Below are 72,089 nucleotides of genomic sequence, written 5' to 3' on the forward strand. Positions count from 1 at the left end.
CCACAGGCACAAATGAACGCCCATCAAACTTTTGATGATGGGACGGATGACGACACAGACGATGCTGACCAGACAAAACCATAGGTGCCTTTAATGCACTTGTTTGTTCTATTTCTGAGGCCTTAGTGGGAATTAGTGCAGGATCTATAAGAAGAAGGACCCATGCCCAACTACAATAATTTCACCTTTTATTTGATCAGGAATAGACCTCTTCATGATCATAAGGCTCAATTTGTTAGCTTTCATCCATTTCTCATACTTAGCCTTTTCATCAGCAGTGCAAGTAGTTATAGGTTCAAGATATTTATGTTCGGTCAATGCAAAATTCAGATCCATCAGACCTTACACTGTTTCAACATCCTATTTCCACTTCTTGTAGTTACTACTAGTTAGAGTTTCAATGGAACTCAACTGAATAGTCATGTTGTTAACAGCTGTATAAGGAAACAACACAAAAATTAGATAAAATTATGGGCGAGAATATATAAATCAAAAGAGTCAAAGACATCCGTTACACCCCTCATTTGGGTCGAAGATGCAATTGTCTCCCCTTTTAAAAATCAAGGAGTTCAAGGCATTCATTGCATCCTTACCTTTAGGAAAGAGATACAAAACCTCCTCCTCCTATTATCCAAGAGTACAAGGCATACATTGTGTCCTTCCTTTAGATAAGAGACACAAAACCTCCTCTTACAACAACTTATCCTTATCCTTTTTTAAAAAAAAAAAAAATATATATATATATATATATATATATATGGGAATCCAAGATATTAAGATTTATCCTTTGGGTTGAAATATAATGTCTTATCTCATAATGTCATGACCCAAAATCTCAATCTGTCGTGATAGCGCCTATCTCGATACTAGGCAAGCCGATAATCTCGATAAACTATAATTTCTCTTAAGTTTGAAAATATAATAATTTAATACAATACAAAATCCCATAGATACTGACACGAACACTCCCCAAAACCTGGTGCCACTGAGTACATGATCATCTAATATGAATATAAGTCTGGAAAATACGGTCTATAATAGTCTGAGACCAAATACAGTAAACAAGGAGATAGAGAAGGAGAGATAAGGTCTGCGGAACACGGCAGCTACCTCAAATTCTCCTGAAAATCAACTACGCGAAATGATTAGCACCCGCTATATCCGAAAATATCTGGATCTGCACACAAAGTACATGGTGTAGTATGAGTACAACCAACTCAGAAAGTAACAATAATAACTAAGGAACTGAAGATAATGACGAGCTACACAGTTATAGTTCACTTTCAGTAATTCCAGCAAAAGAATAGACATGATTTCAAATCTGGCAGTTTAAGTCAAATCAATTTTTATACAGTTCAAGTTCATATAATCCGGATATAAAATCTTTTAGAGATTTCACAACAATGACAGATAGCAACCAAGTGCAATAACAAATGCAAAGCAAGTACAACCTCTCAGGCAACAATCACTCAACTCATTCGAAGAACTCAACCACTCGGCTCTCAGCCCTCAGCACTCACACTCAATGGGTATCAGCGCTCACTAGGGGTGTACAGACTCCGGAGGGGCTACTACAGTCCAAGCGCCATAATCTGCACGGACAACTCATGTGTTGCACGGATAACTCACATGCTATAATATCCTGCACGGACAACTCACGTGCCATAATATCCTTACCTCACCGACAGGCCTTCGTCCTTACTCAGTCCTTAACCTCTCTAGTCTCTAGGGCTCTTAGAAATCACAAAGATCAACCCAAACAAAGATAACATAATGCATCAACAAATATCAAGAAAGACTGAGGTATGATACGCAAGTAAAATCATGACTGAGCATAAGATAGAAATTAGCAAATAATTCAATAAGTACGTGACCTCTGTGGTTCCAAACAGTACTATCACATAGCCTAAGCATGATTTCTAACATGATTTACAGTCAATTTCTTCAACACATAGAGAGCATATAGCTAACAATAAATTATTCAACTATACAGTTTTTCACGGGACGGGCCAAGTCACAATCCCTTCGGTGCACTCCCACACACCCGTTACCTAGCATGTGCGTCACCTCCGAAATAATCACATGATACAAAAATCCGGGGTTTCATACCCTCAAGACCAGATTTAAAAATGTTACTTACCTCAAGCCATGAAATTCTTATTCTGCAATGTCCTTTCCTCGTGAATTAGCCTCCAAACGCCTCGAATCTAGCCATTAATAATTCGTTTCAGTCAATAAAATTTATTGGGATTAATTCCATAAGAAAATGCTAATTTTCCATAAAAATCTGAATTTTAGCTCAAACATCGCCCATGGGGCCCATGTCTCGGAACTCGACAAAAGTTATAAAATCCGAAAGCCCATTCAACCACGAGTCTACCCATACCAATTTTACCAAAATCCGACCTCAACTCAACCCTCAAATCTACAAATCTTATTTCCAAATTTCTAAGTTTCAATCTCCGATTTACACCTCAAAATCATGTAATCTAATCGGATTATTCAATGATAAATCAATATTATGGAGTAAAAATGATCACAAGGGACTTACCTCAAGTTTTTCTTGAAAATCTATCAAAAATCGTCTCTCCTCAAGCTCCAATTTGTCAAAAATAGTGAATGGGACGAAGTCCCTTCTTTATTCTGGGCCTTGATTCTGACCCTCGATTATGGCTCTCGACCCTGGCCCTCGATCATGTCTTCGACCCTGCCTTCGATCGTGGCCCTCGACCCTGGGCTCGATCGTGGCTTCGATCCTGATCCTCGACCCTACCTTCAATCGTGTCCCTCGATCTTAGGCTCGATCGTCCTTGATTTTGGGCTCGATTTTGGCCTCGATTTTCTCGGCTCGATTCTGGCAGAAGAAATTTCCAACATAAGGAAATTGCAGCAGCTGTAGTAGTTCAATTTTTGATCCGTTAACCATCCGAAACTCACCTGAGGCCCTCGGGACCTCAACCAAATATACTAACAAGTACTAAAACATCATACGAACTTAGTCGAATCCTCAAATCACCTCAAACAATGCTAAAACCATGAATTACGCCCCAATTCAAGCCTATTGAACTTTGAAACTTTCCATTTCTACAAACAACGCCGAAACCTATCAAATCACGTCCGATTTATCTCAAATTTTGCACACCAGTCATAAATGATATAACAGACCTATTAAAATTTTCAGAATCGGATTTTGACCCCGATATCAAAAAGGTAACTCCCCGGTCAAACTTTTAAAAAATTTAACTTTCGACATTTCAAGCCTAATTCCTCTACAGACCTCCAAAAAGGTTTTCGGACACGCTCTTAAGTCCAAAATTACCATAAGGAGCTATTGGAATCATCAAAATTCAAATGCGAGGTCGTTTACACATAGGTTCATATCCGGTCCACTTTTCTAACTTAAATTTTTCAATTATGAGACTAAGTGTCTCATTTCATTCTGAATTCCTTTCGGACCGGAACCAACTAACCCGATAAGTCATAAATCAATTGCAAGGCATAAATTGAGCAATAAATGAGGAAATAGGGTTATAATATTCAAAATGACCGGTCGGGTAGTTACACATAAATTAATTCAGCGTCACTAGTATCAAAAGGAAAACCTCCAACACTAGTGTACACTTATAAAGGATAATTTAGACATGGTGTATTGAGAATATTTTAATGACTCAAATAAACAGACCACTTTGGTGGAAACTATTTATTAATCATAATTCTCAATCCATGTATTAAATAATCTCACATGTATATAATATTAAGTACTTTTCAGTGACTCCAAATAAATAGACCACTTTGGTGACCCTATTTATTAATCACAGTTTCTTAGTTATACACGTTAATACATGTGATAAAATAACATTGATAAATCTTTTTTTTTTATTTATATCAATTTTAAATCCGTTCTCTGACCATATCAACAAAGTACGTAACAGAAGTTTCAAACACTTTACGTTGAGAAAATAACCCTCTATAGCCCCTCAAAATTTTAATAGCCCATGTTTTTTCCCATTGACACGAAATGTCCCTCCGATTCAAACATATTACATCTAATAGCCCGAAATATCTATTTTGTATATTTTTTGTATAGTGACAACATATTTTATATATTTTTTGTATAGTGATAGTCTATTTTATTTTTATTTTTTTTACCCAGTATAATCCCACTAGTGGGGTCTGGGGAGGGTATTGTGTACGCAGACCTTACCTCTACCCTGGGGTAGAGAGGTTGTTTCCGATAGACCCTCAGCTCCCTCCCTCCAAGAACTCCCACCTTACTCTTGGGGTGGCTCGAACTCACAATCTCTTGGTTGGAAGTGGAGGGTGCTTACCACTAGAGCAACCCACTCTTGCCTAGATAGTTTATTTTGTATATATTGTATATATGGACAGTTTATTATATATAAATTGTATAGTGACAGCCTATTTAGTATATTTTTTATATAGTGCCATTCTATTTTGTATAGTGACAGTCTATTTTGTATATATTTCAACGATGTATATACAAAATTAATTGAAGAGTAAAGTTTGGTCAAATCCAATATGCCATCATTACCATATTTTTGTATAAAATGAATGAAATTTACGCTCTTCGTCTCTAGCCCTCTGCACTAGTCAAAATTGTCCAATAATATTTCAAGAAAAAAATGTTCAACTTTGCTTTACTAACTTGGAGTTCCTTGTCATGTTTCAGATTGGTATCTGATAATCGTTTTACTGGAAAGCTTCCTGAATTCTTTGTGAACTTTATGAACTTCTAAGTCCTGTATGAATGACTTTGTTTTCCTGATTTTCTGATTAACTAGCATTTCTTTTATCTTAGGTTTCCAGATAAATGCATCCGTTTTTTATTGTCTTCTATTTAACAGATTTCTGAGAGATTAGTTCTTGTTAACAGGAGACTAGAGGGGACACTTCTTGAAGGACTAAGAAATCTACCGCATTTGAGCAAATTTAGGCCAGTCATTATAATTTGTTTGGGGCTATAAATTATATGGCTTAATTCATGGCTAGCGAATGATATTTGTTTCCACCGGACGGCTACAAATGAAATTGGCTCCTTTACGTTCGACATACATACAAGTGACAAACGTAATCTTGAATTAGAAAAATTAAACCACATGCAAACCAACTAGTAAAAGCAGCAGCCATCATTCAACAATTGCAAGATCAATTGAAGCGATTTTGGGACAAAGTGGGTTAATAAAGTGTAAACAAAAATAAAGAGAAATAGGCATGATGCTTTCCGCAGCAACTGTAAACAAAAACCCCTTTGGACTTTAATTAAGTCTTTCAAATTGAGTTGACCAATTTCAAAACATAATTCCGCCAGAATCCCTCTCAATTTTAATGTTATCTTATTGGTTTCATCCCATAATTAACCAAGAGAAAGAAAAGATTCTTTGGTCTTGTCAATCCAGTAGTTAAACCCACTTTTGCCGCCGCCACCTATTTATCTCTTTCTAACCCTTTTGACTCTAATTTCAATCACAATAGATTAAAAACCATTTTACAAAATTAGCAGATACATCTCTACCCGTCGACGTGAAGTTCACCCAAAACAACGGCATAGTGAACCAAATTTCATTGTGTTGTAATGCTGTTCGAAAGTTGAAAGCAGTACGGTATATATTTCGAAATTCAAGATTAATTTCATTGATGTTAGTCCCTAATTATGGTCTCTCATACCAACCGTAAGATAATTAATTCGCAGTCATATCAGAGATTAAGACACAATTATGCAATCAATCTAGAGTCAGAGTTTAAGGAAGCGTACCGTTCAACTCCATCGATTCAGCAGCCGTTCAACTCCATCGATTCAGCAGCGACAGCAAACGGCGATTAAGCCTGATACTAACTTCCACGATCCACTAGCTACGCGCTCTCACAACCCGGAGAACTTGATCGATGGGATGTCTACCTTTACCACGTATTCAAGAGGCAGAATATTCTAATAGCTAGGGAAAGGGTGTTGGCCTCTATTTATAAAGAGTGTCTACCCATCACAAGTCAATTGTTATTGAGTCTCACTTATCCACACACATAATACTTAATATTAGGCATTTTATTTATCCACCACTTGGGCCATGTCACTATCATTTCGGGCTATAACCAAATAACGCAAGTCCAGATTCTAACACGAATGAGCTAAATATGTTTGATTCCCTAACATGAAAATTTTATATTGTTAGATCATTAATAGTGACAATGTTCAAGAAGCAGCTAGAGAGACGGATGGATACTTCATTAAGAGGGGGATTGTTACTGTTATCAAGGATGCATTGATTCCCAGCGGTACTGTCATCTAAGGGGGTGAAACTTGCATTTCCTCCAAATTTTTGGCCAAACAACCATGAGTTAGAAAGGTGTTAGTTGTCCTCTCTGCTGTAGAAATCTAAATGTTGTGTATATTAGTATAAAGCTACTCCTCCAAATAGAAACTGATCATTTCATAAACACCTCCTTTTGGCTAATTACAATTATTTTACTCATGTGAATGGCAATCATGGGCAAGATTCAAAGGTAGAAACAAAGATTCTATCTTCTCTTTATTATAATTATCAACCGTTTCCTTTTGTGTTCATCTTATGAAGTCTAAATTTTAGGCACATCAAAGATTCAAAGGTCAAGGAAGTAACTTTTTTTCACTCGACCTCCATGGAAAGATTCAGGAAAAGATGTAGTTATTAAGAATACAAACTAAGTAAAATATACTCTCATTGCTTTCATAGAAAAATCTCTTAAACACAGACAAAACAAAGTCTTCTTATTATAAGTGAGAAGTCCACAACAAAATAGAGGTCACCTAAATCTTGATCCAGTTACATAGATAATCCAACATACTATGACATCAAGCAGTAGCTAGTGATGTACATGGTCGTTTACATTAGCTGCCGGGGCAGGATAGCTCCCTCCGGGCGATGCCCTGATGCTCCGGCGGTGGCTGCTGTCTAGGCCGCCCAACCTTTCCGTCACTGCCAATTACGATTTTCAACACATTCAAATGTCTAAAACACATACTTTAAGAAGTCTAAAAACAAAAGGAGAAATCAAGAGTAAAAAGAAGAAGGAAGATATGCAACACCTGGAACTGAAGAGAAGTCTAAGAAGATTCTTGTTGCTTCACCATATCCACACCTCGAATTCATGCACAGTGCAAAGATAACCAGAATTAACAGAGCACATGTAGCAGCATTCTTGTAGACAGACATCTTTATTTAACTAAACTTGTTCCGCTTTGCCTCCTAATATGATTCTTTTATAGCAAGTCCAGTCCCAGATGAGGACAGATGGAATCAGCTTATCCATAAATTCTGCACAAAATTGCACCGGTTGGACCCTAAGGGAATGGTCTTTGAATATTATATTATCGCTAGTTTTGACTTTGTTACAAAAATAGACTTCTTCTTCGCCAAAACATCGTAGTCCTTCAATAGTGGAAGCTTTAAATGCTTCTTTGGCAGAGAAAATATAAGTTAATGATCTATTATTGTTAAAATGTTTTGAATGTTGATAATTTGTACTTAAATTTTTAGTTGAACCTTAGAAAGTATTAAGAAGACAAAGTGAGTTTTCTTGGTTTGGTATTAGACTAAATTGGGATCGTTTGTGTTGGTATTTAGGGGTTTTGTTTCGAATTTGAGATCATTTGGAGTAAATTTAGGATGGTTTGATTGAAATTTTAATTTTAATTTTGAAGAACACTTGTTGAATAACACAAAAAAATTATGCCGATCGGATAGAGTTTGATGAACAATTTAATAGATAGGTCAATTGAAAATACCACAAAGTTATGTCAATCTGATAAAACTTGGTAAACAATTAAACAAGCACAAAATCATGCCAACTGGGGAGAGTTTATGAGCAATCTAACAAATAGCTTGGTTGAATGCAGTTAACATAAAATCACGACAATATGGTAGAGTTTGATGAACAAATAAATAATTATAAAGTTATGTCAACTAGCTAGGTAGAGTTTGTAAACAATTAACAATATAAATAAAATAAATATAGCATAAATCTACCAATTCGGTAGTGAACCGGGGTCATTTTCTAAATACTTAAAAAAGGGGGCAATATTTAAAGACCAACCCCTAATATAATTACGGGAGAAATTAAAAAATAGTCAGATTTACAAGTGGTTATTCAAAAATAGCCACACTTTTAAAGTAATCGAAATTTAGCCACTTTTCATGTAAAGATAAATTTGAACGAAAACTCTGTTCAAAATCCGGAAAATACTCCAGTATATTATACTGGAGTTCCAGCATAAGTATACTAGAACTCCAGCATAATATAATGGAATTCCAGCAAAGTATACCGGTCCAGTATAATATGCTGGAAGTTCATACACAGGTGCTCGAATCTCCAGTATATTATGCTGGAACCTTTCGCGTGTTGGAGTTCCAGCATAATATGCTGGAAGTTCATACACAGGTGCACCGAACCCCAGTATATTATGCTGGACCGGTCTCTGTTGCAGCAAAATAGTGGCTATTTTTCAATGATTTGACAAATGCTGGCTATTTTTGAATGATCAGTCCGAAAACTAACTAGCCCGTGCTATTTTTACTATAATTACTCGTATCAATCACCCTAAATAATTTGGTATGACATAAATTATTTTAAGGAAAAACCCCTTATATAGAAGTCATTTTCCGGTATTAGGCTGTCTCGCATATTGACAGCACCATTCGCGACTTTGAACATATAAATTTCAACCCTATTGGGTCTGAAAACATTGATCAGCGTAAGAAAAGTCTACTAAGTTATGCTACTGAATGTTATTTTTAGTTCACTTGTATCCAGAGAAAATGTTATATAACAAAAAATAAATTTAAAAAAAAAAGATAATATTCTGCTTCATGGTAGATAATAAAAAGGCAGAATGACTTGACAAACAACTGTAATTGTCATTCCGATCCCTGTACTCGATATAGTTTCATTCAAATACTTGAACTTAGTCAAAATATATATTTTAAACCTCATTGACCATTGACTGAGTTTATGTAGTATTTGTTTTGCAGAGTCAAAAAAATGAGTGGTTACACGCTATAAAAAGGGGAGTGGATGTAGGGGTGTTCAAACCGAACCGGAAAATCGCATCAAACCGAAAAGTCAAAACAAACCGATTAAAAACCTGATTACGTTTGATTTGATTTGGTTTGGTATGGAGTAAAAAAATTCGACCAACCCGACATATAAATATATAATTTATATATTTTTTAAAGATTTTATATAGAATTTTCTTTAGAAAATGTCTAGAAATATTTGGGACTCCATAGGATGTAATATTTAATAGAACTATGAAATGCATCCATTTTTATTTACGTTAAATAAAGAGTTGTATCATCACTTACTTATCACGTGTTATTGAAATGCGTCAATCTCTTTGTTCTTTCATATTCATATGTCAAAATCTGTTAAATTCTTATACCTTTTTCGAATTTGAAATGGTAGTTTGATAATTTTAAAATTAAATAGAATATATAATTATTTAGCTTTCATATTGATTTTATGCTTAATTAATGAATTCGGTTAACCTTAAAAGCGTACATCAACGAAAAATTATTGTTAGAAGACTAAAAAAATAATTATCATGTGTTATTAACAAAATTATCCCATAAGAATATTTTAATAGATCATATGTTTGTCAGTTTTTAAATTTTTAATAAACATATATTCACTTATCAAAACTTTATCTATAACTTTAACGAAGTAAGATTGAAATAATATTCATGTTACAAAAAAAATCCGAAAATCTGAAAAAATCGAACCAATATAGTTAGTTTGGTTTGATTTTGATAAAAACTGAACCAACCCGATCCATTTATACCCCTAAGTGGATGTATTAATTTTAATCTAAAAATTCTAAAAATCGTAAAAACAAATAACAATAAAAAGAAAAAGAGTAAAATAATTGCTTAACCCAAGCAGATCCCTACCCCCTTCGGCCCCACCTGTGTTGAACCTATGGCTGTCCAACGGGACGGGACTGGACGAGACGGGATAAAATTAACGGGACGGGACGGGACGGGACAAACGGGACGAAACAGTAGGCCCATCCCATCCCGCTAACAAATGGGACAGGACGGGACGGACGATAGACCCATCCTGTCCCGCTAACAAACGGGACGGGAAGGGACGGGACGGGTTCGCGGGCCTTAAGTGTCGTTTAAAAAAAAATTATTTAAGCATTGAGTTTCGCAACGGTTATTCTTTTGATAATGACTAAGTTTTTAAAGTTTGCAACAACTAATTTTTTAACTTATTTAATAAACTTAAAAATTAAACAAAATTAGGAAACTAAGTAAAGAATTATAAAATATTAAAACAAAAGACTTGTAATGAAATATTCTAGTAATTATTAATTTATAATAGAGTTATAATTTATTTAATATAATTTTAAGTCATTAAGTAACTAAGTAAGAGTGTAAGACAATTCATAAAAAAAATTCAAACGCTTAGAGCCTTTTATTTTATTAATAGAACTTTCAAATCTCACATACAAATATAATTCTTTCGAAGAGCACCTAATCTACACAGCCACCTCCTAGGTAGGGTCCTCCGCTAATGAATGTCTATGATCTCCTATTTGAAATCTTGTCGCGCTAAAAGCACTCTCCGATGCTACTGATGATGCATGAATAGAAAGGATATCTCAGGCCATTATTGAAAGTGTTGGAAAAGTATTGCCACGCTCCCTCTACCATGCCAAAAGTTGTTCGTTGCCTTCTTCGTCTTTAATACTTTCCAATCCTTGATTAAGATAAGAATCAAGTTCATCATCAATAGAGGAATCAAAACGTGTTATATCATCCATATCTTCCCATATAACTTCTACTCTAGACTTAGAAGTAGAAGGAGTAGTTTCACCACTTGTTGTTTCCATAGATTTATATTTATAAAACATTGATCTAATATAAGAGTATATGTTAGCTTGACAGTCTTCGAGAGATGGTTGTTCATTTTCTTGAATTGCTAAATTCTCATAAATTTTACGAACAAGTATGGGTTAAGTATAGTAGAAATTAAATAAACTTGGGGAATAGGGAAAAAATACTTTTTAAATTTTACAATTATTTCATTAATGGCCGGTGCATTAGTTGGATTAGTTTTATACTTACCAAATACAACAAAAATTTCACAAATATACCATAATATTTGTGTAACAGTAGGATAATATATACTAAAAAATTATTTTGTAGCATAATAAAATTTTTCTAAAATTTAGTAAGCAATTGGAGCCGTTGCCCAACGGCTAGAATTCAAAAAAAAAAAGGACGCGGGACAGGCATGACGGGACGGGACAGGCGGGATGGGACGGGACGGGACGGGACCGGGACGCGGGATGGGACGTCCCGTCCCGTTGGACAGCCTTAGTTGAACCCCTTCTTTGTCCCCTATTTTTCCCTTCTGCTTTCCCCATCCTTCCTATCGAACCCCACTTTCTTTCTGCCCCCATACCCTCCTAATTTTTTATTCTTAATTAAGACTAGATATTGAAAATAAAAATAGAGTACTGCATCAAAATTACCATATGAAGATTCATTTCAAACTAAATCAAATGCTGTCTCTCTAATCTCCCTTTCTCCTGATTAGTTATGCTGCTACTATGGGGGAGAAGAAAATATTAAGCCAAGAAATCGAAGAGAAATTGTAGGTTTGGATCGAACAGAAAACCCTATTGCCTAAGTCGGTGAGAGAGAAAATACATGAGACAAGCGGGTAAATAAAATGTGATCCATTGATTAATAATAGAGTCAGGTGACTCTATTTATATGTACAAGTAAATGTGGCCAAAAGAGAAATATAACCGAACAAGGGCCAGATCCCTGAAGTACAAATAAAGAAGGCCCAATAGATATAGACCCAACTCTCATAACCTCATCCAGGATCTGGGCTCTGTTTTAAGTGTCTATCACCCCCCCTCCCCCCCAAGGTTGAGGGTGAATGAATACCAAGCTTGCATTAGAGTCTGTGGCGAGGAACACCCGTCAAGGCCTTGATAAGCATATCAGCAAGCTGAGCAGAGGTGTGCACATGCTGAAGGGATATCATACCAGTAGAAAGAACATCTCTAACATAATGACAATCCACTTCAATATGTTTGGTGCGCTCATGAAAAATAGAATTTCTGGCAATATGCACAGCAACCTAGCTGTCACAAAAAACAGGAACTGGAGAAGAAATAGACAACCCCATATTAGCAAGAAGCCTAAGTAACCAAGAAACCTCAGCAACCACATGTCTTAATGCTCGATATTCAGCCTTAGCAGAGCTTAAAGAAAAAGTGGCATGTTTCTTAGACTTCCAAGAGACAGGAGAATCACTAAGAATAATAAAATAACCAGTAACAGACCTCCTTGAGATAGGGAAGGCTGCCAACCCAATCTGAGTCAGAATAGGCCTTCAAGGAGAAATCAGAAGAGTTGTTGAGTAATATACCTTGAGCAGGGTCATTAAGAAAGTATCTTAAAAAATGTAGGGAAGCCAACATATGTGAAACCTTAGGAGACATCAAGAACTGACTCAAATGCTGAACAGGGAAGGAGATGTCAGGCCTGAGGTGCTGCAAGAAGTTCATCTTTCCAATTAATCTTTTGTAGATGGAGGGATCAAAAATAGGATCACGAGAGTCAACATGAAGCTTGTTCTGGGATCAAGGAGGGTAGTGACAGGTTTAGAATCCATACAATGAAATTCAGAGAGAAGATCAGCGGTATACATGTGCTGATGAACCACATAACCATCTGCTACAAGGAAAACCTCAAGACCAAGAAAGTAATGGACTGAACCAAGATCTTTGATTCTGAACTGATGATCTAAGAAGGCCTTTAGGTCTGTCATCTCTTGATAATTATCCCCAGCTAATAGGATGTCATCCACATAAACTACCAATATGACAATGGAGGAGTCAATGGTTTTGGTGAATAAGGAAGAGTCATTTTTCTGGGAGAGTAACCTCAAGAAATAAGGGACTGTGACAGCTTTACAAACCACTATCTAGATGCCTGCTTTAGACCATATAGAGACTTCTTCAGCTTGCATACCAAAGGAGGATCAGAATAAAAGGGAGCAACAGTCAAGCCCAAGGGGATCTTCATGTACACCTCTTTATGAAGTTCTCCATGAAGGAAAGCATTATTGAGATCCAATTGATGGACAGTCCAACCATGCTTGACAGCCAAGGCAAAAAAATACTTGACAATTTTGATCTTGACAACTAGACTGAAAATTTCAACGTAGTCTACGCCTTCTTTCTAAGAGCCCCCCTAATAACTAGCATTGCCTTATACCTTTCAATAAAACCATCAGACCTTTGCTTGATTTTATATACCCATTTACATGGTATGGCTTTCTTCCCTGGAGGTAAAGAGACAATATCCCAAGTCTGATTGGCCTCTGAGGCTTAGAACTCTTTGAGTATAGCATCCTTCCATGTAGGATAAGGTGTTGCTTGATGGTAAAACTAAGGTTTATGTATGTGAATCTCAGTAGAGGTAATCTTGGGATTCACAGGAAATGTGGTAATAACAGAGTAAAAGACATAATCCTGAAGGTAGACAGGTGTGGTAGATTCTCTAGTAGATTTCCTAAGGGGTACAGAAGAAGGAACAATAGGGATAATAGAGTGGGTGGAAAGAAGAGGAGGAGAAGAGGCATGAGAAATAGGAGGAGGAGAAGGGACAGGTGAAGCAGGGTGAGGTGAAGAAGGTGTAGGAGGAGGTAAGATGTCTGCAAAGGAATTAGAGGAAGTAGGAAAAACATGATGTGGAGAGGAAGAATGGTAGAGAAAGATATGTTCATGAAAAATAAAATCCCTATAGAATAGGATGGAATGAGATGTGAGGTTCAGCAGTTTATAACCTTTCTTTCCTAGAAGATAACCTAGAAAAATACAGGGAGATGTCATAGGTTGGAACTTATCCCTACCCACCTTTGGCAAAGTAGCAAAGCAAAGATTATCAAAAGTTCTTAAATGAGAATATGTAGGAGGATGACCATGAAGTTTCTCAAAAGGGAAGAGATTGTATAAGACGCTAGTGGGAAACCTATTGATTACGTAGGTCGCACTGATGACAAAATCACCCCAATACTTGACAGGTAGCTTGGATTGGAACAAAAGGGCTCTTGATGTTTCTAGAAGGTGTTTGTGTTTCCTCTCAACTGCTCCATTTTGTTGAGGTTTATGGGGAATTGTGGTCTGGTGAAGGATACTAGAATCGGCAAAATAGGAGAAAATTGGATAACTAGAACCTAGCGCAAATGCATTGTCAAACCTAATAGTCTGAACTTTAGAGTTGAATTAATTTTGGACCATGAAAACAAAAGCTTTGATTATAGAAAGCATTACTCTTGCAAGAGAGTAGATGTGTCTAGGTCACCCTTGAATAGTCATCAACAATGGTAAAAAAATACCTAAAACCATTATATGTTCTAGGACCCCATAAGTCAATGTATACAAGTTGAAAAGAATGGATAGACTTTATAGTGCTATCTGGGAATGGAAGTCTCTGCTGCCTAGCTAGAGGGAAAATATGGCAGATATAAGATTTTTTTTGAAGACAATTTATCAGATAAAACTGAAATAGACTTTATTTTATTAAATAGCATATGCCCTAACTTTTGATGCCAAAAAAAGATCAACTTTATTAATAGAAGAAACATGATTATAAGTAGTAGTGCAAGTACTGTAATCACATTTAAGAAATGAAGAAGCAGTCGAAATGATATTTATAGATGAAACAGACTGTCCCATAAAAAGATCTGAATGAATGACATAAAACCTATTAGCAGCTCTACTAATTTTCAGTGGCCTATTCAGAGAAGGGGCTTGTACACAACAAGAAATATTGGTAAAGAGGATTGTACAGTGAAATTGATCAACTAATTGTGGCACAAAAACCAAATTGAATTGAAAGGAAGGAACTAGAAGTACATTGGCTAAAATGAGATCATTACACAGTTTTAAAAAACTAGTACAATTGACTTTTACGTTGTAACCATTTAGAAGTGTTACTAAGTAAGAAAAAGGTAAGGGTTGAATATTGTGTAGAAGTTCTTTATGTGGAATCATGTGGTTGGTAACTCCTGAATCTAAAATCCAAGTATTGGCCTCTAATTGAGAAGTAAAACATAAAGCAACAACATACACAACAAAACTACAAAACACACATGTAAATGCTCCCATAGCAGAAAAGCCAATGCTAGGATCCTGAGTTGCAGCAGATAGTTGAGACTGTTGAAATAGACTCATGAGGTGTTGATACTATTCTTTACTGAAGCCACAGACTAGACTGCCAGGTAAGATCTCAGGAGTTGAAGGAGAATCAATTCTAGGATCATCAAACTGAACACAAGCTACAGTTTTCTCTCTTTTGGTAAATTTGGCAATCTCTCTTTGGATTTGGTAGTACCTACTAACATTAGACTGACCATATCTCTCCTCTATGTCTTTCCAAAGGTCTCTTGCAGTGTCACAATGAAGTAAACTATCAGCAATATCCCTATATAATGAATTACTCAGTCATGCAAAGACCATGTCATTGCATCTTAGCCAATGATCATATAGAGGGGAGTCGGGAGGTGGCTGAGTAATTCTTCCATTAATCATCCCAGCCTTGTTCTTAGCAGACAGAACAATAAAATATTCTTTCTCCAAGATACATAACCAGTAGCAGAGAAAGGTACAATCACTATTGTAACCCCCGGATTATCTTATGCATACACATATAATGGATGGGAAGGGTCAAGTGAGGTGCAAGATGAATTTACAGCAGATGGAGGCGATGAGGTAGAGGTCGAGTCTGGGGCCATGCGAGCAGGTCAAAATCGAAATAGAGCACAAACTAAGTTTGATGCACAAAACAACTTTACAACAAGTTTTCTCAATATATACTCCCAACGTTAATGTCAAACACATAGAAGACCAAGGCATACATGTGAAAATTTTCAAAATTAGGACACAGAACTTGACCAATCACAAAACTTGAGCAATCTAACGGTTAATTGTGAGGAATCGAAAGGATGTTACTAGAAATCCTTCAGTGAACTCAAAGAAGGTGAAGCCTGGTTTTGTAGAAGCAAACTTTTGCAGGAAACCTCAATTTTCATCTGAAACAACGAACTCGTCGGAGAACACCGAGATTGACGAAATCGAAAAAACTAAACAGATGAAGAACGTCGCGGACAACTTGGATCCACGCTCTGATACCATGTTAAGCCATGAAATCGAAGTGAAATTGTAGCTTGGATCGAAGAGAAAACCCTAATTGCCTAAGTCGGTGAGAGAGAAAATACATGAGACAAGGGGGTAAATAAAATGTGATCCATTAATTAATAATAGAGTCAAGTGACTCCATTTATATGTATAAGCAAATGTGGCTAAAAGAGAAATATAACCGGACAAGGGTCGGTCCCTGAAGTACAAATAAAAGAAGGCCCAATAGAGATAGGCCCAACTCTCATAACCTCATCGAGGATCTGGACTCCGTTTTAAGTGTCTATCAGAAAAAAGGATTTTGCGGTATAAGAATTGAAAGTATAGTTTGTTGCCCAAAAAGTGGTTGTTGCCTCCTTTTTTTAAACTATATTTTTCAAACTAAATTATAGTGATGGTAGGTTGCTCGTTGGTTGTTGCCCCCTTTTTATGTCTCTGTTTTTGAGGATTTACTTTGTTGAAGCCTGTAAATTCCAAAATTACTATGGTGATCTGAATTTTACCTAAAATAATGAGAGTAAGGCTATTCTGCCAAATAAAAATACTATTCGACATGTCAAAAAATAATAATTTTTCTAGGAGCAAAAAGGGTTCCTTCTTGGTTTATTGAGGGGTTGATTGGTTTAAGGAAAGAAGAGACTGAAGAGCGTTTAATTTTCTTTTATTTATTAAAAAGAGCATTTAATTTTAAAGTTAAAATATAACACTTTACTTAATTTTCTCCACTCATTTCCTTTTCACTCTACCCAATTAATGAACGCGGCACGTTAATAGGGTGAGCATTCATTGGAGAGATTAATATAGTGAAATGTCGAAGGATGAATTAGTCAAATAATTCTTATTATTAACTTTTCTTAATGTGTAAAGACTGATGTGACAACTGACAGGTAAATAGAATCGGAGAGACTATATTTAAGAATATTAAAACACGATGAAAATTGCTGCCAAGCATGTACTAGAATTAAATACGACTAGTAATTAAACACAACTGTCCCATTGCTGTTGCCCGTCCCATTCGTAAAATTGATTTTCAACTAATTCAGCAGTTTTTGAAGAAGTCAAAAAGAAACTACTGAATTATGCAAGCTACCTCATTTAAAAATTAGAGTTTTAAAGAGGGAATATTCTTTATTTGTTTTATGTCTTAACACGTCCTTTTATGCGCCGTTCAATTCTTTTTTTGGCAAAATATATAAGTTCCACCTTAGTGTAGCTTTATGAGCGTTTATTTTCCCTCTTAAGCATTTGGATCAATTTTTTGCGTTCTTAGACCAGCGTTCGCAAAATCCCTTTTTATACTTGACTTTTCGCTACTTTTCCTCCATTTTCTCAATTCCAATTCATATGCACAATCACCTGAAATCAGTTAAAATCATCAACATATGCTTGTTTTACATCAAAATGTATCCAAAGATTCAAGTTTATCATAGCATTAAGTTGTTATAAAACCAATTTATATTTTTGTTAATAGGTGATAGTAGAACTTGACTCAAAATCTATCTACACTTCATTTAAAACTATATTAAATTTAGAACTGAGAGATTCTTGTAATTTAATTTTATATATTTGGATCAGACCGCTTACCCAGACCTCACCTACGCGAATACACTTGACATATTATTATTGATGTTGCATCGGACCACTTCGTCAAATTGTGCTAACGATATTTTTTTAGGAAAATATGTCATTCTGATATTTCTGAAGGGATTAGTTATGAAGGTGTTTTGGTACGCCCATATCAGTTTATAAATAATTTTTGATGTACTCATGTGTTTACCTGCAGTCTTTCAAATTTTAGAGAATTGGAACATAGTTCCAAACTGTAACTCCCAACGTAATCTTTATCAATCATAAATAATCTACTCCTATTTATTTTCTAATAATAATACTCGTTTTTTCTAAAAAGGAACGGTAAACTTCAGAATAAGAAAGTCAAAACATCTGACTTTTTATTTCAATTCAAGTGCCAATTTCACAACTTTTTGAATAAGTTACATATTTAGAAACCGCATAAAAAGTATTGCAAATCAGTTATGTTCATACGGTGCCTCCGGAAAATTGCGCCGATATGTCTTGGTCGTGCTAAATCAGTATATATCATAGACGGGGAGTATAAAAATATTAATTCTGAAGCTGTAATTATAAAAGACAATAACAACAACCCAGTAAAATTCCACTAATGGGGTCTGGAGGGTAGTGTGTACGCAAACCTTACCCCTACCCCGAAGGAGTAGAGAGACTGTTTCCGAAAGACCCTCGGCTCAAAGACAATTATAAAAGACAATTAGTACAATCAGTCCACTAATAAATATTTTAAGTCTGAACCATCAACTTAGAATCCTAGATCTGTCTCCATCATTGAGAGCTTCCTTATTTCATGCTCATCGATCGGTGGTGGACTATAGCCTCTGCGTGCAACAAGAAAATTTACTGTTAGAAAATTTTGACTGGCGAAGGATTGAGTTTGATAGGAAGCTGTCTGTTACTACGACCTCGCACATGACTAATACTCTTTGAATTTGACAAGGGGCAACCCTAAGATTCTTGATTCACTTTGTGGACACAATGTATCCATTGACAAAATAAGGAAAATTGCAAGAATGTAGAAAGCAGAAAGATTCTTCATTTCTTGACTTGTCACAATGTTTGTGTGTTAAGTTCAGAAATGGATATGTCTTTTGTGATATATGCTTCTGGTCGTAAGGAAGAAGTCCACAAAGGGAATTAATCTCTTAAAATATTCATTTAGTTACGCGTTTGCACTTGCCAACCATAACTTTGAGTCAAACCTCTACAACTCAATATGAATAAAACAAATCATGTTTGAATGGAAATCTCCAATCAAAGAAAGGGGAAAAAAACAGAGCAGAGAATTGATGACAAAATTTTCTTTTCTTTAGTAGAAGAGGAAAATTAAAGTTAGTGAATTGAATAGAACAATTATTGTCGGTGCAAAGCCATTGAATTGATAGCAAAATTTTATTTAGTTGATTGGAGCTACGCCCTTGATTTTGCCGATTGAAGCGACCACTTCAGTTAGCATTTTTGGTATTAGTAAAGTGACTACACAATGCTGTGAATCTCCACGTGAAATGGCTTTGACATCTATGTAAGCAAATACGAAGAAGTATAGATCAATCAACTATTCTATAATAATAATGTAAAAGCAACTAAACAAAGATATTAACCGAGTGAAAAGATATTAACCAAATTGGAACTCAAAAATAAAGTCTATAAAAGATTAAATATTAAAAAAGATAAATCTAAATCATACGAAAGGAAATATATTCAATACATTGTAATTTACTACTAATCGCTAGAATACCTTATGTCTTGCTAGTAAATATGCTGGAAATAATTTAGTTTCAATAGGAGTATCATTATAGGTTTGGGAATTAAGATTTTAAGTTTAATTACTTGTTGGCTTGTAACCGTTTTTCACAATTTCAAGGCCCAAGAAAATTTTTAATACATTATTATTTTTAACTTAATATATAAATATATTTTTTACATGTAAATTTATTCGGTACGGTTCGGTATCTTTTCGGTTTATTTTTATAAAATAAAAAATCTACCCTAATTATTGGTACAGTTATAAATTTATAGAAAACCCTACGGTTTTATTAAAAGAAATCTAAAAATCGGTTCGGCACAGTACGGTTCGATCAATTTAGTCGATTTTTAAATATTCATTGATATCCCTAATTGACGGCGTACAAATATTTCGACAATCAGATTACTTATATTATAAGATAATTATATATAACTTTTTTGATAAACATTAATTGTAAAAAAGTCTTTACATATACATAACTTAAATTTTCTATACTAATACAAATTACGTATATATAACTAGCTGCTCTATGTGTGTTGGCATTTATTTAAAAGGTAATTCAAAATTTTAACCGTGCATCCATTCTTGAAACGGCATATTGGTTACCCTATTGAATCTCTATAAATATCTATCCTATTTGCAGACATTTCTGAGATCACAGCTACACTATAAATCTGCAAGCTGATCTATTTCATCTTTCTTTTTTCGCTTTCCTTGATTTGGTTGATAGAAAATGGATAAAATTGATGATCAAAATGAATGAAGTTCCAGCGGTTTTCTACAAGTAGCAAGTTATAATTCATTAAAGTAGTTAAAGGTTTCAATTCATTTCTTATTATTTATTAACATAGATCTAAGGAAGTACGCAATTAGAAGGAAATAAACAAACAAAAATATTTATTCATAAAATAAATGATATTTAACTAAATAAATCAATCAACTAGCCATAAAAATTACAAGCCTCGAATAATTCATACTGTGAGAACAAATTTCCCATGAGGCTTATCAAATCATCTGACCAATTGTTTCAATTGTACAATTTTTCACAAATTTTGAACATTTTGAAACTAAAAAGGACTGCAAAATCAAAACTTGTTATTTCATAATGGGTGGTGGACTGGATCCGATCTGTTGATTACGAGAATTTGCCATAGGCGAAGGATTAGGTTTGAGCAGCTGCCTGTTACTCCGACCTCGGACATGACTCATATTCTCTTTGAATTTGAGAGTGGACAAGTACTCTAACTCTAAGATCCTGGATTCGCCTCGCAAACATAATGTATCCATTGATAAAATAAGAAAAATTACAAAAATGTAGAACGCAGCAATATTCTTCATTTCTTGAGAGCTGTCAGTTTTTGCGTTATGTTCAGAAATGGTTGGTTATTATGTATATGCTTGTACGTAGTTGTGAGGAAGAAACACACATGCAATTAATCTCTTAAAATACACATTTCGTTACGCGTCGTTCCGACTTCTCACTTCCCACTTCCCACTTGCCACCCGTAACTTGAGTCAAATCTCGACAACTTCTTTTATATATATATATATATATATTGAATGGAGATCTCCAGTCAAAGAATTGAAATGTGAACATAGAACTAAAAACGTTTCTCAAATGTGGGAGGCAGACTTAACAACTTCCGACATCCGAACCCAATGTTTAAACAATTGAAAAAAATTCCAAGTTTCACCATGTGGATTGTGGACTATGGATTTATTCTTAGTCGTTTTGCGCAATATTTGAACATGAATTTAACTTGAAAAATATTACTCCCTCTCCTTCATTTTAATTGATTTTTTCACATTTTTTATGTAGTTCATAGTATTTAATTTTTTCAAATATCAAGAAATAATAAACTTCTTTTTTCTAAAGTTGTCTTTGGAGTAAATAACCTTGGAGTATTTGTTGTATTTGAAAACATGAAAGAATCGATCGGGATTTTGGAAAATGTATTAGGGTTCATGTGAGAGAGAAGAGATGCGAGAGGATCCTTCTAGAACTGATTTGAAGAAAATGACCCCGATGGGGTTATTCGGGTTGCCCCTCTTATTATATATTGGCCCAAATTACACATACAATGTAAAATCTGAATAGGTTAACTACTAAAATATAAACGGGCCAGTTTTGTATTACAATAGGCCCAAATGCAAGTAAAATAAATAAGGGCTATGCTGATCAGTCTTTCCTTTTGGGCCCAAATGCCAAATAGTCTACGAGTCCAACTCCCCCTTCAAGTTGGAGGAGGATAACACCTGCAACTTGCGAATAAATTGTTGATGAAGCAGCCCAGTTAAAGGTTTGGTGAGAACATCAGCAAGCTGCTTTGAAGTGGAAACATGAGAAAGTTGAATGAAACCATTAGAAAGCTTCCCTCGAACAAAGTGACAATCGACCTCAGTATGCTTTGTTCGTTCGTGAAAAACTGGGTTTTGGCAATATGAACAGCTGCTTGGTTGTCACAAAATACAGAAATGGGATGAGAAACCTACATACCAAAATCATCTAGAACCCGTGCAAGCCATGTCAATTCAGCCACCACCTTGCTGAGGGCTCTATATTCGGCCTCAACAGAAGAGAGAGACACGACATGATGCTTCTTAGACTTCCAAGAAATTAAGCTTTCACACAGAAACACACAGAATCTAGTAACGGATCACCTAGTGTCTGGGCAGGCTGCCCAATCACTGTCTGAATATGCTGAGATAGTGAAATCAGAGGAGTTAGAGTAGAATAGGCCAAGATCAGGTGTGCCCTTGGGGTACCTCAGCATATGTAGATCAACAACCATATGAGGGACTCTCGGAGATTGAAGAAACTGAATGAGATATTGCACCCCAAAACAAATATTAGGCCTAGTGTGGGTGAGGAATAACAGCTTCCCAACCAGACTCCTATATCTCTCAAGTTGAGCCAACAGATCACCACAATCAGCCTTCAGTTTGGAGTTTAAATCCAAAGGGCAAACAACATAAGCAACCTCTATTTCCGCAAAAGATCAAATACAAATTTTTTCTGATTGAAGAGCACACCACCAATTAAAGAAGAAACCTCAATCCCAAAAAATAATGAAGAGTTCCCAGATCTTTGATTTTGATCTGGGCATCCAGAAATGTCTTCAAAGTAGTGATTTCAGCAAGATCATCCCCAGTTAATATTATATCATCAACATAGTCAGCAATGATAACCATATGACCAGGAGAACCCTTGATGAACATGGAGTAATCATTAAGGGAATGAGTATAGCCTCTAAAGTGAAGTTCTTGAGAAAGCTTACCATACCATTACCTTGAGGCTTGTCTCAAGCCATAAAAGGACTTTTGTAAATGACAAACCAAGGTAGAAGAAGAAGAAGAAAAAGAGGTAGTAGTGATAGAAAGACCAGGATGAAGCTTCATATAGACTTCCTCATCCAAATCACCATGTAAAAAAGTATTGTTAACATCTAATTGAAACAAAGACTAACTATTCTTAACTGAAACAACCACTAGACACTTAACAGTGGACATCTTTACAACAGGAAAAATGTTTCATTAAAGTCCATCCCCTCAACCTGGGTGTCACCCCTAATAACAACCCTAGCTTTATACCTTTCAGTAGTGCTATCAGCCTTATACTTAAATCTTATAGACCCACTTACACCCTATAGATTTCTTCCCACTAGGCAATGCAATAATATCCCAAGTGTGATTGACCTCTAGAGCTTCAAATTCTTTCCTCATAGCATCTTACCAAGCTGGTATAGGTGCAACTTGGGAATAAGTAGTGGGTTCAAAAATGGCAGGAGGAGTCAGAGTAAAGATGCAAGAGAAGAAAAGTGGAAAATGGCAAACATAATCAGTCAAGTGGGGAGGAAGATGATGAGTTCTGTCAGACCTTCTAAGAGGTCAGCAGTAGAAGCAGCTGCTGTAGGAACATGAGAAGGAATAACAGGTGAAGGAGCTGATTCAGACACAAGAGAAGGAATAGGATCAGAGGGAAGATAGGGTGAATCAGAAGTAAGAAAAGAAGGTGAAGCAGGCATGGGAGAAGTAGGAATAGAAGTGGGAGGAACAAGATCAGGAGTGGAAGAAGGAAAAAGGAAAAGAATACGAAGGAGGTGAAGGAGGTGGGAATGGAACAGAGGTTTGGGAAACATTGTAGGAAGAAGAGAAGGGGAAGACATCTTCATGGAAAACCACATCACTCGACACAAAGAACTGTTTGGTTACTAGGTTGTAAAATTTTAACCCTTCTTGGCAAAGGGATAACCAAGGAAGACAAAAGTTATCACTCTTCTTTTCAACTTGTCCCTATGTGGAATAGGTATAATAGCATAAGCTAGACATCCAAAGGTTTTTAAGTGACAATAAAAAAGGGATTTTATTGTAAAGGATTTCAAAAGGTAACTTATTGTGGAGGATCCTAGATGGGAGTTTGTTGATGTGAGCAAACAATCCCCCCAAAACCTAATAGGAGCTTTAGATTGAAAAAATAAAGCCTTACAAGCCTCAAGTAAGGTTCTATTCTTTCTTTCAATCACCCCATTTTGTTGTGGTGTATGAGGACAAGTAGTTTGATGAATAATACCATTGTCAGAGAAATAGAAAATAGCAAAATGACTACCCCCAAGTTCTAGGGCATTGTCACTCCTAATTATTTGGATAGTAATGTGGAACTAAGTTTTGACAATGGGTACAAAAGCTTTAATCAAATAAAAAGCATTACTTTTGAAACCCATTAAATGAGTCCAAGTAGATTTAGAAAAATCATCAACTATAGTTAAAAAATATCTAGAACCAAAATGTGTAGGAGTGTGGTAGGGTCCCTAAGAATCCACATGTATGAGTTGAAAGGGATGAGTACTATGAATGGAACTATCAGGGAAATGGAGTCTGGTTTGTCTAGCCATAGGACATATTTCATAAGGAAAGTGTTGCTTGGATGATAAAGAGGAAGATATAGCAGAGATGCCATTCATTCTAACAAAAGGAACATGTGCAAGTCTTTGGTACCAAATGATGTCCACTTTATTCAATGCTGCTTCATTACAAGATGGAATAGATTGAGACAAAGCATTTTGTGAAGAACTAGAATTACACAATGAAGAATCGAAACTATGATCAACAGTAGTAGAAGATAAAGATGGAAAGCTATATGTAGTAGGCATAGTAAAAGCATTTTGAGCTGAAGAAGAAAAGTCAGTGGTGCAAGCAAACTTGTAAAGCCCATCCTCTTGCTTACCAAGCTCTAGAGGCATCTTCAGAGAAGGGCCCTGTAGCAAGCAAGAGTCAGAACTAAATTGTGCAATGCATCTCAATAACAGAACAAGTTTGTGCACAAAAATTAGATTATGTTTAAAAGAGGGAATGTAAAGTACATCTGAAAGAATAATAGAAGGATATAAAGAAAAAGACCCAGTATAAGTAACTTTAACTTTATATCTATTAGGAAGTGTGACAAGATAAGGAATAGGCAAATGTGTGATATTGGTTAGAAAGTCCTTGTTATAACTCATGTGATTAGATGCTCCAGAGTCAATAATCCATTTATTGGGCGAGGACTGACTCAACATGCAAGCTAGAGAACAAGTCACTACTTTGGGAATGAGCATATTACCAGCAAAATTGGTAGAAGCTTTGAGGTCAGATTGAGATGGTGCAGAATCAGATGCATGGGAATGTTGTAAAAGAGCCATTAGCTGAGAATGTTACTGTTTGGTTAAACCAAGTACCAATGAACCCTGTGAATTATTGTTGGTAGTTCCATCAGTAGGAAGAGAAGAAGAATTCATACAATCATCAGAAGGGAAACCAGGAGGGAAACCATGAAGCTTGAAGCACTTATCAATTACGTGCCCACTCTTCTTGCAATATCTGTAGAATAGATTCCCTTTGGCTTGATCAAAGTTCACTCTTTGGACATACTGTCTCTAAGTGTTGGAACCAGGAGGTCTATAATTTGTGTTGGGACTGGACTGATGGTTAAGGTTGACTTTGGCAGTGAAGGCAGTTGAATCGGGACCAAACTGAGAGTTGGAATTGATCTGCCTTTGCCTTTCATCTTGAAGAAGAATGTTATATGCACTGTCTAGTGTTGGAGGTGGTTGCATCATGAGCAAGTTGCTCCTGACACTAACATAAACTTCATTCAGCCCCATGAGAAAATGATGAAGTCTATCCTCTTCCTCCTTTTTGAGAATACCTTCCTTTGCACAACAAATGCAGTGATTTCCATGATTTTTACAAACGACTCTCAATTCATCCCACAATTTCTTTAATTTGTTAAAGTACGAGGCAATATCTAGGGAACCTTAACAAGTAGAGGCAGGTTCTTTCTTAATTTCAAAGGCTTTAGTTCCATTTACAGTCCCATATCTTTTATTTAAATGTCTCCATATTTCTTTAGCTGTTTTAGAATACTGGACACTATCCGCAATATCAGGAGATAAAGAACTTATTAACCATGAAATTACCATATTATTACATATGTCCCACTGCTTAGACTCGATGGAATTATCAGGAGGTTTAGGCAAACTACTATCAACAAACGCAATTTTGTTCCTAGCAGACAAAGAAATAATTATACTCCTTTTCCAACCCCCAAAATTTATTCCAGAGAAAGAAACTGGTACAAGCGAAACACCTGGAACATCTGAAGACTGTTCAAACAAAGGACTAGAGGGTTTGGGAATGAACTCATGTGTGCCAAATGCACTACTCACATCAAAATCAGTAGATCCCATAACTACTATAACATTCAACAATGAAAGTTTATCCGATGAATCTCATGCAAATAGGAGAGATATACAGAGTTACCAGATTCTTCGCAACCGGAAGTACGTCCTTCAAAACAATATTTCACAGCAACACAACAACCAAATAACACTACACAGCAACACAACAACCACGATTGATGAAATAGGATGAAGTCGTGAAACCCTAGAATTCTCGAGCTTAACGACGACTACACAAATTTTTAGATAAAACCTCCACCAGCAGACAAATGAGAAACACAAGCCAGAACACACTCAGATGAGTCAAATTGAATCGGAAAGCCGCCGACGAAAACAGTATGTAGACTCCAAATCGCTACCCACACAAATTGAAATCCTCAATGAAACTCGATGAGGGTAACATCAGAAGATAAATGAGGACGAGATGGACCAAAATCTAGCTCTGATACCATGAGAACATGAAAGAATCGATCGAAATTTTGAAAAATGTATTAGGGTTCATGTGATAGAGAAGAGAGGAGAGAGGATCCTTCTAGAACTAATATAGTTATATATGTATATGTATAACTATGCATAATTTATGTATACTGACTAAAAAAAGTAAACATTAAATCTGACAGGCTATTTGTGTAACAATCCCTTAAATTTCTCTAATTTGGCCTGTAGAGATTCTTCATGTAATTTGTAAATGAGCTTCTTCTTCTTCTTCTTCTTCTTCTTCTTCTTCTTCTTCTTCTTCTTCTTCTTCTTCTTCTTATATTTAGTAAATAAAGCCAACTTTTTTTTTTAGGAGAAATGAATTCATGTATCGCTATGTATTTTATAAGATTTTTATCTCTAAGAAAATGCCAGAAAATAAATTGCACAAAAGATCATTAAGAGTGTATAAAAGAAAAGCTACGAACAAACAATGAAAATTTTACTTCAGATGACAACATTAATATATTTGGAAGTTAAGGTTATTCTTTAAATACCAAAAGATTAAGGTGAGCATATATATATCTAAATCGAATAAGTAGCATTATTTTCTCAATGGCCAACACATTATTATCCTCTAATATGAACTTTTTCACGTATGGTAAAATTAGTAATTACTGGTCCCCACGATGGTAATAGGCATTCAAATACTAAAAGCCAACACACTATAAAGAAGTATAAATAATTGTTTTTCTTTTTCTTTTTATGCTGAAGATAAATGAATGTCTGAACTTGATTAATAATGTGAAGAATAATATCTCTAAAATGGAGGCATGAATTTTGGGAGAAAATAATTTTAGTTCATTTTTTACCATCTTGTCGATTTTTGACAATATAGGAGACAAAATGCTGTTAGATAGCAAAACTGACTAATTAAATTTTTTACTTTTACTTTATATAATGATATGTGAATGACTTGATGTTTAATTCCAAAATGAATATAGTTTTCTACTCAAATGCTTAATTCCTAACTATTTAAAATGAGAATATTTTTGGAATCACAAGAAATTACTAATGAAGGTACGTCGATAACAGTCAGAGATGGATTGATCCAAGACCAACGAGCTGCATTCTAGAATCAAATTCATAAACTTTAATTATTAATTCGCTTTTAATAACAGTCGTAACTTTTTCATCATCTTTAACGTCCTTGTTTTGACCAATGGTTGGATGAACTGATCAGTTCTTTTCAAAACACTTTGATATGGAAGTCTACACAATTCTAAGTTCCGAACATATTAGAAACTATGAAACTTGCGTCTAAAATTTTCATTTTAAAATTATCTTAGTTAAATAAGCATAGAATTTTTTTATTAAATAATTAATACACTTATAAAAAATCTTTCGCAATTGCATGTTGTCCCTCACCTATAGAAGTCTACACAATTCTAAGTTCCCAACATATTAGAAACTATGAAATTTGCATGTAAAATTTTCATTTTAAAGTTATCTTAGTTAAATAAACATAGAATGCCTTTTTATTAAATAATTAATACACTTATAAAAAATCTTTCGCAATTGCATATTGTCCCTCATCTAGTTTTTAAAATATATCACACTAAAATATATTTTATTATATAGTCATATGTTTTATATATGATTTGTAGAAATTAATCTGATGTTGCATATCATAAATGTATGTAAAAAAATCTAAGATATGAGACACCTTAAATGATACTATATATTGGTCCTATATATGAAACCATGAAATTGTAATGTGTAAGTCTTACTTATATAACAAAAATTGAAAAAGATCCTTAAAATATTATGTAAACTCCATTGAGACTTCTCTACTCACATTTGAATGCTTGGGTTGCCATCGAATTGTTGAATTAACATATCAAATAATAGTACGTAGAAACCATTGAATCATTAAACGACATATTCATTACTTAGTCGGAATACATCTAACTTATTTGAACACTGAATCACAATGGAAAACATTGACGAGTTGTTTATAAATGCAAGCATAAATTTGACGAGTCTTTGTATGCTGTGAAGAAGATATCTTTCAATGATCAACAGCTTGAGCAGAAATTAAGGTAAAATTGTTTATTTAGCATCAGATAACTTTATTGTATGTTTTCAAACTAAAATTATTTGTTCTTCATATGAAGGTGAAAATATTTGCAGTTGTGCAATATCCTAGGGTGTACGCTATTATCAGGTAAACATTATCAATCTTTTTCTATCTATGTAGATATACGTGACCCAAACCATTATCTGAGACTGACATCTTATGGGCTTATCCACTAGACGAACTCTATAATGTTAACAGCTAAAATAGTTATATCCACAACCACTAACCATAACAACTAGGGGTGTTCAAAATCGAACGGAAACCAAAAATCGAACCGCAAAAGTGGCTTAATGGTTTGTTGGTATCGGGTTATCGGGTTATTGGTTTAAAGGATGGGGAACAAATTGAAAATTTATTATTAACGGCTTATCGGTTTGGGGGCGGATTATTCAATTTTCTTATCGAAAACCTCGTCTCTTATCGGATTATATATTTTATCCATATGTATATTAAATAATAAAAATCCCTTCCACAGTTCTTTTCCTATCAACGAATTATTGATTTGGAAACCTCGTCTCTTACTGGCAATTGAATTATGATGGAGATAATTCTTTTCTATCTCTTAATGCTTACTGATATATACTATGTGCATTCGTGTGTATGTACTTGTATACTCTGTGCGCATTTGTGCCTTGCTTCACCAGGAACTAATTCATTGTCAACCACTTAATACATTTCAAACTCTAGTTTGTCGCTCAAGTGTCTCAGCTTATAAATGTTCAATTGTAATTTGTCAATTGCTGATAGTTACTGGAGATGGCAAATAAGGCGGCGACATTTGCTCAACAGTTGGGTACTGCCTAAGCTGCAGGACAAAACGAGATAAATTGTCAAGAATGCAGACTTTTAGGTGAAGGTAGAATATTCGATGATTGGACTCATAACCAATATGCCTCTGAAAATGAGATTCTTGGGCAGGCTGTTGATATAGACACATCAGGTTAGAAGGACAACTAGGCCGATAAACTGCCCGATAATAGCTAAACCGATACCAATCCGCCTGATATCTTATCGGGTGGCTAGCAAATTAATACATTTAAAAGCCGATAACCGATAAGCCGAACCGTTAAGAGTAAATAACCTCCCGATCCGCCCGATAAGCAGCCTTAATAACAACTCTCAAGAATGAGATAAAGAACCTACATAAGTCAACTTTTAGCACAAGTCTGCATTCAAAACCAAGTCGGCTTAATTATATGTTTTAAAGACGAGGGAATTTCAAATCAATGATACACTAGATAAATAGTATTTCTCTACATGTGTTTGAACCACGTAAAGAATAAATAGATACTAATGAAATATAAGGATTATTTGTCACAAAAGAATTTTTTAAATTAAGGATAGGAATGATTTGGAAGAAAAATCACTTACATGTTGTTCTTGTAGCTTTAAAAAGCTAAAAACAAATTTGAGCAAAATAGTGTTTTGTGCATTACATAATGATAGCATCAAAATAAGAGTGAAAAAGACTGACTTTTATTCGAATTTTAGTATTTTACTTTATAATAATCCTTCTTATTTTGCAGCAAATATCATCTTTGTATAAGAAAAAGATGAAAAGAAAAAAAAAGAGAAAAAAGAGAAAGAAATCAAAATGCAAAGGAAATTTCATGAAAGAGAGCTGGCACTAATATAAGAAAAAAAAGAATTCTTGTACTACAACAAATTATAAAAACATAACCCTTGAAATAGAATTTGCAAGTGGTTGTTAGGTTTAGTTTCTTTTTAGAATATTTGGTGCAAGTAACTTTCTGGATCACCACAATTAAATTTTTTTTTGTCATTCTTAGTGTTGAATAGAATATGGAGTCCCCGATGTTGATCTTCATCATCAGACAAAGAGATGGTAGCTGACGCAACAAAAGACCCCCTTTTTTTGTAATGGAGTTTTGTCCAAGGTTTGTAACGTTAAGTTAAACTAGTTTCAAACTATTTTTTAAGCTAAGTTGTTTCTCATTTTTTTTGGCTATCTATTACTTTTACCATCATACATGCCAAGCTATAAAAAAAGATACTAAAAAAAAGAGGCGTTTGAGACGGAGGTGATTTTGTGCATCTTTAAGGGGCTGCTGAAGGACTATATATTTATCCATGAAAGTGGAGTGATCCATGGAGACATATCTAGAGATAATATCTTCATGGATACACATGATCAAATTATCTCTATGGATACACATGATCAAGCCAAGATCGGTGATTTTGGCTTGGATGAGTTGGTTATTCTTTTCAATTTCTTTGTTATTTTCTTGATAGTATTTTTTTAAAATACTTTGTTTGAACTTTCTTTTTTATCATTTTGATTCAGCTCGATTGAGTGGAGATGACAAGATTGATTTTCGAAGCACAATACTTGATAATGAAATGTACCAAGTTCTGAAGTTGTTTAGCAGCCCTCTATCAGTTACCACAAAGGCAGACATATATGCATTAGGGTTGTTGCTATTTAAGATTTCATACTTGATAGAAACAGATTCAGAAAAGGGTCAATAAATTCAAGAATTTTTTAAAAAAATTGCCGGAAGACTATGGATTAGGAGTTTTGAGAGATGTAATTCCTGCACTTCTGGTCGAGAACCTGAGTAATGTCCTTCCGCAACAGATTTGCTTCGAAAGTACTTCCAGTAGACCTTTGCCCCCTTTGATATTCAAAATACTATGTCGTTTTGGCTATGATGGTTGGTCCAGTAGAATTATCTTTTGCTCCTTTGGAAACTAGATGCATGTCCTAATTATAGTTTGATTAGAGAAACTGCTTGATTCCAAGATGAAGAATTTCTGAACTATTCTGGGGCTTTTCATTTCGAGGGTTAACATAAAATTTTGCAGCCTGGGTGCATTAGCTTGATTTGTATCATCCTGTAACCCTATATCTATTTCTCTATGATCTGTAAGTATGCTTAATATTTTTCTTGATCTAACAAAATGATGAGAAATGAGTTTGAGTTGGTGTAAACACTCGCTATGTTTGAGATATGAAAATTCATCTCTTTTTTATAGTAGAAATTTATAATTTAGGTTAAGATCAATATCAATTTTTGAAGTGTAGGAAAATGATGGTAAAATGATCTGAGTCTTTGGAGTTGTTGGTGTTGGTTTTCATGTTCCTAGTAGCGTAGCCAGAAATCTCATCAAGGGTATTCAAATTTTAATGAAGTCAATACTTTTTTCGTTAAATGGGCGCACCAACTAAGGTGGATGGTGAAACTGGTAGAGGGAGATAGAGGAAGGTGGTGACTAGGAGAAAAAAGAAAGAGAAAAAAATTTAAAAAAGAAAAATTAGATTTCTTCACGCACTATACCACATTACCAAGTTGTGTCTAAATGACACATTCAAAATGCAGTTAGAGTGTTCAAATGGAACAGAACTAAAATGGAGTATTTAAGTGAAAAGTTGTCACGACCCAAAACTAACCTGTAGTGATGACGCCAAATGTGGTACTAGGCAAGACGACATTTCAAAATATTCCAACACTTTTAAATGAAAATGAGCTAAACTATTTAATAACTAAAGCTCTCATAAATGGGATAAAAATCAAAACTCGACACGGAAGTTCCCAAATCGGTGTGTCACTGAGTACATGAGCGTCTATACAATATAAGTCTAGAAGTAATGTCTATGAAAAATTAAAACTAAATACATAAAATGGAAAGATAGGGAAGGAGAGACAAGGTCTGCCAACGTCGGACATCTACCTTGGAATCTCCAACGATCAAACTGCGCAAAGAAATCAACACCCACCATATCCGAAAATACCTAGATCTGCACACGAAGTGCAGGGTGTAGCGTGAGTACAACCAACTCACTAAGTAACAAGACTAAATAATGGACTGAAAGTAGTGACGAGGCTCACGGATATAGTTCAATTACAGAACTTACAACATAGAAAGATATGCATGCTTTCAAATTCGACAATTAAGGCCAAAACGGTTAATTCATGTCAAGTTCAATTGAAACAGGATATAACATCTCTCAGAAATTACATGACAATGATATATGCCAGCTGAAGTACAACATTAATGAAATCAAGTGCAAAATCTCAGAGAAGCAGTCACTCAGTCCTCCCATGCACTCCAACCTCACAGTCACTCATTCCTCATATTCTCTCATTTCTCTCAATCGCTCGGCACTCGGCACTCGCACTCAGTAGGTACCTGTGCTCACTGGGGGTGTGTACAGACTCTAGAGGAGCTCCTTTAGCCCAAGCTCTATAACAAGCCAATCATGACATAAATCAATAAAACATGCTGCGATGTGAAGCCTGATCCCTTAAATATCCTCACAATCAGGCCCTCGGCCTCAATCAGTCATCAACCTCTCCAGTCTCTCGGGCTCTCAGTAATTATGATAATCAGCCCAAACAACAATGATATAATGTATCAATAATGAATAATAGAGACTGAGATGTGATATGCAAGTAAAATTGTGACTGAGTACAAAATAAAAATTTAGCAGATAATTCAACATGTACACGATCTCTATGGGTCCCTACAATGCCAACACATAGTCTAAACATGATTTCTAATATGGTTTGCAGTTCAATTTCTATAACACATGGAAAATATACGGATAACAACAGATTATTCATCTACACAGTTCCTAGGAATTGACCAAGTCACCATTCCTACGGTGCACGCCCACTCGCCCGTCACTTAGCATGTGCGTCACCTCAAAATCAATCACATGACACATAATACAGGGTTTCATACCCTCAGGACCATATTTAGAACTGTTACTTACCTCAAGCCGTGCAAATCCCTACTCCAACATACCTTTGCCTCGTGAACCAGCCTGCAAATGCCTCGAATCTAGCCACAAATAGTTCGATACAATCAACACGGGCTAAAGGAATTAATTCCATAAGAAAATACTAATTTATTAATCAAAAGTCAAAAGTCGACTCAAAAGCGGTCCCTGAGCCCACGTCTCGAAATCCGATAAAAGTTACAAAACCCGAAAGTTCATTCAACCACGAGTCCAACCATACTAAATTTACCAAAATCCAACACCAAATCTTCACCCAAATCCCCAAATTCCACTCTCCAAATTCCTAGCCTCAAACTCCCAAATTCTATTTTAAATACATACAAACTAGGTGGAAAATTCAATGGGGAAACAAGATTATCGAACAAAAATGAGCACAAGTGACTTACCTCAAGAAACCCCTCGAAAATCCTCTCAAAAATCCCCCAATCCCGAGCTTGAAATGTTCAAAATGAAGAAAAAATTGCGAACACTTGAATTTAAGGTTTTGTCCAGGGGTCTCGCACCTGCGCTCTACTTGTCCATCTTCTGCGGATTTTCCTTCGCTTTTACGAACCTGGACCCCCAGCCCACCTCCGCTTCTGCATTCTCTCATGCGCATATACGCATCCGCACCTGCGCCTTCAGGCTTCCTCTCTCATACGCGCACTTGTGACGCCTCTCTGCATCTGCGACCTCGCAAGTACGGACAAATCCTTCGCACCTGCGAAAATCCCTCAGCTCAAGCCAACCTTGCTTATGCGCCACTCCAGCCGCACCTGCGGCCAACCCCTCGCAGGTGCGATCACACCAGAAAACTCCCAGCTTCAGCAATGCACTAAGTCCCATTTTCGATTTGTTAACCATCCGAAATCAACCCGAGGCCCCCGGGACCTCAATCAAACAATACAAGTCCTAAAATACGATACGAACTTAGTAGAGGCCTCAAATCACCTCAAATAATATCAAAAACACGAATCGCACCCCAATTCAAGCCTATTGAAACTAGGGTAATTCCAACTTCTACAAACAATGCCGAAACCTATCAATTCACGTCCAATTGACACCAAAATTTTGCACACAAGTCACAAATGACACCACGGACCTATTCCAACTCTCGAAATTCCAATCCAAGCCCGGTAACCACAAAATCCACTCTCGGTCAAACTTCCTAATTTCCAACTTCTGTCATTTCAAGCCTAATTCCACTACAGACCTCCAAATCACAATCTGGACATGCTCCTAAGTCCAAAATCACCCAACAGAGCTAACTGAACCATCAAAAGTCCATTCCGAAGTCGTTTACACATAAGTCAATATCTGGTCAACCTTTTCAACTTAAACTTCCAGCCTTGAGACTAAGTGTCTCAATTCATTCCAAAATCTCTCCGGACTCGAACCAACTACCCCAAAAAGTCACATAACAATTGTAAAGCATAAAATGAGCAATAAACGAGGGAAGGGAGCTACAACTCTTTAAATGACCGGCCGGGTCGTTACATCCTCCCCCTCTTACAAACGTTCGTCCTCGAATGCATCTAGAAACGTATCTGGAGTCTCAAATAGGCGTGGATATCTGCTCCGCATCTCCCACTCGGTCTCCCAAGTAGCCTCCTCAACTGGCTGACCATTCCACTGCACCTTCACTGAAGCTATATTCTTTGACCTCTACTTTCGAACCTGCGGATCCAAAATGGCCACCGGCTCCACATCATAAGTCAAATCACCATCCAACTGAACCGTGCTAAAATCAAAACATGAGACAGATTGCCGACATACTCCCGGAGCATAGAAACATGAAACACTGGATGCACACTAGACAAACTAGGTGGCAAGGCAAGCTTGTAAGCCACTTCTCCATTCCTCTAAAGTACCTCAAACGGCCCAATATACCGAGGGCTCAACTTTCCCTTCTTCCCGAACCTCATAACACCCTTCATGGGTGAAACCTTGAGTAGTACCTTCTCCCCAACCATGAAAGCAACATCAAACCTTCCTATCGGCATAACTCTTCTGTCTGGACTGCGCCGTGCGAAGCCGATCCTGCATCAATTTAACCTTGTCCAAAGTGTCCTAAACTAAGTTAGTACCCAATAGCCTAGCCTCCCCAGGCTCAAACCAACCCAACGGAGATCGACACCGTCTCCCATACAAAGCCTCATACGGATCAATCTGAATGCTCGACTGGTAGCTGTTATTGTAGGCAAACTCCGCGAGTGGCAGAAACTGATCCCAAGAACCCCCGAAATCAATGACACAAGCGCGTAGCATGTCCTACAATATTTGAATAGTGTGATCGGAATATTTGTCCGTCTAAGGGTGAAATGCTGTACTCAACTCAACCTGGGTACCCAACTCTCGCTACACGACTCTCCAAAATTATGATGTAAACTGTGTGCCCTGATCTGAAATGATGGACACTGGCACACCGTGAAGGTGAACAATCTCACGGATGTAAATCTCAGTCAACCACTTTGAAGAATAAGTAGTCCAAACTGGAATGAAGTGTGCGGACTTGGTCTGCCGATCCACAATCACCCAAATAGCATCGAACTTCCTCGAAGTCCATGGGAGCCCAACTACAAAATCCATGGTGATACGCTCTCATTTCCACTTTGGAATCTCAAGCCTCTGAAGCAATCTGCCCGGTTTCTGATACTCATACTTCACCAGCTGACAGTTAAAGCATCGAGCTACAAATCCCACTATATCCTTATTCATTCTCCTCCACCAATAATGCTATCTCAAGTCCTGATACATCTTCGCGGCACCTGGATGAATGGAGTACCGCGAACTGTGAGCCTCCTGGAGAATCAACTCATGTAAACCATCTGCATTGGGCACACATAGCCTGCCCTGCATCCGCAATACACCATCATCTCTAATAGTAACATCCATGGCATCACCGTGTTGAACCGTGTCCCTAGGGACAAGCAAATGGGGATCATCATACTGGCGCTCTCTGATGCGATCATATAAGGAAGACTGAGAAACTACACAAGCTAGAACCTGGCTGTGCTCCGAAATATCTAATCTCATGAACTGGTTGGCCAAGGCCTAAACATCAACTGCAAGAGGTCTCTCACCAACATGAATGAATGCAAGTCTACCCATACTCACTGCCTTCCTACTCAAGGCATCGGCCACCACATTGGCCTTCCCGGGATGATACAGAATAGTAATATCATAGTCCTTTAGCAGCTCCAACCATCTCCGCTGCCTCAAATTTAAATCCTTTTGTTTGAACAAGTGCTGGAGACTCCGGTGATCCGTAAATACCTTATAAGACACACCGTAGAGATAATACCTCCAAATCTTCAATGCATGAATGATGGCAGCCAACTCCAAATCATGAACATGGTAGTTCTTCTCATAGGGCTTAAACTAGCATGAAGCACAAGCAATTACTTTACCCTCATACATCAAGACACACCCAATACCAATCCGAGAAGCATCACAATATACTGTATAAGAGCCTGAAGCTGAAGGCAAAACTAGAACTGGAGCTTTGGTTAAGGCAGTCTTGAGCTTCTAAAAGCTCTCCTCACATTCATCCGACCACCTGAAAGTAGCACCCTTTAAGGTCAATTTGGTTAAAGGCGATGCAATAGACAAGAAACCTTCTACGAAGCGACAATAATAACCGGCCAAGCCAAGAAAGCTCCAAATCTCCGTAGCTGAGGATGGCTGGGCCAACTTTGAACCGCCTCTATCTTCTTTAGATCCACCTGAATCCCCTCATTGGACACCACATGCCACAAGAACGCCACTAAGCTAAGCCAAAACTCACATTTGGAGAACTTGGCATAAAGCTTCTCCTCTTTCAACCGCTGCAACACAACCCTGAAATGTTGGGCATGCTCCTCCTGACTACGAGAGTACACCAGGATATCATCAATAAATACTATGACAAACGAGTCGAGATAAGGCTAAAATACACTGTTCATCAGATGCATGAATGCTGCTGGGGCATTGGTCAGCCCAAAAGACATCACAAGGAACTCATAATGACCATAACGAGACCTGAATACTGTCTTTAGAATATCTGAGTCCCGAATCTTCAACTAGTGTTACCCAGACCTCAAGTCAATCTTAGAGAACACCCTCGCTCCCTGAAGCTGGTCAAATAGATCATCAATGCGCGGCAAGGATACTTGTTCTTGATTGTAACATTGTTCAATTGCCTATAATCGATGCACATCCTTATAGTACCATCCTTCTTCTTTACAAATAGAACCGGTGCACCCCAAGGCGACACACTCGGTCTAATAAACCCCTTATCAAGAAGTTCCTGAAGCTGCTCCTTCAATTCCTTCAACTCAGCTGTTGCCATACGCTATAGTGGAATAGAAATGGACTGAATACCCGGCACCAAGTCAATACCAAAGTCAATATCCCTTTCGGATGGCATGCCCGGCAGGTCTGCAGGAAACACATCCGAAAAATCTCGCACCACCAGAATAGAATCAATAGTAAGAGTATCAACACCAACATCCCTCACAAAGGTCAAATAAGATAAACAACCCTTCCCAACCATCCGCTGGGCCTTCAAATATGAAATCACTCTGCTGGGACCATAGTCTAGACCACCTCTCCTCTCAATCCTTGGCAACCCCGACATCGTCAACATCATGGTCTTAGCATGGCAATCCATAACATCATGACATGGAGACAACCAATCCATACCCACGATCACGTTGAAATCAACCATACTAAGCAATAAGAGATCAACTCTAGTCTCCAATCCCCCAATAGTTACTACACATGATCGATATACACAGTCCATAATAATAGTATACCACTGGCGTAGATACATGAACAAATGAAACTAAGGACTCACGGGGCATATCCAAATGATGAGCAAAATATGATGATACATACGAATAAGTGGAACCAGGGCCAAATAATACAGAGGCATCCCTGTGTCATACTGAGACAATACCTGTGATTACTGCATCTTAAGAAACAACATCTGGTCTGGTAGGAATAGCATAGAATCGTGCCTGACCGCCACCTGATCGGCCTTCCCCTCTAGGGCGACCTCTAACTGCTTGGGCACCACCCCGAGCTGGCTGGCCGTGTGATGAAGTAACTGGTGTGGAAGTCACAACCTGACTCCTATGTTGCACTGGACCTCCCAGGAGACGAGGACACTATATCCACATATGCCTAAACTCCCAGCAATCGAAGCAACAGCTCGGAAGTGGTGGTGGTGGGGATTGCATCGGGCCCCGAGTACTCGAGTAACTGCTAGAAGGGCTTGGGATAGATGAACCCTGAAGTGATGGATCACATGACGAACTCTGAGCTGGAAGGGCACTGAGAGATGACTGACTCTAACGAGCACTGTATGAACCATAGCTGGATGATGCACTACGGTGAGCTGGACAATTCATCTGAGCGGGCCTATAAAGACGACCCCTGCTGTGGTAGGACTGCCCTCTAGAAGGAACACCACCGAAACCACCCAAACCTTGAGGCATCTTGGCCTCCCTCTCCTCTCGCTCCTAACTACAGACCATCTCTATCTGCCGAGCAATATCAACCACCTCGTCGAAAGTAGCACCAGATACCCTCTCTCGAGTCATAAGCAATCGCAACTAATATGTGAGGCCATCAATAAACATCCTAATCCTCTCCCTATCCGTGGGAACCAACTAAACTACGTGACGGGCCAACTCGGAAAATCTCATATCGTACTGAGTCACAGACATGCCATCCTAATGTAGCTGCTCAAACTATCTACGCAGCTCCTCCCTGCGAGACTGTGGCACGAACTTCTCCAAGAAGAGAACGGAGAACTCACGCCATGTAAGTGGTGCTGCACCAACTGGCCTGCGCCTCTCGTAAGCCTCCCACTATCTGAAGGCAGCCTCATTAAACTGAAAAGAAGTGAATAAGACCCCACTGGTCTCCAGAATCCTTGCCGTGTGAAGAATCCATTGGCAACTATCCAAAAAGTCCTGGGCATCCTCAGACTCGGCCCCACTAAATGCTGGAGGCTGGAGCCTCCCAAATCTCTTTAGTCTCCTCTGCTCATCATCAGTCATAACAGGACCCACTTGGGCCTAAGCAACTGTAACCGGCTGGGTTGGTAGTACCCCCCATGTCTGGAGTCCCTGCATCACCTGCTCTGGAGTACAGGCGGCGAGGGTATGAGTACTTTCCCCGGCCTGAGAAGTGGCTGGTGCGGCCTGAGAAGAAACTAGCTGAGCAAGGCCAGTGCAAAAGTCAATATCTGGGCCAAAGCCTCCTGGAGGCCTAGAATCACAATGGGCACAACTGGTGCTTGAACTGGCCCCACTGGCTCAACCACATCTGGAACCTGCTCCTCAGCTGGAGCAACTAGTAGATCTGCAGGTGCTACTCTAGCTGCTGTACGAGCTGTACCTTTGCCCCTACCACGACCCCTACCGTGACCTTGGCTTCTCGTGGCCCTAGCTGGTTGTACTAGTGGCTAGCTGTCCTGTCCGGTAGCATACGTCTTCACCATCTGTGAGAGAATAAAACAACAGAAATTTAGTGATAGGAATCAACAAATCTGCACGACAAGAATACAAGAATGTGAATTTTCCTATGGGTTCGGCAGCCTCTCGAAGATAAGTACAGACGTCTCCGTACCGATCCGCAAGGCTCTACTAAACCTGCTCATGACTCATGAGACCTATGTAACCTAAGCTTTGATACCAACTTGTCATGACCTAAAACAAACATGTTGTGATGGCGCCTAACGTGGTACTAGGCAAGCCGACATTTCAAAATATTCCAACACTTTTAAATGAAAATGAGCTAAAAAATTTAAATAACTAAAGCTCTCATAAACTGGATAAAAAGCAAAACTCGACACAGAAGTTCCCAAATCTGGGTGTCACTGAGTATATAAGTGTCTATACAACACAAGTCTAGAAGTAATATCTATGAAACACTAAAAGTAAATACATAAAGTAGAAAGATAGGGAAGGAGAGACAAGGTCTGCGAACTCCAGGCAGCTACATTGGAATCTCAAACGATCATGCTGCGCCAAGAAATCAACACCCACCGTGTCCGGAAATACCTGAATCTGTACACGAAGTGCAGGGTGTAGCATGAGTACAACCAACTTAGTAAGTAACAAGACTAAATAATGGACTGAAAGTAGTGACGAGCTTCATGGATATAGTTCAATTACAGATTTTACAACATAGAAAGATATGCATGCTTTCAAATCCGACAATTAAGGCCAAAACGGTTAATTCATGTCAACTTGAATTGAAACGGGATATAATATCTCTCAGAAAATACATGACAATGATATATGCCAGCTGAAGTACAACAGTAATGAAATCAAGTGCCAAATCTCAAAGAAGCAGTCACTCAGTCCTCCCATGCACTCCAACCTCACAGTCACTCATTCCTCATATTTTCTCATTTCTCTCAATCGCTCGGCACTCGGAACTCGCATTCAGTAGGTACCTGCACTCACTGGGGGTGTGTACAGACTCCGGAGGGGATCCTTTAGCCCAAGCGCTATAACAAGCCAATCATGGCATAAATCAATAAAACATGTTGCGGCGTGCAGCCCGATCCCATAAATATCCTCACAATCAAGCCCTCAGCCTCACTCAGTCATCAACCTCTCCAGTCTCTCGGGATCTCAGTAATCATGATAATCAGCCCAAACAACAATGATATAATGTATCAATAATTAACAATAGAGACTGAGATGTGATATGCAAGTAAAACTGCGACTAAGTACAAAACAACAATTTAGCAGATAATTCAATATGTACATGACCTCTGTGGGTCCCTACAATGCCGACACACAGTCTAAAAATGATTTCTAACATGGTTTGTAGTTCACTTTCTATAACACATGGAGAATATACGGATAACAACAAATTATTTAACTACACAGTTCCTAGGAATTGACCAAGTCACCATTCCTACAGTGCACGCCCATACGCTTGTCACCTAACATGTGCGTCGCCTCAAAACCAATCACATGACACATAATACGGGGTTTCATACCCTCAGGAACATATTTAGAACTGTTACTTACCTCAATCCGTGCAAATCCCTACTCCAACACACCCTTGCCTCGCGAACAGGCCTTCAAATGCCTTGAATCGAGCCACAAATAGTTTGATACAATCAACACGGGCTAACAGAATCAATTCCATAAGAAAATTCTAAGTTATTAATCAAAAGTCAAAAGTCGACTCAAAAGCCATCCCCCCAGGCCCACGTCTCAAAATCCGATAAAAGTCACAAACCCCCAAAGCCCATTCAACCTAGAGTCCAACCATACCAAATTTTACAAAATCCGATACCAAATCGTCACCAAAATCCCCAAATTCCACTCTCCAAATCCCTAGCCTCAAACTCCCAAATTCCACCTTAAATACACACAAGCTAGGTGGGAAATTCAATGGGGAAACAAGATTATCGAACAAAAATGAGCACAAGTAACTTACCTCAAGAAACACCTCGAAAATCCTCTCACAAATCCCCTAATCACGAGCTTGAAATGTTCAAAATGAAGAAAAAATTGCGAACACTTGAATTTAAGGTTCTGTCTAGGGGTCTCGCACCTGCGCTCCACTTGACCGCATTTGCCGTCCATCTTCTGCGGATTTTCCTTCGCTTTTATGAACCTGGACCCCCAGCCCACCTCCACTTATGTGGTCTTTCATGCACAGATACGCATCCGCACCTGCGGATTTACTTCTGCACCTGTGCGTTCGGGCTTTCTCTCTCATACGCGCACCAACGACGCTTCTCCGTATCTGCGACCTTGCAGGTGCGGACAAATCCTTTGCACCTGCGAAAATCCCTCAGCTCAAGCCAACCTCACTTATGCGCCACTCCAGCCGCACCTGCGGCCAACCACACCAGAAAATTCCTAATTTCAACAATGCACTAAGTCCCATTTTTGACTACCAGCCCAGCCGTTAACCATTCGAAATCAACCCGAGGCCCCCAGAACCTCAATCAAACATACAAACATGTCCTAAAACACGATACGAACTTATTCGAGCCCTCAAATCACCTCAAACAACATTAAAAACACGAATCGCACCCCAATTCAAGCCTATTGAAACTAAGGAAATTCCAACTTCTACAAACAACGCCGAAACCTATCAAATCTCGTCCGATTGACCCCAAATATTTGCACACAAGTCACAAATGACACCATGGACCTATTCTAACTCCCGAAACTCTAATCCAAACTCGGTAACCACAAAGTCCACTTTCGGTCAAACTTTCTAATTTCCAACTTCTGCTATTTCAAGTCTAATTCTACTACGGACCTCTAAATCATAATCCATACACGCTTCTAAGTCCAAAATTACCCAACGAAGCTAACAGAACCATCAAAACTCTATTTCGGAGTCGTTTACACATAAGTCAATATCCGATCAACCTTTTCAACTTAAGCTTCCAACCTTAAGACTAAGTATCTCAATTCATTCCAAAACCTCTCCGGACCCTAACCAACTATCCCAGCAGGTCACATAACAACTATAAATCATAAAATGAGTAGTAAATTAAGAAATGGGGCTACAACTTTTGGGTCGTTACAAAAGTGCAGACAACTATAAGAGGTTGCCGATGTACTTTGCCAAAAGAAAATTTTCTAAGAAAAGAGTATAGAGCCAAAGGAAAGAGAATGTCGAGAAGCTTTATAAGAGATCTTTTTGTTAAATAAATTTCTGTAGTGTTTGACTTTTAATTTATAAAGAATTTTAAATGATTTTGAAATAATAAATTAATTTTAGGATAAGTAATTTATTTTTACACAAATTTTAAGAGTTATTATTAAGAAGCTTTTGGATTAAAAAAGAGAGTCAAATAGACTAATATGGTCACCGTTTTAAACATTTGCACTTCGCTCGGTAGTTTTGGAGTATGAATAGCTCCATATGATGTATTATGACTTGTGTATATCATCGGTTTTAGTTTTTTGGGTGATTCAGAATTAGTTTGGAAGAATGAGTTTTATGTTTGATGTTTTAAGTTGGAATAGTTGACCAAGTTTGACTTTTGAGTATTTGATCTCGGATTGGAGTTTTGATGGTTATGTTAGGTTCGGATGGTAATTTTGGACTTGAGCGTATGCCCAGATTTGCATTTGGATATTTCTAGAAGGTTTCGGCACTATTTGGCAAAAGTTGAAAATTTGAAGGTTTGGAATGTTCATAAGTTTGACAGGGAGTTGACTTTGATGATATCAGGTTTGAATTTTAGTTTTGGGAATTTTAATAGCTTTGTTATGTCATTTGGTACTTGTATGTAAAATTTCAGGTCAATCTAGATTGATTTGATATGGTTTGGTATGAGTTTTGGAAGTTGAAAGTTCATTAAGTTTGATTTGAGGTGTGAATCGTTATTTTGATGTTGTTATGTGTGATTTGAGGCTTCGAGTAGGTCCGTGTCATATTTTGGGACATTTTGGCATATTCGAACATGGTTTTTGAGGGGCTCGGATGGGTCCAGACGAGGTATGGGCCCAAGTTTGACCTTTTTGTTGACTTTGAGTAAACAAGTAAAGCTTCGACCTTTATCATTTGGGATTATTTTCTTAGGAATTATTTGATGTTTTGAGTTGCTTTTGGCTAGTTTCGAGCTGTTTAGAGGTTTATATGTGCGAGATGGCATTTCTAGATGTCGTTTGGCTTGCTCGGTATTTGTTTTGGCTTGTTTGAGGTAAATATCTTATCTAAACTTGGTTGAGGCACTAGTTGCCTGAATTATTTGTGATAGCTATGTGCTATATGTGAGCACATGTGTGGGGTTTGAGCCCATGTTTGAGGCTACATAGAGGTTAATCCCTGAATGAACTTGATAAATGATATTCTGTGATGAAATTACCGATTTGAGCTATGATAGCACACTTTGCACATGCCTACACTTTAGTATGTCATTATACCAGTCCAGGAGCATGAGATTTGTTTTTCATTCATCACCTACATGTATTCTTATTTATTTGCTCATGTGTGATATGATTGGACTGGATGTATGTGACCACGCCGCGCGGATTGTGTTGTTATGCTTGTGAGTACGCCGGGCGGATTGTGTTGATACAACTATGATCACACCGGGCGGATTGTGTTGTTATTCCTATGACCATGCCAGACGTATTGTATTATTATGCCTGTGACTATGCCGAACGGATTGTGTTGTTATGCCTATGAATATGCGGGGCAGATTATGTTATTATGCCCGTGACCACGCCGGGCAGATTGTGAGTATCGACACGCGAGTTATCCGTGCAGCACGTGAGTTGTTCGTACGGATCCAGATGTTGATATTATGGCATATGAGTTTTTCGTGCAGCACGTGAGTTGTCCGTGCTGTTGATATTGAGCCTGTGACCACGTCGGGCGATTTATGATATTGGGCATGTGACTACGCGGGGCTGATAGCATGTTGAGTTGGCCGTGCTTGCGTGTGGATACGGATCCATCCCCCTAGGGTCACCCTCTCATGTATCTCTCTTGATGGTATACACGCGGATTGTAAGAAACCGATGGGTTTTTGGTTGATGTGAGCTCTAGGAGAGCTGGTTACTGTTATTGGATCGGGTTACGCGCCGCAACAGACTGTCATTTGGTTATTGCATTTCACCCTTATTTGCAATTTCCTTGAATGTTGCCTGCTGTACTTGCATACCTTCTTTATATGCTGGATTGTTGACTCAGTAAAACATTTTATAAACAAAGAGTTTTGAGCATCAAAGAGGTTATACCTGAGATTTTACTGATTTAATAATACATTTGTTCTATACTTGTTGAAATTATGAATTGTATAGGTGTTGGTGAGTATAATTTATAGTTCTTGCTTCTTTTACCTCTCCGAGGTTAGTTAGGATACTTATTGAGTACGTGGAGTCGGTTGTACTCATACTACACTTCTGCACCTTGCGTGCAGATTTTGGAGCTGATGTTGCTGTGAATGGCGGGAGCTAACATTGAAGATATACCGCGTTCCAGATTTTGCTACCACTAGTTCTTGGTAGTTCTAGATTTGAGATTCTGTTCATGTACATTTCGAACAGATATTGTATCATTTCTCATTTCACTTTATAAATCTAAATCTTAAAAGCTCATGGCTTGTACTACCAGTCCTTGGGGAGCTGTGTAAAGATTTAGTTATATATCACTTTTGACTCTTAATTATATTATTAAATTGTGTTTACTGTTATTGGCTTACCTAGCGGGTTGGGTTAGGTGCTATCATGGTTAGTTAGATTTTGGGCCATGACAAGTTAGTATCAAAACTCTAGGTTCATAAGTTCTATGAGTCATGAGCAAATGTCTAGTAGAGTCTTGCAGATCAGTATGATGACGTCCATACCTATCTTTGAGAGGCTAGAGGGCATCTAGGATAAATTCCCCATCTTTCTTTCCTTATCGTGCAGCATTGATTCAGCTTGAAGCGTATCTCTTTGAATTCCTTCCACTCACTCATATGCGTATGTGAGCGCTCAGTATTAGCTATGCATTGATGACTTGTGATTCTATGGATGCAGTGCGAGATGTGTTTTCTATGTTTTGGTGATGGGCCAGTCTAGGGGACTTGAGGCTAGGTTTAAACCGCTGCTTAGGCTTGGTAGTTTTAGTTGTGTGAGCATGTGCTTTTGGACTTATATGTCCGGTAGTTTCCCTATGATGGAATTTATGGATCGGAGAGTGGTTGGATGGATATATGATGATTATGATGTGACTACGGGATGTGTTCAGATGGTTTGAATGTGATGAGAAGAGTTTTCTTGAGATTGAAAAGGACTATTGGATGCTCGATTTCTATGGATGTGTTATACCGTGTGGAGTTATGGGGGTTTTGAGAGATTCTTTCATGTTATTTCATTTGTGGAATGAAGTGGATTCTCATGTCTTGTTGACGAGTTCTTACTCGGGAAGATTAAGTGATTGTATAGTAGTTGCGGCCATGAAAAGGCATAAAGAGATGTTAGTTTGGGCAAAGCAGGTAGGTTATCTCTTGCAGGGTAGTCTATGGATGTGTGATCCTTATGATGTTGTGTGGAGAGTTTCTTTACTACCAATGGGTTATATGTGTTGCGATTTAAGTTTGGATTGGTTGAGAAAGTTGACCTGACTGTCGCAAGGATGACTGCGAGCTTAGCAGATGATTTGAGGTATTTTATGGTTTGTGTTGAATGAGCTTGTGAAGAATTTAGTTGAATCTCATTGCTGGATTATGGAAGTAATAGAGTATGGGTATTGTGAGTTATCAGATATTTTATTCTATGGCTTTAAGCTAAGTGGGGGAGTCTACCATTGGCGATTTGATTGCATGGTTATGTGTTGTATTAGTTTTGATTTGAGGCATACTTGCGGGTTGGTTATGACTCGCAGGGGTTGGTTTTGAGGATGACTTGAGTAAGGAATTTCTGGATGCATGTTGTATTACACTTTATGGATATATGGGAGTCTTGGAAATGGTCTAGGGTTGTTGTTGGTTATGGATGTAATGTAGCAAGGAAAGGATTCACTCGGTTGCTTAGAGGTGTGGATTACTTCTTTGGGTGTTATTGCGCTAATGGGGCACAGGTCGTTCGGCCCGATTAGGCGGTGCGATTGAGATTTGAGCAGAGTGGATGACTCTCGAGAAGGTTCTAATGGATTCAAGTTTTATATATGGCAATTGAGAATTTTTTGAATTTGTATATGGCTAGAATCTGAGATTTGTATTGGATGGTGTTGAGGCTCATGGTAATTCTATATCATTATGGATTCTACATTTCAGTATTAGGAAGGTAAATGAAACAATTTTAGATGTACATAAGGTCTCTTCAGAGTAGGTGTCTCAATTGCAGTACTTTTGGGGGTGCTAAGAGGGAATACAACGGCTTATGGGCCTTACAGTGGTGCAGTTTTATGCTTGGATCTCTTGTGGTGAGTGTTGCACCGTATGTTTCTCTAGTCAAAACAAGATTCAACTTGTTGTTCCTTTGTTGTTGATAAAAGAGAGTCGCCGCCTAATATTTAAAGGTATACTAGGATACCTATTTACTTACTAAGTCACATTCATTATTGGTCTGCTAACCGGTGAGATTATGGTTAAGGGTTCTTGTTCTTCTAAGGGGAAGGTGTTAGGCACCCCTTAAAATCTACCTGAGGTAGCTCCATAGGACTTAGACTAATTTTAATGGATCAATTATTCGTACTATGCTTAATTACTATTAAAGAATACGACATACTGTATACCTAAGGGAGAGTATGATGCTAATAAAAGGAATGTGAGGCCTTTAAAAGGATGTGAATTTATAAAGGACTCTATGTTGGTGGATATAGTTGAAAGAGTTTTGAAATATATATGTAAATAGTCTATATTGTAAAAAACTTATGACGGTGCATTGAAGTGGTCACAAGGTAATGTGGTGGGATCTCATGGTAAATTTGCAATCTAGCCACCGCGTCCTCTAACCAGGCTATACCCTCTCTGCTTGGCCGGGTTAGCTCTTCTTCCTCATTGATCCAGACGTGATACTCACGAGTACACCACATGTTTTGACCCATAGGCATTGTGACCAGGTTGTTCCACTCTTCTTGGAGCCTTCTTATCCTGGGAATTGGAATCTGCTCATTGTACTCTTCCTCGTATAGCGCTGTCCTTATCCACATAGGCACATCTTGGAGTCCTTCAAGTCTGATCAGCTCAATGAAGTATTTCTGAGGAGTCCTTAAGATTTCCCTTCCACCTAACCAGGATAGCTTCCAGTTGATCCATTCCCCACTTAGGTTGGTCAGTATTTCCCTTCACTCTTCTTGCCAATGTGGGGAGACCCAATGTCTCATTCTTTCATTGTGGCTGCGGATCATATTGCTAAAGCCCACGAAGTAGTCAATGGTGGCCTCCTGCTGGAAGAAATGTTCAGTAGCCCAGATCTGAAGCAGCAAGTTATAGACTTTAAAGAAATCATACTCTTGTGCACATGCGAAAAAAGCACTTAGCATCTCAGCTAACACCATCAGCACCAAAGTAGCTTGAAGATTGCCACAGAAGATCGCCAGAACCACAAGTATTAGGTTGATGTTGATCCGACCCCTTTGCCGCGGGAAGACCAATAGTCCCAATAGTTCCATTGAGAAAGTGATAGGCCTGAGACTCTCCCACGTCTCTTGGTCATATTGAAACTCCCTTGAATACCATTCGTAGCTTTCATGGTGCCCAAATCTGTCAAACAGATGGTCGAGGTTCACCCGTTCGTCCTCGATACTTCTAAGACTCCTATTGTTGGCCAGGCCTAAGGCATCCAAGAACCAGTAACCGGGCATAGTAACTGGAAATATTGGCTTCCTTCCGTTGAACAGCAGCTCCGTGAAACTCGTGACTTCCTCCGATGTCAGTACTAACTCACAGTCAAAAAATTTTAATACCACTTTAGTTGGATCCCAAAATTCTGCGAATAGGCGAGTGAGCACCCTGTCTGCTCGGATGTTCAGCAATGCGGTTAATGCCCCCAGGTGCGTCCAAACCTCATCTCCGTATTCCCAGTGAATATTCTTCCACCACTGCTTCAACTCATGTGGTGCTCCCATTACCATGCTAATCTCAGGGATGTTTCGGTTGATTTCCATTTTTTGAGGTGGGTAAAAGAAAAATGTTTGGGTAAGTGTTTGCTTCGGATCTTTAAGTGTCTTGTCAGGTTTGTTTTTCTTTCTAAGAAGTCATGTCGTTTGGGTGCATGACCCGTTGACATTAGGGTGGCTTTCCTAATTGTGTGTCGGCGCCAAGGAACAACTCACTAAGGTTTATGCAGTATGACATATTTTACTAGAGTAGAGTGTTTCCTACTTTTGAATTGGACTGAAGGCTGCGTGAAGTTATGTCAGTTGACCTGACAAAGCCATTCTTTGAAACTAGAGAGTTTTGAAAAGAAGGTTCAGAGGGGTGTAAAAGACAACCCTCGAGTGCCATTGTGTGTGATAGTGTACGATCAAGACTCGATAGGAAAAAAATATGATGACATTGTATATAAAGCAGTAACAGACAACGGTGTAACAAGCAAATAAAGCAGGTAATCATGTAATTACAATTTAATCTACAATCAAAGCAATGTACAAATAAATCTAGATGCTAAATTAGTCTAAGTCTGCTAAGGTCAGAACCTAAGTGTGAATTCCCCAGCAGAGTCGCCATGTTGTTGCACCCTATTTTTCACTAGTCAAATCAAGATTCAACTTGTGGTTCCTCTGCTATTGATAAAATAGAATTGCCACCTAATATTTAAAGATATACTAGGGTACCTATTTACTTACTAAGTCACATTCATTATTGGTCTGCTAAACGGTGAGATTATGGGTAAGGGTTCTTGTTCTTCTAAGGGGGAGGTATTAGGCACCACTTAAAATCTATATGAGGTAGATCCATAGGACTTTGGCTAATTTAAAGGGATTAGATATTTGTACTATGCTTAATTACTATTAAAGAATACGGCTTACTGTATACCTAAGGTAGAGTATGATGCTAATAACAGAAATGTGAGGCCTTTAAAAGGATGTGAATTTATAAAGGAGTCTATGTTGGTGGATATAGTTGAAAGAGTTTTGAAATATGTATCTAAATGCTGTATATATTATAAAACTTATGAAAAGAGGTTAAGTTATGAAAACAGTTGATTTAGGGAATAGGTGTTCATGTAATTCTAAAAGGGGTTTGTAAATGTGAGCCTAAGATATACCTTGATTTGAAGATTTAAAGAAAGATCATTTTGTTGAAAATCCTTTAAGGCGACAGTTCCTCACCTTTTATGAAAATTATGATTTGCCTCGCGATAGTAAAGCTTGCAATTCAATTCTGATTTCCTTTTGAAAATGGGCCACATTTTTTACTATGTTCTGGGCTTCAAGATCTTTTAAAAAAGGAAAAGGTGAGCGAGAACATGGTAATGATATGATAAATTATAATTAGCGAAGTGAGGATTAATTACTAACTAATTCCTTTTAAATCCTATATTATTTAAGTCTTGCCTATGTTTAATATGATATTAAAGCATAAATAAAATAATGTGATCTAATATTTGAGTGTTATATACATGTAGGATAGAACAACCACAAAGATGTAACAAAATGCAGTAAGTAGTAGACTAAACTAGCAAAGCAGTAGACTGAATTAACGAGGCAGTAAACAATAATAAAAGAGTCGAGGGAGAGAGGACTGGACTCTGGAAATTGGGCCTCAAGAAGGCAGGCCCATCAAAAAAGAGATGCGGCTACAGCTGATTTTGGACTCTCCAGAAAAGTGCAACCAGGTTGGGATTGGGCTTGAGTTCCTTAGGAATTCAACAGGCCCAAATGATGTGCATGTCCAAAAGAAGAGAGAAAATCATTAGACACGTGTTCCATATATTCAGTGTATTCAACCATGTATGAAATATATAAGCAGCCGACTGAAACAAAATATATTAAAACATCAACACTCAAATACTATGAAAATTATACTAATGTGATAGTTATATATTGCGAATAATTTACATTGAAAGCCTTTCGTTGTCACTAAACACTAAATCCTTAAAGAACAAAAAGTGTCAATGAATTAAAGGCTAAGGAGGGAGTTCTACTCAAGGTCGATGCCCCCATTGAATCCCCCGACACTTCAAAGTTCTCAAGGGACTCAAGGCCCAGGGCAATGCTTGTGCCAGGGAGAGCATCCCAACCTAGAGTTAAACTCCACTCCCAAATACCCCTAACCACTAACAACATATTTTCCTTATAGGTTTAAATGCCAATGAGGCCCTTTCAATATAAACTAAATGTTATAGTATTACTTACCACAAAAGTATACTCTCTCTTCTAACAGAATAACATAAGGGCACACAGACTATATTTGATACCAAATGAACAATACACATATCAGGTAAACCTAAAGTTTAGACTTCGAACACATAAAGAAAGAAACAAAAACATTATAGTATACTGTTAAAGGTGTAAGCATTAGGAAAAACACATTCAGAGTTCATATATGCAGCAACACAAAAAATACATGTACTTCTGACCTGCAAACTAATTGTGAGTTGATTATCTAGCTACTAGCACATGCATGGATCAACAACAATACTTGGAGGTTTTAAAGGACATCAGTGAAGGTTCAGACAAACAGTTATAAATAACCACTTTTACAGAAGTTATCAGAGATAGTAGAAACATGATTAAACTTTCAACATGACTTCAGGTTCATAGATTTGAACATGGAATCCCTAAGGGGCTCAACATGATCATATTACTAACAACATTAACCTTAAACCATCATGTTCAAATAGTATCAACAAAGAACTTTCCATAAGATTTAGAAATCAAGTTCAGTTCAAATTTGCAATGAGGAAAGGACTGAGTATAGTTTAAGACAAGAACATGAAATCATAGAGTCAAACAAAGATACATGCAATATTAAGTCAGCTATACATAGGAAGTTCAAGTGAGGTTGTAATATTATATAGACAGGTGAGCTTTGCATGTTACAGTATCAAGTTAAACATGTCATGAGAGAGGTAGTCATAGACAAAAGAAGTATCATATTAAAACAAGTTTAACTCAGGTATATAGCTTAAATTAATATATAGGTATGAAGTAATCATAGTCAGCTAAAATTATCATTTTGACTATAACAAGAATGACTGGGTTCTACTTTATGAAAGATAACTAAATGTAAGTTTTACAAAGTCAGCAGTAGCATCAAAGAAATTAACAACAGAAAAGCACTACACCAAATGGATTTTGAATTAAATATCTAACTGAAGGTTTTACCTAATCATGAGATAACTAAGTTCAGCTTAACAGTAATTACCAGTTAACTATAATAAAACATGATCATGACTTGCTTTTTATGAGAAGGAAATGAATTAATCTTAGTAGAATATATATACAATAGAGTCATTGATATTCATAAAGTTCACTTCAACAAGACTGTTTCAACATATGCAACCAATAACTAGATAAAATATGATAATATCATAGTGATGACCCAGAAGTTGCCTTCAGGGTTAACAGATACAGGCATAGAGAAGAAAATAATCTAAACACTTAGAGTTTCATGCTATGAACTTATGAACTTTCAAGTTTATCTCAGTTAGGATTATTAAATCATAAACTTGATCACAAGACAAATAAAACACATGGAAAACAATAGGCAGAGGTGAAGATCACAACAGAATCATCAATGAAAGACTAAAGTTTAGATAAACATAAGCAGTCATTTAAAAATCATTAAGGGAAATTAATCATGTAGACTACTAGGATATAGATATAAGAGTTGTTACAGTCATGTAACACGCTAGTCGACATCAGTTTGAAGATACTCAGAAACACTGACAAATGATCACAGACCAATAGCACTTTATCATGAACATGGAGATAACATTTTGTATATCAATGATAGCATCACAAACAACTACAATTAACAGAAGACAATGAGCATGTTCATAGCATTCTAATAAGATGATTAAAAGAGAAGAGTTAGAGGTATACTGACCTTTTCGAGGGCAGAAAACCAAACAAGGATCTCTCTTAGTTGCTTAAGACCCCAAAGCTTCAAACTAGAAATAGCAATAGTACTCAGAAGCGAAAAAAAGGAAAAACAATAAGGAGCCCTAAGTTTAGGATCGCATAATTGCTCTTAGATGACTGTGTAGATGTTGTTAGGTTATTTTTTCAGTGTTAGGTCGTGGTAGATGGGAATATTAAAGGATCTATTTATAATGCCATTTAAGGCCCTTAGGGTTTTGCACATTCAAAACAATAGTGGAAAGTGACGCATGGTAGATACTGATAGCAAGACTGAGTGAAATTAGAAAGAAAATAAAGGGGAAAATAGGGTCGAGTTTACTCGAGCATGAGGGTCGACCGTTGAAGGCTTTGGACCAGTGTTTAAAACCCTAATGTCCAGAGGTCACTAAGTTTGATCTCTCGACATCGAATCCTCATGATGAACTCTGAGATGACTCCTCGCATGCTCCGATTTGACGGAACACGAAGGAAAATCGGAGATTTGATGTTGCATTCTTGAGTCTAGCATTTCAGGATTTGGGTGTTTTGAATTTGAATGAGGAAATAGGAAATAGCCGGCTGGAATTGCGGATTTCAGAAGGCAAAGGGTGATTTCAGGCTCGATCTTTGACTTATGAGAGCAAATCAGATGATTTCTCTTTTGAGCTTAGGGTTTTCGATTAGGGACCTTGAACTTGTGTGATGAAAGAGGATATTATATGCGGGATTCGTGGTGTAGCAGGGACAGAAGAGATGTTTTACCTTGGTTTCAAGTGACCTTGCACAAATTTATGCAAGGTTCTGAGAATGATGTTTGATTGAGATGAGAGAAAAGAGAGATCAAAAAAGGGAAATGAGGGCGGCTGAGTGAAAGAGGAAATGATTACGGTTTGGGGGGAATAGCGTCCATCTCTAGGATTAAAGACGAGAGATGAAACGGGAGCCATTGGATTTTTTGATCAACGACTCTGATTAGTTGAGTAATCAAAAATTTAAAAATAATTTAAGTGGGAAAAATCGGTGGCGGTTGGATTACTTTGATCGGGCGGTTGAGATTAGATCTATGGGTGTTTAAATTAAAAAGAAACAGAGATCAATTGTGATTCGTTGATCTAAGGAACAGACGACTCAGATTCGTCGTGGTTCTTGTGTGAGTGGTGAGGGAGGGTGATGTGGCACACGGTGATTGGTGCAAAGAGAGTGGCTTGGATTGCCACATTGGAATGGAGATGGGGTGTTTGGACTGGGTATTTCCATTTGGGCCTCAGCAATTGGGCTGAAAATAATTTGAAGAATAGTCATTTTACATTTGATTGAGAATTGCAATTGTAGCCCTTGTCTTTTAATCCCTTTTTGAATTTAATTTAAATAAACTTAAAAATTTTCAATAAATGTGGTAAAAATTATAATTATATATACTACTAATTATTTTAATAAAAATACTTTATTTTTCCTAAATTTCAACACTAATCTCAAATTTCACATAATAGTCTAATTAACTAAAAATTAAAGAGTAATTCATTAAATTAATTATAGAATCTATGTAATGTATATATAAGAATTATTTTAATAATCTTAAAATAGTAAATATATTTATAATTACATAATGTTAATACTACGCGATTAATTTTAAAACTAATACTTAATTAATTCGTAAAATATGTACTTGTTACTAGAAAACACTTTAAAAATATTTATTGTAAATTATTAAGTATAAGTAAATTAATTTTAAAAGGGAAGGTCAAAATTGGCTGTCAACAGCTGCCCCTCTTTGACCGGAGACGATGAAAGAGTTTTCGGGCAAAGAAATTGAACCAAAGCTAATTTTGTCCTGACTTTAGGCATGTACTGCAAGAGTGGCATAAAGATTGTGAATTGCAGGATTGAGTTAAGGAAGAATCTGGGAAGATGTTTGGAAAAATTTTTGGAGTTATTGGGGACGAATTCTGGCTTTGAATTGCTTACATACCTCGAGCTTAACGAGGATCAGGCCTCATGTAGTTCTGGAGTGAAGACTTTGGGGAAGCGGCACTCGCATGAATTGCCCAGTATCGTATTATGATGATACGACAAGACGGAGGATTGGGCGCTCATGATAGCTTGAATTTTGCGGCTTGATTTGAAAGATTTGAAAATTTTGAGTTTAACTGATCGTCTTGAACTTGGATCTTTGGCCCGCTAATAGGTTGGCTGTCCCTATAGAGTTGTGGTTCGGTCTGCTACTAAGAAAAGTTCCACGTTGTGGTGTTTGTTCCTGCAAAATAAATGAAATACACATATACTAATATATTGTAATGCAGAATATATTAAGATGCGATGTACATGATGAAGGAATGATGATGCTTGGCTGTCGGCGAGCCATTATTTGGGATCGAGATGAGGGGATACTTGATCTTGACTCGATTATTTAGCCGGGTTGTGTACTGTTCCGTAGCTGTCAGAGCATTTGACAATTGTCTCCGCTTGTTGGGAGAGCTTGATTGGTAGAGTGCGTCTCCGCTTGTTGGGAGGGCTTTGCATTGAGAAGTGTCTCCTCTTGTTGGGAGAGCTTGATTTGTAAAGTGCGTTTACGCTTGTTGGGAGAGCTTTGCACTGAAATGTAAAGTAATCTCCACTTGGGAGTGATTGGCTAAACCGTAATCATGCCTGAAGCTGCATGAGAAAAATATTAAAACATTCAAAATAATAGTAAATGAAATAAAAGCATTCCCAAGAGATACTCTTGACTGCGAAGCTAAGTTGCAGCCATCGATTGGTAGAACATCGGTGACGAGGTTTGCGACTGTCTATTATGGAATCTGTTGTGATAGAGTGGCAAAGCGAAATGCTTTGTTGGAGAAGTTTTGTAGTTTGCTATATACAAGGCTCCGATTGGCGAAGCCGACATTCGATTTATACATGGAGCTCCGATTGATTGAGCTGACAGTTTGCTATATTGCAGGACTTCAGTTGGCGAAACCGATGTTCTATTTGTACAGGGCACTCCGATTGATTGAGCTGACGGTTTTCTATATACATGATATCAATTGGTGAAGTCGACGGCTCGTTTTGTATAGGGTGCTCCGATTAGTTGAGCAGGCGATTTGCTATGTTCAAGTTTTTACGCATTTAATTCCAAGATACCTGCAAAGGATTCAAAGGTTAGCTTTAGCTGTACCAGGAAAATCTAAGAAAAGAAGGAAAGGAGATAATCTTAGGCAAGTGGCGGGTTCGTCATTTGCCCTAGTGTGGTCTTAGTGCTTCCTTACTCCATACTGATCCTGCACTCAAAGGAAAATTCTTAGTTGGGGGGGGGGGGGGGGAGAGTAGATTACGATATATATATATATTGTCTTTAGAAAACATTTTGAATATAGTTTGTTTTTAAGGAAAATGCCGTCGATCCGGATTATGACATGTTACGAAAGGTTCTCCACATGCGAGCGTATCATCTTGAAAACTTTGAGCGTATCCTCTTCAAAACTTTGTCCGGTTGATGTCGATCTTCTGTGATACTTCTGACAACGCGACTGCTTGCTGTCACGACTGCGTCCTAATTCGAACTAATGTATTACAAGGCATTTTCCTAAGGTTATGACCGAACCCTTTTAAGTTTCCTATGTATCCAAAATAGAATCAGGTCTGAATGTAGTTCGTGGATTATGATAAAATGGGATGAAGATGACCGAACCTTACTCAGGCAGCCTATGTATCCAAATGGAATCAAGTCAAAGCGTAGTTTGGTTACAACAGATGCAAAATGATAAAATTAAGAATGAAAATGGCAGAGTCTGACTCAGACAACCTACGTATCTAAGTGGAATCATGCCAGAACATAGTTCAATTACAAAAGACGACTTAATCCGATGAGGATTGCCTACGTATTCCTTTATGAGGAAATCAAGTCGGCATAGTTCTTGAGCATCTTACAAGAGTGATATTTGGTTTTATCTATTACAAGATAAAGGGGGAGAGAAACTGAACCCTACGTGGGTTGCCTACATATCCCTCCGTGGGAAGTCAGGTTGAACATAGTTCTGTTATAGCAAAATCCTAACTCTATTTGTCTTCAAACATAGTATCTTTTAATTACGTCTGAGTTGATGAGCTTTGTGTTGACTCTTCCATCCATTTCTGCCAAGATTAGAGCTCCACCTGAAAATGCTCGGCGAACCACGTAAGGACCTTGCCAGTTTGGTGCGAACTTTCCTTTGGCTTCTTCTTGATGGGGAAATATTTTCTTCAAAATTAACTGCCCCGGTGTGAATTGGCGAGGCTTCATTCTCTTGTTAAATGCGCTGGCCATCATGTTCTGATATAGCTCACCATGACATACTGTATCCATTCTCTGGTCGTCAACGAGCATAAGTTATTCCTGTTTGACCCGCATCCACTCGACATCGTTCACTTTTGCTTCTTGAATGACCCTTAAAGATGGTATTTCGACCTTTGTGGTATCACAACTTTAGTGTTGTATACCAACATATACGGCGTTGCCTCAATGTATGTTCTCATGGTAGTCCGATAACCTAGTAAAGATAAAAGTAGTTTCTCGTGCCATTGTCTGTGATTGTCTATTATCTTCCGTAGAATTCTCTTGATATTCTTGTTGGCTACCTCGACTACCCCATTCATTTGTGGTCTGTAGGCTGTGGAATTATGATGGATGATTATGAACTTCTCACAGATTTCTCTCATGAGGTCGCTGTTGAGGTTAGCGACATTATCAGTGATGATAGACTCCGATATCCCAAATCTGCAGACGATGTTGTTTCGGACAAAATCTGTAACTACCTTCTTCGTGATGCCCTTATAAGTAGATGCCTCGACCCATTTGGTAAAATAGTCGATAGCTACCAAGATGAACGATGTCCGTTTGATGCGACATGCTCTATAGGTCAAATCATGTGCATGCCCGAAGAGGCAAACGACCAGGGTAAACACATTACATTTAACTCATTTGATGGAACCCGAATGAAATCCCCATGAATCTGGCACTTGTGACACTTCTGCACGTAGTAGATACTATCGCTTTCCATAGTCATCCAAACGTATCCAGCTCTCAAGATCTTCTTGGCTAATGTGAACCCATTCATGTGGGGTCCGTACATTCCTGCATGCATTTCCTCTAGTAATCTAGTTGCATCAGCGGCGTCTACACATCTCAACAAACCTAAGTCTGGGATCTTCATGTACAGGACTTCCCCGTTGAGGAAAAAGTGGTTTTCTAGCCTCCCGAGGCCTCTCTTTTGACTATTAGTAGCATTCTCCGGGTATTATCTGGTTGCAAGGAATTTTTTGATGTCGTGATACCATGGTTTACCATCTGTTTCTTCATCTACATGGAAGCAATAGCCATGTTGATCCCTGATCTCTACCTCGATAGGGTCGATTTAGTTCTTGACTGAATGTTGAATCATAGATGATAGAGTTGCAAGGGCGTAGGCGAACTCGTTCTGAATCCTAGGGACATGCTTGAACTTGATCTTATGAACCTCTTGCATAGTTCCTTTACACAGTGCATGTATGGAAGTATCTTGACATTCTTGGTGGACCATTCCCCTTGGACTTGGTGTATTAACAGATCAGAATCTCTTATGACCAAAAGTTCTTTGACGTTCATGTCGACTGCTATTCTGATCCCAAGGATATATGCTTCGTATTCGGCCATATTTTTGGTACAAAGGAATCTTATCTTTGCCGATACTGGATAATGCTATCCAGATTCCGAAATCAGGACTGCCCCAATACCCTGCCCCAATACCGACTCCTTTTAAGTTTGCTGCTCCATCGAAAAACATCCTCCACCCAGGGTACGATTCTACAATATCCTCTCCGGGAAATAGCACTTCTTCACCGGGAAAATACGTGTTAAGCAGCTCGTAATCCCCATCCACCTGATTTTCTGTGATGTGGTCGGCTAAAGCTTGCCCCTTGATAGCCTTCTGAGTTATTTACACAATGTCAAATTCGTTGAAGAGAATTTTCCATTTAGCTAGCTTTCTGGTAGGCATAGGCTTCTGGAAGATGTACTTGAGCGGGTCAAGCCGAGATATCAAATGCGTAGTGTATGTTGACATATAATGCCTTCATTTCTGAGCAATCCAAGTCAGGGCACAACAAGTGCGTTCTATCATAGTATACTTGTCCTCGCATGGCGTGAACTTCTTACATAAGTAGTAGATGGCCTTCTCCTTTCTCCCCATTTTGTTATGCTTTCCCAACACACAGCCGAATGAGTTATCCAAGACTGAAAAGTTGAGAAACAATAGTGTAACGATCCGGCCGGTCGTTTTGAGAATTACAACCCCATTTCCACATCTACTGCTCAATTTGTGCTTTGCAATTGTTATGTGACTCGTCGGGGTTATTGGTTCGGGTTCGGTGAGGTTTTGGAATTTTAGAACACTTAGTTCCAAGGTTTAACGCTTAGGTTAAAATAGTGACCGGATGTCGACTTATGTGTAAATGACCCTGTAATAAAGTTTTGATGATTCCAATAGCTTCATATGATGATTTTGGACTTAGGAGCGTGTCCAGAAAATTATTTGGAAGCCTGTAGCTAAATTAGGCTTGAAATGGCTAAAATAGAAATTTTAAGTTTGGAAGTTTGATCGGGGAGTTGACTTTTTGATATCGGGGCCAGAATCCAATTATAAAAATTGGAATACCTCCATTATGTCATTTATGACTTGTGTGCAAAATTTGAGGTCAATTAGACTTGATTTGATAGGTTTCGGCATTGAATGTAGAATTTGGAATTTGTAGGCTTGAATTGGGGTGCGATTCGTGTTTTAGTATTGTTCAATATAATTTGAGGCATCAACTAAGTTTGTGCCATATTATGGGACTTGTTAGTATACTTGGTTGGGGTCGCATGGGCTCGGATGAGTTTTGGAAGAGTTTTTGGAAGAGTTTGGTGTTTTGAGCATAAACATGTAATAATCCAAATGTCCATTTTTAGTTCTAGACATCGAAATTCGATTTCGAGACTTCCGAGATTTTGATAATGAATTATAAGAGTGATTTGGAAAGTTTGGTCTAATTTCATCAGGTCGCGATTGGGTTTTTAGCATGAAACATAAGTTGATTGTTTAACGAGCAAAATTGGTATCGCATTGAGAAAATGAGGTTCGCATTGAGTTTCGATTGAACGACTAGGTTCGTATTATTATTTGTGACGCATAGGAACAAGAATCGTCGAATTCCGAGTTCGTATGATGGAGTTAGAGCCTTTTTAGTGAAAAACAATAACTGTTGGTGCAAGCAAGTTCTGGTGTGGACTTTTAGTGACGGAAAATGGACCATTAGTGACGGAAAATGGACTTTTAGTGACGGATGGGGAGAAACTTAAGGACAAAAAATGGTCATTTCCTTCATTTTGCTTTGGATTTTTGGAGCACGGTTCTTGGGCGATTTTGAGGATTTCTTCAAGACTTCGACTTGAGTAAGTGTGTTATATCCAAAATTGATTATATTTCATAAATTCATGGTTATATTCATCATTTATTTTGGATTTAAATGGAAGAAATCAAGATTTTTGCAAAACGTTTCAAGAACAAAAATTTTAGATTTGAAGGTCGAGTTGCTATCGGAATTTGATAAAATTGATATGGTTGGACTCATAATTGAATGGGTTTTCGAATTTTATGAGTTTCGTCAGATTCCAAGACGTGGGCCCCACGGGCGATTTTTGAGTTAAATTTCGGATTTTGTTGGAAAATTAGTATTTTCATATAGAATTAATTCTTATAATTAGTATTGACTTAATTAAATTAACTGTGGCTAAATTTGATGCGTTCAGAGGTCGATTCGCGAGGCAAAGGCATAGCAGAATAAAGTATTACACAGTTCGAGGTAAGTCACATTTCTAAATTTGGTTTTGAGAGTATGAAACCTCGTTGATATATGATCGATTTTGGAGGTGACGCACATGATAGGTGACGGGCTTGTGGGCATGCACCGTAGGAATTGTGACTTGGTCAAATTCCATGGAACTGTGTAGTTGAATAATCTGTGGTTATATGTACATTCTCCATGTAGTAGAGAAATTGAAACACAAATCATGTTTAGATTATGTATTGGCATTGTAGGGACCCACAAAGGTCGTGCACATGCTGAATTATCTACTAAATTATTGTTTTGTACTCAGTCATAGTTTACTTGTTGATTTTATCTCCGTCTCTATTGTTCATTATTGGTACATCATATTATTGTTGTTTTGGGCTGATTTGCATGATCATTGAGAGCCCGAGATACTGGAGAGATTTATGACTGAGAGAGGCCGAGGGCCTGATTGTGAGATATTATATTATAGCACGTGAGTTGTCCATGCAGCACGTGAGTTGTCCGTGCAGCATGTGAGTTGTCCGTGCAGATCCATATATTATACTATAGTACGTGAGTTGTCCGTGCGGATCCATATATTATACTATAGCAAGAGAGTTGTCCGTGCGGATCCATATATTATACTATAGCATGTGAGTTGTCTGTGCGGATCCAGATATTATACTATAGCACGTGAGTTGTCCGTGTAGCACGTGAGTTGTCCGTGCGGATCCAGATATTGATACTATAGCACGTGAGTTATCCATGCAGCACGTGAATTGTCCGTGCAGCATGTGAGTTATTCGTACGGATCTAGATATTATACTATAGCACGTGAGTTGTGTGTGCAGATCCAGATATTGATACTATAGCACGTGAGTTGTCCGTGCAGCACGTGAGTTGTCCATGCATCATGTGAGTTGTCCGTGTGGATTATAGCGCTTGGGCTATAGGAGCCCCTCCGGAGTCTGTACACAACCTCAGTGAGTGCAGGTACCTACTGAGTGCAAATGTTGAGTGCTTAGTGCTGAGTGAATGGAATGGCTAAGTGACTGTGGTCCTTAGAGGATGCATTTGATTTCATTACTGTTGCACTTAAGCTATCATATATCACTGTTTTGGAAATTTTTGAGAGATATTATCTTATGTTTTAGTTGAACTTGACATGAAATTACTGTTTTGGCCTTAAATGTTGAACTTGAAAGCATGCCTATCTTATTATGTTGGAAATTACTATAATTGGACTCAGCTGTGAAGATCGTCACTACTTTCAGTTCTTTATTTATTATCGTTACTTGCTGAGTTGGTTGTACTCATACTACACCCTGCACTTCGTGTGCAGATCCAGGTATTCCCGGACATAGTGGGTGTTGATTCTTTCGCACAGTTGATTTTTCGGAGATTTAGATGTAGTTGCCGTGTTTCGCAGGCCTTGTTTCTCCTTCCCTATCTCCTTTTATACTATTATAGGTCGTGTTTTCCAGGCTCGTATTCATATTAGATGCTCATGTACTCCGTGACACCGGGTTTTGGGAGTGTTTATATTTGTACTTGTGAGATTTCTTCCGCTGAATTTAATTATTGCGTTTTCAAATTTAAAAGATATGTGGTTTATTGAGATTGTCGGCTTGCCTAGTATTGAGATAGGCGCCATCACGACGGGTGAGATTTTGGGTCGTGACAAGTTGGTATCAGAGCTCTAGGTCTCACGAGTCATGAGCAGGTTTAGTAGAGTCTTACGGATCGGTATGAAGACGTCTGTACTTATCTTCGAGAGGCTACCGAACCCTTAGGGAAAATTTCACTTTCTTGTATTCTATCATGCAAAATTGATTCAGCTTGAAACATAACTCTTTGAATTCCTTCCATGCATTCGTGTGCGCATGTGAGCGCTCGGTATCAGTTGTGCATCACCAGCTTGTGATTCCATGAACGAGATTCATGATATGTATTCTGTGTTTTGGTGATGGGCCAGTCTGGAGGACTTGAGGCCAGGGTTAGACCGCAGCTTAGGCTCAGTAGTTTCAGTTATGTAAACTTGTACATTTGGACTCATATGTCCGAAAGTGTCCCTATGAGTGGAATTTGTGGCTCGATGAGCGGTTGAATAGCTATATGATGAGCATGATGTGACTACAGAGTGTGTTCAGATGGTTTGATGGTGCCGAGAATAGTTTTCTTGAGATGTAAAAAGGGGCATTGGGTGCTTGGTTTCCATTTTGATGTGACGTACGGTCTCGAGTTATGAGTGTGTTGAAGGATCTGTCATGCGGTTTAATTGTGGAGTGAAGTAGATTTTTCATGTTGTGTTGATGAGTTCAAACTCAGAAAGATTAAGTGATTGCGTAGTAACTGTGGCTGCGAAAGGCTATAACAAGATGCCAATTTGAGGCTAAGCAGGTGGGTTATCTCCTGTGGAGTAATCTACGTAGGTGTATTCCTTATAATGTTGAGTGGAGAGTTTCTTTTCTACCACTGGAGTGTATGTGTTGAGATTTGAATTTGAATTTGGTTGAAAAAGTTAACTTGACTGTCATGAGAATGAAGGCGAGCTTAGCAGATGAATTGAGGTATTTTATAGTTTGTGTTACCTGAGCTTGTGAAGAATTTTTGTTGAACTGACTGCAGTATTATGGCAGTAATAGAGTATGGATATTGTGAGTTATAGAATGTTTTGTTCTATGGCTTTGAGCCAAGTGGGAGAGCCTGCTATTGATGATTTGATTTCATGGTTATGTTTTGTACTGGTTTCGGTTTGAGGCATACATGTGAATCGGTTGTGACTTGCAGAGATTGAGATCGAGGATGACTTGAGTAAAGAAATTCCTGGATGCGGGTTATATTGCACTTTATGAGTATATGAAAATCATGGGATGATCGAGTTGTTATTGTTGGATGTAGTACGCACGGAGTATGAATTGATTGGTGATGTTAAGTCAAGGTTACCTCTTTGAGTGTTGTTAAGCTAAGGGAGCACGTGTCTTTCGGCCCATTTGGGTGGTGCAATTTAGATTTAAGCAGAGTGGATAACTCTCTAGAAGGTTCTAATGAGTTCGAGATTTATATATAGTAATCGAGAATTTTTCCAGATTTGTGTATGGATAGAATCTGAGATTCACATTTGATGGTGCCGGGACTTGCAGTAATTCTGTATGACTATGGATTCTACATTCCAGTATAAGAAAGGTAAAATAATAATTTTAAATTCACATAAGGTATTTTCAGAGTGGGCGTTTCAGTTGTGGTACTTATGGGGGTGCTTAAGAAGAATACAATGACTCATGAGACTTAAGGTGGTGTAGTTTTATGTTAAGATGTCTTGTAGTGAGCTTTGGGTAAGGATAGTAGTGTTTTGACAACGAGAAATGTCAACTTGAGAGTAATTCAGAAGAAACTCGGAGAAAATAATACAAATGGGTAACATGCTAGATCAGTATGGTAATGGTATGCTCTGTTGTTTTGGTTCTTATGATGAGGTGGGGCTTTACGGGTATTGTGTGGCAATATTCTCGGATTTGGCAACCTGTGTGGCTCGGTCGAGTTAGAGGAATTCAGTTCTGATAGCTTGGTTATTTGCAAATGGATTTCAAAGTGTTCTTGATAGTTTCTACCATGGTTTGAGCCGGATATTTTTTTATCGGTTTGGAGAACATGTTGTCTATTGTGATTTCCTATTGGAAGGAAGCAAGAGAAAGGTTTCTAACTAATCGGGTATATAATTTGCTAGTGACTTAGAGTTCACAATAAGATTCTTGTGCTTGTCACATGATGGCATGATTGATGTGGTATGTTGTGTGGGATTAAGATTTACATGTACAAGGTGACAATTCATTCTTGAAGGGAAGGTCATGAAATTTGGACAGAATGGTCAGTTTCAGATATTTAGATGAATATTGTAACTACTCAGTAATCCCTGAGAAGGGTGTGCATTTCAGAAGGGGCATAGTGTTTTAACTTACGGATATTCATCGGTATTACGATACTCACCTGGTTGATAGACTGTTGATATTCTAATTATTGCTATGTGGCACGGAAATGTTTTTTGGAAGAATTCCTCTTGGGATGATCGTGCATGAAAGATATGTTAGTCCTTCGAGTGCTGGAGTTGGGATCAGTTACGGTGATTCATGTGTTCTATGAATTTGGAGACTGGGAGTTCTTAGAAGTATATTGTTTCAGGGTTGCAGCCTGTTTGAGGTGAGTGTTTTATTTAAACTCAATGGAGGCACTAGTTGCGTTAATTATTTGTGATAGCTACACGCTATGAGTGCAAATATATGTATGGTTTGAGCCCATGTGCGGGCGTCAGAGCAAGTATGCATACTTGAAGAATTCCTAGGCTATGATATGCCTAGAGTTGACTGTTAAGCATAAAGTTATAGAGTTTCTCGTATTCCTACCTTTGTCGAAAACTATCTGGACTACACTTGAGGTTACAAAGAGGCTAATTCCCTGAATAAATTGGTTAGTTACTATTTCTGCGTTAACTTGCCGATTTGATTGGTAATAGCACACTTTGCATCTGCCTACTCTATGACGTGTTATTTATACTAGTTCAGGAGCATGAGCATCATAATTCATTTATCATATACATGTATACTTATTTGATTCCTCCGGTATGATATGCTTGGACTGGAGGCCTGTGACCATAAAAGGCGGATTATATTATTGGCACGTGAGTTGTCCGTGCGAGTGATGTTAATGTGAGCTCTAGAAGATCTGGTTACTGTTATTAAATTCGTGTGTCTTGGTTCTACTATATATAATGAGCTTATAGCATTGCAGTTGTGGTGGTGCTCGTTGGACTCACAATATGGTTCTCTACTTTGAGACATCTTCCATTTTGGGTACAAGGTTGCGCAGTTGTGGCTTGAGTTGCATTGGCGTGGCATGTCAGTGGGATAGTTGTGTTTAATAATATATATTCATTGGACCTATAATGGGTACTATCACATTTTATTACGGTATATTGGGAGGATAATATTGAAAGTCGTCTTAAAAAGTGATTATGATTCTGGTCGGGGCGAGAGAGCTCTATGACTTGTTGACCTGATGAGTGGTTATGAGATTCCGTGTGTTTCTTTCATTATCAGTAGTGTACGAAGGTTTTTGGAATGAAGTTTTTTTGGGTATGGGGTTTAATACTAGTACCGGGTTAGTTTTGAGTAGTTACTGTGATCCTAAATGGTGCTGCAAGTATGCGAGTTGTGTAGTATGTTATGTGACTATACTTGGGTTTATGGTTATAGCTTGATATTGCTTGTTCAAACTTATACAGTGTGTAGATGTGAGATTTCGTGTCTTGAAAAGAATTCTGGATGTTGGAAATTTGGGTTCTAAGTTTTACGGAGTAAAGTTAAAGTAAGGATCTTCAATTATGTTGTATTGTCAGGCCTATATGGAATAGGGCGGCATGGGATCACCCCCGGGTATGTGCGTGGTAAGATGGAATAGTGATGTGATGGATTGGAAACAACTCTTGGCACATTCGAGGACGAACGTATATTTAAGTGGGGGAGAATGTAACGACCCGACCGGTCATTTTGAGTATTACAACCCCGTTTCCACATCTACTGCTTAATTGTTGCTTTACAGTTGTTATGTGACTCGTCGGGGTGATTGGTTCGGATTCGATGAGGTTTTGGAATGAATTGGAACACTTAGTTCCAAGGTTTAAAGCTTAGATTAAAATAGTGACCGGATGTCGACTTATATGTAAACCACCCCGGAATAAAGTTTTGATGATTCCAATAGCTCCATATGGTGATTTTGGACTTAGGAGCGTGTCCGAAAAATTATTTGGAAGCCCGTAGCTAAATTAGGATTGAAATGGCTAAAATAGAAATTTAAGTTTTGAAGTTTGACCAGGGAGTTGACTTTTGATATCGGGGCCGGAATCCGATTCTGAAAATTAGAATACCTCCATTATGTTATTTATGACTTGTGTGCAAAATTTGAGGTCAATCGGACTTGATTTGATAGGTTTCGGCATTGAATGTAGAATTTGGAATTTGTTAGTTTTGAATAGGCTTGAATTGGGGTGCCATTCGTGTTTTAGTATTGTTCAATGTAATTTGAGGCATCGACTAAGTTCGTGTCATATTATGGGACTTGTTAGTATACTTGGTTGGGGTGCCATTGGCTCGGATGAGTTTTGGAGGGTTTTTGGAAGAGTTTGGTGTTTTGAGCATAAGCATGTAATGATCCAAAGGTCCATTTTTAGTTCTAGAGCTCGAAATTCGATTTTGAGACTTTCGAGATTTTGATAATGAATTATAAGAGTGATGTGGAAAGTTTGGTCTAATTTCACCAAGTCGCGATTGGGTTTTTAGTGTGAAACATGAGTTGATTGTTTAACGAGCGAAATTGGTATCACATTGAGCAAATGAGCTCCGAATTGAGTTTCGATTGAACAACTAGGTTCGTATTATTATTTGTGACTCATAGGAACAAGATGTTGGTACCCAATTTTGCCCTCATATTTTTTCAAATAATTTAAATACTTTCAAAATATCATTTTTTGCATCATTATGTAGTTTACAAAATCTATACAAGCATTTTCTATAATTTTCCATAATTTTTAGTGCTTTAAAATCGATTTTCTTGCATTTAAATTACTAAAATATTTATTAATTATTCCTTAAAAATATTTTTGTGATGAACTAATCATCTAAAATTATTATTTGCATCCATAATACATGTTTCAAATATTTTTTACTTAATTATATTGGTATTCTTAGGCTATTTGCACAATCTTGCAATAATAGCCTATATTTTGCATTTTTATTGCATTTGTCATTTTATTCAGGGTCAAAATAATATTTTACATTTTTATAATCTTTTACTATTATTTTAAAGTATTAATTTTCATAAATAATATTTTTATATATTTATTTAACTATTTTTATTAAATTATTTCCCTTTTAATCTCTTATTTAAAAGCTGGCCCAATTTTTTGAGCTATTTTTCGGACCAAATAGACCCAAATCCCTGGCCCAATTCTCAAGCCCAACCCCAAGCGACACTGGCCAGTTTAAAATCTGACCCAACTCGTTTTTAATCTCAACCGTTGATCAAAAGCGATTAACGGCTCACAACACCCCTCCCTTTCCTTATATCCCCATAACCTAACCCTAATCCCCATTTCCTAAAGACAGCGGCCTCTATTCCGTATGTCACTCCCTTCTCCTTCACGAACCCTAGCCTTCACTCCCCCAATTATCTCCGATTCCGACCTTGATATGGAATCCTCTTACAATTTGCCTTCCATATATGCTCCATCTTTGTGTTGCTTACACGATTCTGGTATTACTTAGTACTTGCCTATTTTTGGCAAGTACCAGACCTGGAATCATGTGGAAATCATCTTCAATCTTTAAGATCTCGACGGTATTCCGTCTATATACGTTCATGGCAAGGCGATATAAAGCCGATTCACCAAAATCTTCGGTTGGATCTTTGATTTCTGTCAATTAGGGTTTACCTAATTTTTCTCCTAATCCAATTAAATTGATTCTTCATGTTATTATTTCCTTATTTATGTTTGATTTTACAGTGTTTCCTTGTTTGTTTGCTTGATTTCTACTACTATATAAACACCTCCCCATTCCCCTTTGAAACAGACTTTTTTCACGAGATTCACTAAAAACTAAAGGTTGTGACTCTATTATTCTCTCATTCTCCTGTTCTATACTTTGGCTCTTGGTCGGCTGAAAGTCAAGGCCATCGAAATTTGATTTTTCAATTTTTCTTGGTATGAGCACTGCCCGGGGTTCCTTTGAAGCCTTTGGGAACTTTGATGCACTAATATTCTGGGTTTTATTGCTCTTTGCTGACGTTCAAAGTATTATGGAGCTTGTTCTTTCTTGTTTGTCTATTTGTCGAGTGATAACGGGTAAGTTCCTTAGTTGTTGCAATTTTATTCTCCTGTGTTCATGATTTGAATATTCATACCTCTGAAATTTCATAACCTAATGTGTTTCTATACCATCTCTATGTGCAACCTTGTTGGCATTGAACTCGTTTTGTGATCTGAATTTCTTTAGCACTTGATTTTACCTAAATCTGCCAGTTCTGAGATTTGTTTATGCTTAACTTGAATAATTTGGACTCTCTTAAGTTCGTTTAGTCTAATGTGTTGGTACCTGAATGTTTACATTTACTGCGTGGCATGAGTTTGCTTCCCTGCTTTGTTCTGGGTTCCTGTAATGACTGACTCGTATCTATAATGTGTCCTAATCTCTGTTAAGACCTTCACTCTAGCTATGACCTGCTCCCATGCTATTTTGTCACTTATTATGTCTTTGGTTTGCCTAATCCTGTATCCCCTGGTGATTAGTTGGGACCTTTAGAGTAGCCATCTTAACGTGTATTTCCTTATAATGTTTGATACTGTTTTGTCTTAGTGATATAAGTTGGCATGTCTACTTGCTGGTGTTGTGATGGATATTCAACATAATTTAGACCCCTAGGCTTTAAATTCTTTAAGTTAGTGCTCTACTTTAGATTCGTTGGGCATTATGCATCTTTATGTGTTAATCTTGTAGTCTCAGAAAACCTGATTCCCATGCTTCTTACAAAATGTTTTCTGCCCAATATGCTCAGTGTTTGAAATTGTGATATCAACCTGTCCTTTAAGTTTTTTGTTGATTCTCTTTGCTTGTATGTTCTTTGTTCAATCACCCCTGCTATGTCTGCTTCTAAAATATAAGTGCACCTCTTCAAATTCTATCACTTGATCACTGTCATCTCACTCTCATTTGTTACATACACTATTATGAATCTATCACTCTTGGCCGGCTGAAAGCCAAGGCCACCAAAACTCTCTCCATTGACCTCCCAAGTTTGAGCACTGCTCGGGGTCCATTTGAGACCCTTGTGAACTCTGACACATTAGGATTTGGGGTTCTTTGATCACTCTCTTTACTGCTGGAACTTGAGCTGTCTCTGGCATTTAACTTTTCTTCCTCACATTATTGGTATAATCTGCAAACTGGGTTGTGTAAGTGATTTCTGTGTAATTCAATATTTGGGTCATATGGGCAATTTGTGACTGTTTGGTTTGGCTTGAGTTCCTCTATGATTTTTTGGGCTGTGTTTATGGGCATAGTCCCCTGTTTGGATCTAGGCATGCTATTTGCGAAGAAGGGATTTGTTGAAAGCCCAGGCAATACTGTGTATCTCCTTTGGGCTTGCTGAAGGCCTACTATAAATTCTTGTGTAATATCTGCACTTATATTCCTCATCTAGTATGTAATAATTTTGTAATAAACAATTGGGGTGTTAGTGAAATTGGGGAAATGGTATATTCCAATATTTGCATGAAAGAGTAGAAAACATGCTTATAGGATTCGTATGATTTACTTGTTATTTTATCCAACCTGCTATATATGCTATTTAAATTTCCATGTACACTAGTAGAAATCATGCCATTAGGGGAATCACACACTCACACAACTCGTTTACTATCAAAGTATGAGATTAAAAATACTATTTATTCCCATGTCTACTGCTATGTGTCACTAGACAGCATGTCTATAGGAAACAAATGCCAATAATTATCCTTCAATTTGCATAACGGCAGCATGTTCATTAGATACCATGCCTATAGGATTATACTAGCTTATGGTCTACTGGTCCTCATATAGATATCATGTCCATAGGTTCTTAATTGATTCATCAGTTACTGTTATATCTATTGCTTGCCTAGAAAACATGCCTATAGGGACGAAGTGTTACAGAATCAGTTTTCAACTGCCAACTATTAGAACCTAGCTATAAAATACTGCTAGTCGCTTAGAAAGCATGCCAATAGGATCAAATACGAGTAATTCTGAGTATTCCCAATGGTTTTCATTCCCCCTATCGCGTAAATCACTTAGTGACAATGTCTATAGGTTTTAATAATTTATAATATGTAATTTCAAGAAATAGCATAACAGTACTGGATACTGTTAAACTAAGTAGTTGTTTAGAAACCTTGTCTATAGAGCTTAACGACTTCAATTTGCCTCAATTCTGAAACTGTCTAGTGCCTAACGTAGAAATCAGTTCGGGTGCATTTGTTGTCTAAGTGTGGAGTGAAGTCCTATTTGTTTTGAATGTCTCTTAGCTTTATCATTTTGAGCAGCCGAAGTAAAGTTTAGAACCACCAAATAGAGGTCCAATGCCTCCTGGACCATAGGCATGGGACAGGTAGTGCACGCATAGGACGCGACCTGGAATTGAATTAGAACTCTCTAAGTAAACAACTTCAACATAGTAATCGGGTAGCAGGAGATGATAGTTTGTGCCCGCTGAATAATATGAGAAACTCCTATCTAAAAGGAGTTGCGAAGTATTATTTATGTTGCACGGGGTGATCCTTTAGGCTAAAAAAACTTAGGACCCCCCTTTTCTCTTTATACACTTAGTCATCTAATATAGAGCGTTATAGTTGTATCCTTGTAGTCCTTAAGATTTGTACCAATTCTCATTGTGTTATAATGAAACTCTTTGACCTTTTATTCTATTTGTTTATTTAATCATCTTGCCTAATTATAATCCACATAGTCTTAAGTTCGGCCGGGACCCACAATTGTGGACCTCGAAGAGTGCCTAATACCTTCTATTTGAGGTAATTTGAGCCCTTAACCGATCTTTGGTGGAACTGACTAGTCAAACAGAGTTATCTGCACAATAGGTTCCCTAACGCACCTTAAAAATTGTTAGGTGGCGACTCTTCTCTTTTAACACTTTATCTCCCACTCAAAATAGTTGTCGCAATGTCAAAGCCTGCTTTCGTGAGAAAACGGGGCGCGACAGCATGGCGACTCTGCTGGGGAATTACACTTAGGCTCTTACCATAATGAACTTGACTTACGTGGATTGCTTTCTTTATTACCTGTACATCTTCTTATTCACCTTTATTTGTTTAAATTTTGCTATTACATGCATATACCTTCCCCTATTTACCTTTATTTGTTTAAATTTGTTATGACATGTACATCCCTTCTTCGTTCACCTTTATTTGTTTAAATCTGTTATGATATGCACATCCCTTTCCCGTTCACCTTTATTCGCTATGACCACTCTTCATTTCATCTTGCCTAAGACTGCCATATCATGCCTCTCCCATCCCTATTCCCATATCTGCTTTATTACATTCTTTCATATATTCCACGAACTAAACTTACTCTTTCCTTTTGTCTTTCCTTTCTATATATTTCCTATGTTTACCTTACTATTGT

General features: G+C 37.7%; 1 protein-coding gene and 1 long non-coding RNA gene across 4 annotated transcripts; both read right to left on the bottom strand.

The window, feature by feature from the left end:
• Positions 1-754: 754 nt before the first annotated feature.
• On the bottom strand, positions 755-7,372 carry LOC104098350 (uncharacterized). 3 transcript variants are annotated; one of them, XR_011408397.1, is made up of 4 exons: positions 7,082-7,343; positions 5,774-6,971; positions 2,141-2,207; positions 755-1,177 (listed from the first exon to the last, which is right to left on the bottom strand). It is a non-coding gene; the product is annotated as an uncharacterized lncRNA (long non-coding RNA). The 3 variants fall into 3 exon arrangements; XR_011408396.1 differs by having other exon boundaries at positions 2,141-6,971; positions 7,082-7,372; XR_686750.4 differs by lacking the exon at positions 2,141-2,207 and having other exon boundaries at positions 7,082-7,342.
• A 17,871-nt stretch (positions 7,373-25,243) lies between these two features.
• Positions 25,244-26,278, bottom strand: LOC104098360 (uncharacterized). The gene is made up of 3 exons (XM_009605079.2): positions 25,901-26,278; positions 25,590-25,741; positions 25,244-25,409 (listed from the first exon to the last, which is right to left on the bottom strand). Exons 1-3 carry the CDS (start codon positions 26,276-26,278, stop codon positions 25,244-25,246), a joined length of 696 nt encoding a protein of 231 aa, XP_009603374.2.
• Positions 26,279-72,089: the final 45,811 nt, after the last annotated feature.

The sequence above is a fragment of the Nicotiana tomentosiformis genome, chromosome 6 (assembly GCF_000390325.3).
Source record: "Nicotiana tomentosiformis chromosome 6, ASM39032v3, whole genome shotgun sequence".
Lineage (NCBI taxonomy): Eukaryota > Viridiplantae > Streptophyta > Magnoliopsida > Solanales > Solanaceae > Nicotiana > Nicotiana tomentosiformis.

What these genes read in the sequence shown, in the direction of transcription:
- LOC104098360 (XM_009605079.2), bottom strand. Translation starts at nt 26,278, where the DNA reads ATGGGATCTACTGATTTTGATGTGAGTAGTGCATTTGGCACACATGAG. An exon ending in TAAATAAAAGATATGGGACT is followed by an intron (nt 25,742 to 25,900) that starts GTAAATGGAACT and finishes TGTTGTGCAAAG; the next exon opens with GAAGGTATTCTCAAAAAGGA. An exon ending in ATTCTTCTTCAAGATGAAAG is followed by an intron (nt 25,410 to 25,589) that starts GCAAAGGCAGAT and finishes TCTATTCTACAG; the next exon opens with ATATTGCAAGAAGAGTGGGC.